The 70,933-nt window shown below is 51.8% G+C and overlaps 3 protein-coding genes and 1 non-coding gene across 4 annotated transcripts; 1 reads left to right on the top strand and 3 right to left on the bottom strand.

Moving 5' to 3' along the window:
• Positions 1–7,128: 7,128 nt before the first annotated feature.
• On the bottom strand, positions 7,129–7,707 carry LOC100906091 (serine/threonine-protein kinase STY8-like). Its single transcript, XM_003748471.1, has one exon. The coding sequence runs from the start codon at positions 7,705–7,707 to the stop codon at positions 7,129–7,131; it is 579 nt and encodes a 192-aa protein (XP_003748519.1).
• Positions 7,708–22,257: 14,550 nt separating this feature from the next.
• Positions 22,258–38,101, bottom strand: LOC100905944 (poly(rC)-binding protein mub). The gene is made up of 7 exons (XM_029112886.1): positions 38,006–38,101; positions 28,790–29,063; positions 27,745–28,025; positions 26,866–26,953; positions 25,982–25,987; positions 25,428–25,806; positions 22,258–22,453 (listed from the first exon to the last, which is right to left on the bottom strand). The coding sequence occupies exons 1-7, from the start codon at positions 38,093–38,095 to the stop codon at positions 22,258–22,260; spliced, it is 1,314 nt and encodes a 437-aa protein (XP_028968719.1). The 5' UTR covers positions 38,096–38,101.
• Positions 38,102–38,827: 726 nt separating this feature from the next.
• LOC100905649 (probable ubiquitin carboxyl-terminal hydrolase FAF-X) lies at positions 38,828–54,524 on the top strand. Its single transcript, XM_029112896.1, has 6 exons — positions 38,828–38,846; positions 40,884–40,952; positions 44,554–44,670; positions 45,790–45,988; positions 46,201–51,743; positions 51,825–54,524. Exons 1-6 carry the CDS (start codon positions 38,828–38,830, stop codon positions 53,303–53,305), a joined length of 7,428 nt encoding a protein of 2,475 aa, XP_028968729.1. The 3' UTR covers positions 53,306–54,524.
• A 909-nt stretch (positions 54,525–55,433) lies between these two features.
• On the bottom strand, positions 55,434–55,515 carry TRNAL-UAG (transfer RNA leucine (anticodon UAG)). Its single transcript has one exon. It is a non-coding gene; the product is annotated as a tRNA-Leu (tRNA).
• Positions 55,516–70,933: the final 15,418 nt, after the last annotated feature.

Genomic DNA, 70,933 nt, shown 5'->3' with positions numbered 1-70,933 from the left:
TTGGAACTTCCAGAGCGTCTATTCCCTCCGATTCAGCTGTTTTCCGTAAGGCGACACCGAACAGGGCCCTGCGGCATATCTCTCCCCCGTCGCTCTCCCTAAATCCGCTGGGTTCCCTATCCTGAGGTCGCTCACGCCTTTCGTAGCCGTGGGCCTGTACATAACATCCATGATTTCAGTGAGAAGCGAAAGGACCTGTAAGGCTCCTCATTTGCTCGAGGCTTCCCTGTCCCTTGATATAGACGCCAGATCACGGCAGACCCCCAGCGATAGCCCATGATAGAGCTCCTCCGCGAAATTGCGTGAGGAGTGGTCTCCAGTTACCCGCAATCCCCGAAATCACACAGTCTTTCGACTCTGAGTATATCTGCTTGTGCCTCGGCACTTCCCCTCAAACTCAGTCGGAGGCGATCTGAGTCCCGGAGCGACGATGCATTCATTTTTGTGAGAATCCAGGGCGCTCCTCGCTCTTATGATAAGCGAAAATTCCAACCTGCTCTGCGGAGGTTATCGAGAGTTCCTTGTGTCTTCACACCCCTTGAGAAAGAAGAACTCCTGGAGACCCATACTCAGGGTTCCCCATGTCTCCCCGAGACCTCGAGACCCCATGACATCTCGGACGCGTACCTCGAGAATCCGCTCTGAAGCGATCGAATATTCTTAAACAATGTATGATGCGAGATTCGATTCGATTTGTTTCCTTTCCGCCAGGAGGGGAATGTCAAATGCTGACGCCGTCGTGAGCGGTGGATGAGACTCTGCGTGTCCGCGACTAAGGTGTGGATCGATTCCTTATTGCCCCCCTCGGGGCACAAATGAGCTGAGGAATCCATTTCCAATGGCAAGAGATTCACCCGGGAATTGAAGTATGGCGGTGAAAGTCGTCGACGACCATCAGCTTCTCTTCGTGCAACTTTAAGTGATCGCAGAACGTCCATATCTTGTCCCAGTCGAATGTGAAACGAAATGATTGTCGCGAGGGCGAAGCCTCACAGGTTTTCTTCTCCCCATAAGCTGAATGCTTGAGCTCACACTGCGTCATCAAAGGACTCGGACTTGGACCTGAAGGTCCTCGCAACTTCTGTTGAAATCGCTGGATCTGTATGTTCATGAAGGGTGTGTCGGTGGCTCCTTTCCTCTCGTTTATTTCGATCGTAGCTCCACAATCTCTGACCATCGTCGAGCGCGCTCTGGAAATTCTTCAGAGGATCGTCAGCGACGGGCATTTCCACTACTCTATCGCTCTCATTGGCTGTTCGAGCATAGAACTCAGGAGTTTTTCAGACGGACATTTCTCTTTTCTGCGGGATGCTGGATCGAGCCTCATGCTCCATCCGCTTCAGCGAGAGATCGTGCTCATGTGCTGCAAGTGTGGGTATGCCAGGGCCAATCCAGAGATCTGTGGTTCACGTTCTACCAGAGCGCTCCACACGGGCTCCGGTAAGGACGATTGGAAGAGACGCGTCCTCATGCTCCTGTGCTCGGGGTCGGATGTATATCAGCCGCCGCTCCGACATACATCATCGGGGAAGACTGAATCTGTAAGCAAATCATTCGTGGAGTCCTTCGTGCGCCTGGGTATCTTCGTTAAGTTCACGAAGATTCTAGTTCTGCTGGAAGATCCAACACACGAGCCTGGTTCGGTTGATTCTTCCGATTCGACGTCGCGGAGAGTTCATGTTCACAGCTGGATATACAAGTCGGATCCCATGCACGGATATCCGCAGCTCGGCCACCCAGTTGTAAGAGCTCTCAGAAAGAGCTCTGTGCATAAGCTATTCCAAATCGACGAAGGAAACGCCACCCAGTACCTGTTTTTCGAACAGTTCGGCGTGACTACGAAACCGCACGGCCATCGAGTATTGAGTGTTCAAAGCTGTCGAAAAAAATTGGTGAGTTGAAGTTTCATTCGTGGTCGGATCCGGCCAACTTTGGCGTCGTTTCCGGAAATGCGATATCGTACGTGCGGCCAAAAACTCGGGTCGATTTCTAACTCGTTCTGCGAGGAGGGTAATCGAATTACCGTCGAGTCCTTCCTGAAATATTCTGCAGCTCTCCAGTCTACTCCTCGACCTCACATTTCAGGGTCATTCATTCGTCTACTCTTTTGACTCGACCGTTTTTCGTCTCGCCATACCTCAGAATTATAGAGAAAGATCCTTCGCTACCCTGGTGTTCTCGAGATCTGCGAGCATGCTGGTCATCGGAGCTCTGGCCCCGTCGGTCGCCGTCTGCATTTACGTTGCTGCCACATCAAGAATCACAACCGACAAGCTCTTCGATCGAATACTTGACAAATTCGACGTTTTCATAAACGCCTTCACCTTCTGCGTGATGCGATTTCACTCTCATCTCGGAGAGCTCAATTTCCCGTCGAGAATTGCCTTCGCGTTCGCCGCATATTACAGCGTCATTTTCTTGAATGTACTCCAAGGTGAAGTTGTTTCTTCATCTCAAGGGTCACGCATCCCGGAATCTCGCTGCTCCTATGACTACTGCGCGAACGTCGACGTTAAGAGCTTGCTCAGATCGAGAAAGGATCGAGGTAAAGACCTGGCCTACAGCTTTGTTGCATCGGAGTCCGGGACCATCGGTCCTCAGCCACCTTTGCGTAAGTGTCGACGCCGAAAGAAAGAACTGCAGGAAGCGCACCACTCGATCGCCTTTGGGAATGAAACGCTCCTCGCTCTGCTATACCTCGGGAGAGGTATCTGTGGAAGGTCTGACCTGATGAGGATACAGGCAAATTCAATCAAGTCGAGGGGTTTGCTCCTAGAGGAGGGACTTTCCCTCGAGGAGAGATCCACTCAGCTGTGCGCCGATTTCTATGTTCCCTGGATTCTGCGGAGAGCGCTAGAAAACTCGCTGTTCGCTTTCTCTTTCTTTGATATGCAGGGTGGTTTCAATCAGAAACACGACCAGCGCGAAATCGAATACTGGTCCAGAGACGATGCGCAGATCAGGCGGGTGAGACTTTTCTTAAAAGAGAACCAACAATATCTCAGGAAACTGTATGCGAAGCTGAGGATGTCCGGCAGCGACGGCACCACCTCGTTAACACTTATGTCGCTCAAGGCCTTCTTGTTTGTCACCCTGATCTTGATCCTCATCAGTGTGGTGGTTCTCGTTCTGGAAAAATGGAGGAACCTCTTTCTTCGCCTAGGGAGCTCTTCGAAGCTCCGGTTGATCCTCCGACCACGACACGGAGTGAAGTCTAAATCTCCCTTACCGTCCAGGAGTTCCGAAAAGGAAGGACGGCATTCTACAGATTGTCGGATTCGAATCATCGACTATCTGAAAACGGCATGGACGTCCACCTCAGCTCGTGTGCCTCACTCACGCGAATATCTGTCGGACATGCGTTGAGCTATGGTATCCAGAGACTCGGCAACATGTGGGAAACACTCGCTGATCCGTGAACGGTCTCTTCTTCCTTTGGATTCTACATCGAAGCACAGCTCAAGGAAATTCTTCATTCGATCGATATCCGCCTAATGAATAATTCAATTGTGAAGGCGTTGTCAAGCGTTGTCGAGCGAGGCACCGCGCGAGATCCGCCGCGTACGGTTGTCCAGATCCGGGATAGACCCTCAATCAGCAACGTCGGAGGATTCGAGGCAACGAGCCAGGAGCCGACGGGAGAAGGAATCCCCAAGAATGAATGATGTCGCTGTTTGAAGCTTTGAAATCAGAATTGGTGTTCTTAATCTTCGGGGGCAGGACACAGAGCAAATGGAAATGCTTAATCGAGGAAGTATTCACCGATTCCGACATTAAGGACGGATCGGTGAAACCAGGAGCCATATTGGCCAATGAAACGTGGCTGATGAATGAAGAATGTCCTCCACAAATTCCCCAGTGCGAGTGGTTCGGGAGCAACCGCGAGGAGGAAACAGGGAAACACGTGAAAGCCGGTTTGGGTTTTCTCATCCCGGGTGATCTAGGTCGAGTAATTGCCTTGAGGACAGAAATTCGAGGATCGGAATGGATTTCCGAGTCAGTGTACGTAGCCCACGAGAGAGGACGACAAAATGGTCAGCTCTTTGAGGCCATGACAGAATACCTGCACCAAGCATGCAGTGGGGAGACGCACGTAGTGATTTGGTGTGACATGAATGCCCACATAAACCAATTCGCAGAAGTGGAAAATTCCAGAGGTTGGCTGTAGAAGAGTTTCGCGAGCCAGAATGGGCTCGTCATAGTTAACGCCTCCGAAAAATGTGGAGGGAATTTCACACGGGAGAACGCGGTCATCGACTATGTATTGTGCAACGAACTAGCCTACAGGAAACTCAGAGGTATGGAGATTGATGAGGAGAGATTGAGAACCCAGATCTCAGACCACAGTCTGATAACAGCTGAGTTCATGATCGAGATGAGGAATGTCCTAAACATATCGAAAGCCGAAGGGAAACCTAGAGCCATGGTAGACAGAACCGGAGCGAGCATAGAAACCAAGGAGACCCTGAGAAAGGAGATGCTGGGCGATCGGTCGGCTATGTACGGAACTCTTGGGGAGCAATATTAAGAAACATGCAAAAAAGATCAGGGTCGTCCAGAACTACCGAGGAAAATATCCCTCCTATACAGAGAGAAAAGAATAAAAGGAAGGGAGCTGCGGAGGGCCCGGAAAATGGGAAGGGTCGCTGAGAAACGCAGTATAGCGGAACTCTTCAACTCTCTTGTATTGGTTTATTGAAGGAACTGCGAGCACGACCGCTTAAGTTCTCTTGGAAACATCAACTAGAATAAAAGTAGATAGTTATACCTTTCTGGCTTCTGAGATGGTACCTCTGAGATTGTACCGTTGGCGATCGTCAGGTAGGTGAGCTGCTTGATGGTGACGGGTCCGTGGAGAGCGTACAGTTCAGAGATTGACTCGGACATCGCCGAACATCGCCCTCAGAGTGTCATTCTGAATTATCTGTGCGGTACCTTTATACCCATGTCCTCATATCGAAATACCGTGACTGATGACAGGGAGGAACAAAGAGCGATACACCGTAAGGGGTCTCTCCTCTCTTTGGGACGCCACAGATCCGGAGGCGCCGCAAGGCAACGATGATGGCATAGCACTTGGGTCTGAGGTCCTTGATGTGTACCTTCCAGTTTAAGCGGGCATCGAATGTGACTCCAAGGCATTTGGCCGATTCAGAGAGCACAAAGCGTTCGCCTCTGGGAGACAGGAGTGGGAGCCGCGCGTGGATCGGGATGACCAGAAGAGAACACCTGAAGTTTTGCTGGCATTGACATTGAGGCCGGAGCGCTCGAAAATTTTGATTGCTCCATCAGTGACCAATCCACTCAGCGAGCCGCAATTGACTGGCTCACGGCTGGGCTCGAGGGAAACTTCGGTGTTGTCCCCACTATGTGCAGGAAATGGAAGTCAGTTGATTCAAATGATTGTTCGTTTGCTCACGCCGCGAGGTCGGAAATCTGGCGCCGAAGTTAGCGACCGAGCAGATCTCGAAGTCGCTTCCGCTGATATCAACAGGGGGATGAGTCGTGATGATTTCCGGAAAAAACTTCTCAGGGATGCGGGGGCACCCTGGGCCGTCGTCCGGTATCGCGGGCGGGAAAGTTGGAGGGCCGCCTCATTGATTGGTGGTCGACGAACGATGGGGAGCTCGACGGAGACGAATCATGGGAAGACCGCGAAGCTGTCAACGAGGAGGGGAGAATGAACGGAACTATCCCGCGAGCGCTCAATGTTTTTCTATGAAACAAAACTCCGGGAGAGGTCTTAGATTCGAGGTCAATCAATCTGCAGCGTCACTGATGAGGTACTCAGGTAATCTCGTCCCAAATCGAGTGCCGGCAGCTTTGCGTCGATAGAGAGCGATCTACAATGCGGCTATCGAATCAAGCTATAAGAAATTATGTCCCGCTGAGCAAGTTCTACCTGATGTCCATGATAGCGTAGAATGAGATGGGTAGAATGTGACGTAGAAGACGAGTATGAATCGCGGGATGGAGAATTCTCCCACTAAGGGAAGACACTGGTCGCCGCGCTGAGTTTTCCTGATGTTGCCTGCGCGGAATGGAAACTGAGGCGGGCCACACCGATCAGGACTGTGAGGGGAGGATTAGTCACGGACATGTGCTACCTGGATACGGATCGGCATTTCCCCAAAACTCAGAGGACGCTCTTTGATCACGTTGGCGGCACATGACGTCTCCATTCGTGACATCCCAGCTCTTTCGAGAGCCAATCCCCAACGTCTCAGTTTCCGAGAAAGACTTTGGAGTAGGTCATACCTTAGTGTCGGAGCATGGGCCCCATCAGTCTCCCTGCTTCAAGGACCAAGTTCCCCCTGCCCCGAAAAGAAACGCTGAGCGTGCCCCTCGGAATCCTGTACATTCACGCGGAGTTCGGAACGCATCGCGAGCTCCATCGACAAAGGGCTGGTCGGCAGTCAAAACGATTGGGAAGGAAGAGAGAAATGTGTTGGGAAGGTCTTTATTTTAAGCATTAGGGCGGATTGGCTCGCTTTCCAACTTCTTTCAGACCTCAATTAGGCACTTGACTTGTGTCTATACCTACCTAGCACAATGCGGGTGTCGTGTACCCAGGTCATCTTGTTTCGGCCTTCGTATTCTTATCATTATCATGTTCACGAATGAGTATGCCGTCGATAACGAAATTAAAGCAGGGATTTTCTAGAAGAGCACAAGATTGAGGAACATACATGAAACGAGATGGATTATTACCTGTCACTTCGAGCCATCCTCCTGAATACGATTCGAGATCAAAAATCCTGGCCATCGGTTCCGGCGCTGTCTTCAACACGCGTCGCAGCCCGGAAATCGATCCTCAGTTCGACTCCGGGTTCGGCTGGCTGATGAAGTTGATGGCACTCAGGGTCCTGAATTTTCTTGTCAGCGTAAAGATCAGCCAGCCAGTGAAAAAGAAAACCAGCAAATTGAAACAGTCATCGGCAAAGCCGTCGCGCCGAGGAATCCTGTATACCTGCTCTCGTATGCCGAAATCGAGACAGGCTTCGAAAGTCTGAGCTTTAGGTCTTATTCCAGGTCGGGTAGACGTCCCTGTTGCGAGGAGAGCATAGATCAATCGGATTTTGCTCACTTCCCTCCTGCTCAATGCGGCTTCGAGCACGTACTTGAGTTCTAGAGGGGTTCGGGGCAAGTATGGACTAGGATGCAACAAACAACTAAGGTGAGTGAATACACATCGCTCGGTTTCGACGTTTCTCCCTCCGGAGCCTCGAAAATCATATCTTCTATCGCCTTTGGTGGACTTTGTAGCCTGGCGGCCTTGCAGTAGTTTCCGATCATCGCTCGGCCATGCGCCAGATCTCGGAAAATGATGTTGTTTGGCGTGAGGTTCCCATGAATGATATCGTTGTCGTGCAGGTATGCCAGGCCCGAGGAAATCTGATACAGCATCGAGTATTTCCATTCAAACGTATGGCTCTGGTTTCGGATAGCGTCGCCTAGGTTCTCAAGCTCACCCATTCGCATCACTAGGTCGATCGTTCCGTCGCGGTTGCGGAATACCGCTAAGAACTCGACAATGTTTCGATGCTCGAGTTTTTGTAGCTTACGAACCTCGCGCTCAAATTCTGCTATGATTCCAGATTTGAAACGCTTCACTGCAACAATCTCTGTTCGAAAGTCTCCTCTGTATATCGTCGCGTGGGGTTTTTGGCTCAAGGGTCGCTCCTTCTCGAACACTCGGAGGGACATCTTTTCGCTGAGGTGAAATTGGATTTCAAGGTTCTCGACGCACGACCCCCGCTCGCGGCTTCATGGAACTCTTGCACCACAGAAACTTCCGCCAAAATAGATTGTGCGGTCCTCGCGATGGAGGATTGACGTCTTGCGTTTTTCGTGGAGATGGGGATTAATTATCTCCCCTCCAACGGCGACTGCGAGGATCATATGGTGATGCTTGGCCTCGTTCGTTGCAAGGCGAAATTCGGACGTGCGGAGGTGGCACGCTGGAACGTCCAATGACTCAACGTGAGATAGAAGCCAGAGATGAGGCGAGAAGCAAACTGTACCGGGCTGAAACGCGGTGGGAGCCCACGTTGATGGCTCTTCGGACTCGAATCTCGGACCATTTTTCCTATAATTCACCCCACGCCGGATTGAATTCGAGAGGTCTTCTCTTTCTTCTGGTGATGGGACTCGTCACTGCCTGAAATGTCCCCCCTCAGGGAATCGGTCTGGAATGCCTGTTCCTGATCTCATGCGGCTAGATGGGCTCCCCGCATGGGTTCTCGCACCATACCAGCAGCGATCACTCGAGGCATGACTCTTCGAGACTCCGCGATCCGCTGAGCGTGCAATCTGTCGGGATATATCATTATTCCATGTTTTGGAATGTCAACGCGGAGAATCGAAGGACCCCCAATGGCTTGCTGTGGGCCCCCGATCCGATTTTATGAGTCCTCGTCAGCCCCGTACAGATAGCGGCTGCCCGTTTACGTCGGTGACGCGAAGGATGCCTCCAACAATCAATCTAGCGAGTATGCTCCACTGGAAGCATCCGAATGCAATCAAATTATCCTTGCCCGCCGAATTTCTCGCGGACTCAGCATGGTTACGAGCCGATCTATGATACGTAGCTATGGCATTGCTAGGAAGCTGATCTGCGCTGTGTGCAGGCTCGGTGAGAGTCAAGCACCGTCGAGAGCCACCCCGAGTGCATCGATTCGCGATTATCAAGCCTTGATCACTATCATCTGGTGCCTTTAGGGTAGCTGGTCCACCGAATGACTTGTGAACAACCGAAGTGAGCGTCTCATTCTTGCGCACCGGAGGTTTGATTATTCTACTCTGATCGTATCCCGGTTATCCGAGGAGCTGCTTGCGCTCGAACTATGCTCACTGTTGATCGATGCTTACTACGGATTGGTTAATCGATTTCCGCGGCGTCGACGTGCCAGACGGTGGAGATCGCCCCGAGGACGATGCCGTTCCCGCTTCGGAACACGTGGCATGGTTGCCCCGGCAAGCGCTTTCGCTCCTCTGCCGTTTTCGTCTCTCGTTACAAGTTTCTGCGAGTCTCCACAAGTCTCCTGACGTAGGCACCCGAAGGCGCCTTCGCAGCAGCAGCTGCTACAAACATTGTATGTAGAGGGTAGAGGGGCGCATTCATAGGACATTCGCCAGAGAGCGCCACTTTCTGCCGAGTACGCATTGAGTTCCAGCTTCCTTGTCTACTGATTGGTTCTGTCCTGCTTCCGAAAGCGTTTCTCCGTCCGCCCCCCCGAAGTCTCGCTTGCGTCTTCGCTCCTTCAGATTTTCCTCTCAGCTCGGAGGAAGCCAAGCGAGCTTGTTCCCAGACGGGCCTCCTGTCCGCCTTGACAGGAATCGAATTGTGGTCTATTTATAAGTATGCTCTCCCCGGGGGTTGAATCCCTGGAAGAGCTCCATTCATCGCAGCGAATTGGATTATCGTATCATGAGATGATCTCTTGATGGCTTTCCTAGCGACGACTACTTCTCGAAATGCAGAAGCAACGGTCGATGTCGTCCTAGCTCCATAGACCGCTCGGAGGAGAAAGTTATGCTTCCGATTTTCGCTATCTTAAGTTCTCCCGAATGGAACTCTTTGCAGTCCGACGAGGCTGCCAATCCTCACGTTGGCGCGTCGGGGACTCGCTCTGCTAATTGGAGATGCTTATCCGTGGAATTGAGGCTCATCTGTTGGACGATATGTCGTCTTCGGGGTCCCTGATCGCGACATATTACGTATGAGCTCATGACGCTCGGAAGCCGTCGAAGGAAGCTGTGAAACCCTAGGAGCTTGAGGAAAATTGATAATCGGGGCATGCCCGCTGATCTCTAGGTTCTCCTAGCGTCTGGAACCCATGATGGAGGGTAGCGAGTCATAATCGAAGGAAAAATCGAGGAATCTCTCGATTACGTTCTCGGATATTCCACTTGGGTAATCCACATGTCGAAAAACTCCCGAAAAGTCGTGTCTATCTGGTTCTTGAAAAATTTGAGCCATCCGAATACCCGCTCGCTCAGCTATTGCACCTGCATGCGGATGCGCTTCTCTGAGCCAGTTCTGCACGCCGCATCGCCCACAGCGAGGCTCCGTTTGTAATCACAACCTAGTCAAGAAACTGCCGTTCCCCCTTCCAGAGTGGAAGAGCATCCCACATGTCGCGCATAGGTTCCTCATGGAATCCTATCCATCTGAGAAAGGTGAAACTCCGGCGAGACCAAGGTCCGCGATCCAAGCTCTCAAATTCTCTTCGAGTCGCGCAACGATCGACAACGCCCGCGTATCCAATCTCCGAAGTCGAGAGTGGTAGTCCACGTCGACTCCTTCCAGATAACGAGTTTTGAGCGAAGCTCATGTTCCACCTGATTGGCTTACTTAGGTATTCCGGGATTCCGAAGCCTCAGATTCGAACAACTCTGGGGAAAAAAACGACATGCTCACATTGGCTCATACACATCTGTGAGGAGATATCCCAATAGACTCCCGAAGCCGTTGGACCTCGCACCGAGCTTCGCAAATCGGCCATTTTCCACAGCGTCTCTCGCAGAGACAAGAAATATACCCCATAGTTCTCAGGAGACTGTTTGGGACAAATCCTGGTATTAGAATATCCCGATGCTTCCAGCAGGCCCACCTCCGACGTTCCCTCTTCCGGCGCGGGAGAGGAATTTGATTTTCATCGAGCAAATTGTCCCATTACTTGGACAATCAGCTAAAGCGCTGGAAAACTTCTGATTAGCCACCGCACATTCCGATTGAGAGAGAAATGAAGCGGAAATTGAGCGCAACCATTAGCTGCTACAATCGAAAGGGCGGAGGAACGGGATCTCATTCAGGGACTTTTTCTGTGCACTAGATAGCGCCTCCGTAGCTCGTGTCGCCGGTTCGGACGACTGATCATCGTCTAGAATCTAGAACCAAGAACATATTTAAACTGTCCTCATTGAGTAGCATTTCGATTCGCCGCGAAATCATCGGTCCGCATTGAAGAGTGTATCGTGCGTTGAGATTCGCGATTCTATTGGTTCTCACTCAGTTTATCGGAGCGAGTGGGTTCATCCGGAGCCATTGAGCTCCGATGTCTCGATTGCCGGGGAGCAGTTCTTGCCCCGGACGAACTTCTCGAACAGAGGTTTCTTTTTCCAATTACGAGACGTATCGATACAGGCCATGGAATTCGACCACACGCAAGTTCTCGATTGAGCTCACGTCACTCGGGATCGCGACAGCAGAAAGACTAGCTCAGCGGCTCAATGAAGAGAACGTTGCAGTTGGCACCGCCGGATCTATATTTTGAATGATTATGAGACGCCATCGGAAAGGTTTCCTGATGGGGAAGTCGTGCTGTCACGTCAGCTTTTTTTCCCGCGATCGCTACGTCGGCAAGTTCGATGATGTAGACTTTTTTTTGTAGCCGTGCCGAGCGATATGCGAGGATTGGAGAGAAACTGAGACGTCTCCGAATGGGACGCCATAGCTCGCTCGCATTGTGACGAAGTTGTCCTCCTAACTTCATCCGTTATGATCTCTGCGACGCACGACTCAGCCGGGCGCCGACGGAATCCGTTCTTAGAGTCACCAGATAAAAGTCACCAGATACCTGATGATACTCCGGCTATAGCTGATGATGGACACTCAATCCACGATTGGGATACTACCAATTCGCGGATTCGGATTTCATGGGTTCAACTCGCATTCTCACAGCATTGGCGCTCGACATTCTTTGCGCCTCGAGCTCGTGGAGGATGCGGGCGAACATTCTAGTTGCCTGCTCGCCAGCGCAGCTTCGAGGTCAAACCGTGGGAGATCCCGTCGAGGATTTGACGCGAGGTTAAGCCCTACCGGATGTATCTGGAATTGATACTCTGAATCTCTTCCCTCCTTCGAGCAGTTAGCTCATGCATGATGCCCTATCGCACTAGGACCTTTGTTGGGATTCTCGAAGCTCGCAGAAAGGAGGCGGGCAGAGCCAGGCCTTCGACCCCGGAGTCGCGGTCCCGGGAAATCGGCCTAAGAACTTGAGGGGTTTGCATGCCGCGGCTCGCTCGCTCAGTCGGACGATATGAGTCCGCTCCGATGCTAGTCCGAGACGGCCGTGGTGGTTCCAGGCCTCGATCTGGGAATATCTGCCCTATCGAATGCTGAAAATGGGGCGCAGGAATTCTCCAAATCGAAGGTCTGTTCGAAGCTCGATTGACGTGATCGATGTCGAGGTGACTGACTTCCCAGATGACGCCGGTAGCCGGCTACAGGGAATTTATGGATCCGGCTTGTCACAACACGTCGGCGGCCATCGGGATCTTTGCTTCGGCCAGACCTTCCCTTCCTTCCTCTCTTCGAACGTGGCACAGGATGTGAGTAAATTAAGTGCTAAGGAGGAAATGAAGGCCGGTGTTAGCTTTCACCGAACGAAAGGAAACAAACAGGATTCTCACCTGACCAGCTTGCAAAAGAGGCAGCAGCCGAAGCTTCGAGTTGCAATGCTCCTTGCTTTGCCCGATCGAGATTAACAGCCTTGGGGAAGAGTGACCTCCCAAAACAAGAACAAGGACTAGAGGGATTTATCTTAACCTTCGGAGATCCGACGCTGAGGAGTATCTCTCAGAGCCCTCGATCGATTCTGATCACGTGCGCCCCACCTCAGAACTTGGAACTTGTCACAATTTTCCCCTCGACATACTGGCTCAGGAACGACTTACCGGGTACCGTGTCCGGAGGTAGAACCACGAGCTGACGGATCGTTCGGAATGAATGGATCCACCATAAATCATCCATTCCGGAGCTTTCCCTGCCGAGCCTCATGATCTGGCAAATACACCGGGGAGAGCCCGGTGAATTCTCGGCTGGAATCCGATTGCATAGCCATTTCCAAGGCATCCGAATTATTCATTCGTGGGGAAAAAGCTCCCCGACTCTTCAACTCGGGGAAGGGTCAAGGTCAAGGATGTTCGGGGGCAGTATGAATAATCAAACCATCGGCTTGCATGTCTCCCGTATGGGCAACGCGCGGCGAAGATGGAGATGGAGGCCAGGGACCAGTAAGATTTAGCGGCGATTGGACGAGGAAATCGGGGGGAAGTCTTCCTTGCAAGACCAATCTGTCGCCCTCTCTAGTCGCGACGGGTTCTCGGAGCTCCCACCCCCATGAGAGGAACAACGATCCTGAGAGTAGGATGTAAGCGTGCGATCAATGCCGCGGGTCAATCGCGACATCGATCCGCGACGGAGCCATCCCGAGATCCTAACCTAGGAGACAGAGGTGAGATTTCACTTGTCCGAATGGATGTTCTATTTATTGGATCGATATTGAAATCAGGTAACACGAGGGATCGATTCTTCCCGGCAAAGCAGGCGTCGTTCACCCCGACGATTCCGACAAGAGAGCGAGAATTTCATTTCTTGGCGGGAAAGCTCTTAGAATACGTCCTGGAGATTGGAGTCGGATGACCTGAATTTGAATACGTTCCTCTCCGGCTCTCGGAGACTTTGCCGAAGAGAGGGATCTCGTCTCTTCGGGGGTTCTCCCTTAGAGACGGTTGCAGCGATGATGACGAACGGACATTCCGAATGCACATAAAGAAGCAGATGAGATTCCCGTCCGAGGCGGTTCGCACTCCGGAACGCGTAACCTCCGAAAGAGAGTCCTTTTGCGGGCGGAATCCAGAAGAGGCCGAGCCTCGATGACATAATTAGCAAAGTTCGTATGTCGAATCGAGAGGCGTAAAACGAGAAACGAGAGGCAAGCACGCGAACGGTCGAGAGGGAAATCTCATCAAGTGTACTCAAGCAATGAATGCGGGCAGACCAGCGGCGGATCCAGCTTTTTTTCTTGGGGGGGGCCAAGTCATATTTTCAGGGGGGAAAGAGCCGAAAATGATGACGCGCCACCTCGCAGCCCATGCTTTTGTATAGGGATCGAAGATTCTTGGGGGGGGCCATGGCCCCCTGGCCCCCCCCCTGGATCCGCCACTGGGGCAGACTCCGGTTGAGCCTGAGACTGCTCAAAGGACAGTCCGTAGACTCACCGGTCATGGAGTTCTCGAATTGAGAGCTCTCTACGTTTCATTTTGAATTTCCACTTTTTCTTGATCCGAGAGAAATTCCGAGCCGTCTCCCATCGGGAGCGTTCAGCCAAACTTCACGGCATGTTCACTCAACCTTTTGGCTGTTGATTCTGAGCAGGGAGAGCGCTCCATGATACCAGTTCTGGCGTCAAACAACATTCCCTGTCGCGGATCCACGGCTCGTTCCTCCGAGGAATACACAACGTATAAGTTAATTACTCGTGACTTCTCGGCGACGGGGGACTGCGGCTCCTCGAGCACGGTCGAAGACCCTCCTCTCTTGCTGTCACTGTGAAGAGAGCAAACACAGCTGCGACGAAACTTGCCTGCCGAGTCGGGGCTGTCAACGTGGACAGCTTCACCTTGATTCTGCACTTTTCGGACGAGTTTGACAAACAGCGTGACTTGTACGGCCGTTCATTTAGTTCGGCGAAAGCGACACTTCGGCAAGTTTGAGCAGCCAGAAGCTCAGTGCGGGAGTTCGACAGCGAATTCCTTCGAAGAGTCGACCTGTCAAAAAATATAAACTCCTGCGAAAACGAGTCGGAAAAATTCGACGCTCCAAGCGAGAAACTTATTCTCGAATCTATTTCGGCCAAGTAGTTCCGAGGGAAAAGCGCTTCAGTTTCCGGAGGGCTTGAGGGAAAACCGATGTCCGCATTGACAAGTCGCAAGATGAGGAACCCCGTCAAACCTGATATACATACTTATAAGTACGCACACCACGCTCTGACAAAGGCAGCAAGTACTGTCGAGGTCAGTGGCGGATCCAGGGGGGGGCCAGGGGGCCATGGCCCCCCCCAAGAATCTTCGATCCCTATACAAAAGCATGGGCCGCGAGGTGGCGCGTCATCATTTTCGGCTCTTTCCCCCTGAAAATATGACTTGGCCCCCCCCAAGAAAAAAAGCTGGATCCGCTCCTGGTCGAGGTAAATCATAAACGACAACGTCTGGAACTCGGAAGTGATGCGGAAGATAACTGGTGGTCATGGGAAGCCGGGCCGTGCGGCGCTCCGTATGAGTCTTGCCAGAGCCGGATACCGCATGAGCCAAAGGCGGAACGTTCTCGTTATCTCGGTGAACAAGCTTCTCAAGTCGTAAAAAAGGGAACTTCCTGAAGAGCTGTGTCTGGCAGGCTCTTTCCGGATGAGGCATCAAGGAGGATCCGAGAAAAAAATCGGAGTTCCGGCTCACTCAGACCCATAGTCAGGCATGCGCTCTACGACTTATCGGTTTGAGTTTTCGGACTTCGGAGCTGTTCCGCAAAGGAGGACAGCATTGCTCCCGGCCGAGCATCGGCGATGATTTGCGGTGTCCATTTGTTCACTCTGTCCGCATCCGTGTTACACAAAGCCCCAATCTGGGGGTATTATATAGAGTCGGGTTTGATGACCGAAATATCGATGGCGGGACCGTTCTGGACTCTCACGACTTGTCAGAGCCGGAGCTCTCTCGTTGTGCAGAAACTGCACGTCGCGAGTAGAGCCCTGCCAAGTTCGAGAGTAAATAAGCAAACGGGGAGCGAGTCGGATCTCTCTTCGCACCCTGCTCGAAACAATGGGCTCTTTTTGAGATTGTCGAGGACTCGAGGACGACTTCGCGCAATGAGTCCCCAGCGAAGAGTTTCGTTCGTGAAATTCGCAGATAGGCACACCGCAAAGCGGATGGGGACGAATCTCCCGATCTGAAGCCCGTAGTATACAGCCAATACAGCCCGAGGTATTCCATGTTCTTCACGAGCACACGTCCGCGGCCAAGGACAGGAGCTCCGTTTTTTCAAGTGGGAGGAATCTTCACCTTCAGCAGCGAATCCAGATTCGAGGGACGCGAGAGCATGCATGGTTTTGCCCGATTTTGGCCGGGAACTACTGCATACGAATGATGCAATAACATTCCCCGTCACTTGGAGGAACCCGACTGAAGAAATCCAGAACTCCACCTGGAGGTTTCTGATCTGACCGAGGAGTTTCCTTTTTCCTGGACGCGTTTTCTGCCCCATGCAGTTTCGGCGAATGGAGTAGACCTCTTCGGACAGGTCCCGCCGCTGGATCCTTGATTCACCCGACTCACATGAACATATTATTATCGGATCGAGGACCTCCTAAGAATAAATAATCCACAAGGAAGGCGAGTCGTTTGAAATCGAGCAACACGATTTATTGACAGACCGAGTCAAACTTCACCAGCTCTCTCAGTTTACCTACCTCGCTCGATGACATTACGAGCCAAGCCCCTTCCCGAATGTTTCGGTGGCCTCCGTCAACAAAGTTCCTCTCACGGCAGACGTTTGTCTATTTATACATATGTCTTGTACATATGTGTATGTGTCATGACGTTCAGATGAGTAAAGCGAGAACGTTTCTGAGGATGGTCTTCATGAGGATGAATCGCCACATACAATGATCGGTTAGACGTACCAAGCCTGAGGAACAAGCCGTGGGAGGATCCTTCTCGACGGGAGGCGCGAGGTAGGAAGCGGAAATCCGCCTCGAGAGCGTTGTCTTTATGTATTCATTCATGAATAAATGTTCTCATGTATGTACTCTCCAACTTAGAAAAATTTCCCTACTTAGTGGTGTTCATTTGTCCATTATATGTATCTCCATATTTTCGGTGTGTTTGTTTTCATGTGTGTATATAGTTCTGTTGTTCTGTATATTTTGTGAGGCCATCGATCGTGTGGGTACGTCTGTTTCCATGGTGTTCCCGTCGATGAGCCATAAACGCTCTTCGGTCCGTTTCAAAGTTGACTTTGTAAAGTGTTCTTTGATGTCTGTTCAATGTTTATTTATCTCACTTATGATTGCTTTAGGGTGCCGGACTCGCCGACTTGAGTTGTTCTCCTATGGTCATATTTAGGTATCATTGAGTACTTCTCGCTTCTCCTTCGTTTCTCACCAAGAGAGAGAGAGATGATGTAAACAACCGAAGTTCACACAAATGCCTATTAGCAGACAACGTCAATCGTTAATTCCTTCGTCTGATTCGTCCCATCGGATTCTAATACCTCTGTTCGTCCCTCCCCTTTCATCCACTGCTGCTGCAAAATCTCCTCACAGTCAGTTGGAGCCAACATCCGAACCCGTATTTGATCATCGGTGCGAGCGATCCGCTCGCGGCAATGAAAAGAAGTTTCTTCTGTTCTCTCCCGAAGAGAGGTTGAGGACTCTCATATCAACGAGGAGGAGATGGGTTGTTTGGGGAGGTCTAGAAAAGTTTCACAAACTCATTCTCCGACTTGTTTTTGGCGTACTTGCATAGCGGGCCATTTGCGTGGGCTAAAATCGCCGCCGACGAAAAACGACCCCTAATGCTTTCAACAATATTTGGCTGAACGTATTTTATATCATATATATCTGGTCCCTCTTCCCCCTGTGGATAGGGAGTAACAGTACCAATACTCCCAAGATTTTTACCACAGTACCCTGAATGGGGGCGAGGTCGAGACATAATGATATGCGAATGTCTTCTTTTATTGTTAGAGCTTCTCAATATGTAATATGCCTTCTTTGACTTATTGTTGGGGATGTAGAAGTTGTTCTGGTCGACTTCGTAACCATCATCCTCGACGTCATCTTCATCAGAATGCGTAGTAGTCGTCGTCGTGTTCGATCTCGAAATCACCATCGAGTCGTCAAAACGATTCTCAATTCCCTTGTTCTTGTTGTCATCTGCTCTGGTCGAAAGTCATATGTATAGTCCGTTTCCTGTAGTTGTGGTATGTAGTGAAGTACCATCTCCGACAGTATGTGGTGAATTTATGATATGTCTTCTCTCTGCCCGTGCATGGCTCCAATAATCCAACCTTGATTGAAATGAGACGGATCAGTCTTGAAAAATTCTTTCTCGCTCTCACCCCCACCGGCGAATGCCGCTCGAGGGGCTTCTCAATGCTTCGAACCTTGTAAAGACTGCACCTTGAACACTGTGTTAAATGATGTTGAGATGAACGGATGCCTCGCTTCTCGAAATCATTTGCGGAGTGCTATTCTCTATTTTCCTCTCATCCATTGTATTTTTCGATTCGTGGTCTGATCGGATATTTCTCACGCCCTCGATTAAATGCCGTTGAAGAAGAGAAGCTGACTGGAGTTCAACGCGCGGGGGTCATGTCGAGTCAAATTGTTGTATTGCACCTGGGATGCGATATGGTATGATAGTTTCTACATACAAGAGATTGGGATCAAAAACACGTCTGGGTATAGGATGTGTGCATGAAATCACACACCGTCTGGTGGCAAACACCCGACGATGGTCGCACACATGCAGCTTTTACAGCTTACTCGGTTCAGCCCAACGAGGCCACTTTCGCTAACCACTAATCACTAGAGAGGACACAGAGAGGTTCAGAAGAGGTGGGATGATAAGAGAATCACCGACACATAAGATCGACAGATTCAGCTGGATCTCTACTGAAGTGTTGATATGCAGGTAGATTGATAAGTTCGGTAAGACGCCCTACGGTAAGTAGACCGGTAATCGGTGAATGGCGTAAGGTAGCTTGACGGGTACACAGAGAGCATAATCCATAGAGGTTGAAAGAGTTCCATTCGGATAAATCAATAATTCTATAGGTAAATTGGTTGATTGGTAGATTCCATGTCGATAGGTAGATGCTCGCGGCTGGATACGGCGAACCATAGGTCGACACGATTTCGGTCGACGAATTGAACGCGCGAGCGAGCGAAAGGGGATGCGAATAGATTGAAAAAGCCTACAAACAGCTATCTATAGAGCACGTTCAACACCCCCGCGCGAACTCTCGACTATTCACTAAATCACAGAATTGTTCCATAAAATCGGCCTCCCCCGCCTCCTTCCTTGCTCGCGCAGCTTTTCTCGATGCGTCGCCATTTGAAGTCACCAAGCCCTTCCGCTTTCACGCACGTTGCCGCAATAGGACTGTTTAGCTGGAAATGATGGAGGGAAAGTTCTTGAGTTAACGTATAGAGAGGAGCGTGCCGACTTTACGATGGATGAATCGAGTGCCGCTACTCTTCCCCCGAGCGTCTGTCGGGAGCCCGGGTCTCGACCTTTTTTTTTGCTTTTACGGTCTCCGCATGGCAGCTCCTCCGACCACGGGCAGGCACTTGCTGCCCAATATTGAGGGCTCTAATTTTTCTGCTAGATTTTCGCTTCTCGGTTTAAAGCTCAGAGGTGTGCGTTTCTCGTGATATGGCGCGGCTTCGTAATTTTTTCGAAAGCTCTCTGTTCTCTCGGACACCGGGCCGAGGAGCGGGGTCATAAAGCCCGCAGTGTCGTGAACTAATCAGACGCTAACGAAACATACATACTTGATGGGAGCGACCGCTGCAGCCGCAGCCATGTTCTTCCAGATCAGAGGTAGCTGAGCATTCTGAATGCTGGAATGAACGAGAAGGTAACCGTAGTCAAAAATTTCATTCTCAACCCCTCGTTGTGCGTCGGCGAGGTCTCAGCGTGGTGAAGAATGGCCAACAGAACATTTCGGAGAGGGTGGCGAGGGAAACAGCGAAAAAATAAGATAAAACGATGAACATACCCATATCTGTGAGGGGAAACGGTAAAAGTTCGACGAACTTCCATAAGTGTCACGCATGCGCACATTCACCCGAAAAATCTCCCGACCAAGCGTTGAAAGTGGTATTAGTCAGATGTAAACGATACCTAAGTTTTGTAGACCCACGGATACGACAATGATGAGTGATTTCCGTAAAAGACTGTCGAGAGGAATGAGGAGTTTCCGCAAAAGACTGCCGGGAGAAATGAGGAGCTTCCGAGTCGTTTTGATAATACTTTATTCGAAACAGAATCAACTGTAAATAGCAGTTTGTAAATTTGACTAAGTGATTCAATAGGGGATATTCCTTCATCGATCGATCTATTGATCTTTAAATCGATCTCAATAGTGGGTAAAGTAGTTCCCGATTCTCAGAGTATACCTGTCAATAATAATAGTAGTTTCTCCTTTGAATATTTTGGATCGTAAGAATTGCTCGGTTGAAAATTTTTGGCATGATTCTTTTAGTCATTTTCCGTCTCTTCACATCATCATCATATCATAAGACCGTCCCCTCGAGTTTCACGCTCTTCAATGTCTCGTTGGACGTTCCTCAAAATTGACTCCGTCAAGTTGTTTCGATCGTCAGCCAATCAGGTAGATAATGATCTAACCAGTATATAATTCTGATATGTTGGTTGAAATTGATCTGTTTAAATACGTGCTAGATATGTTTTCACTTCTTCCCCCCTCTTCCCCCATCGTCTCTCATATTCACGACCGATGATAACCGAGTCGTTCAACCTCCACATTTCAGGTCTCTCTGAACAAATGTGGAGGTTCCACCGATTCCTACCCTGCCCTGTGTCCCAACATTATAGGCTGATCATTGCATCATGGTTTCTCTATCTATATTTGGTTTATCATCATGTAGCAGGGAAACCCGCCGCCGAGATATGCGAGGTAGTCCCCTTTCACGGAAAGGAAGGAAGAGGGACCAGGGAATCGAAGAGGAGGATTCTCTGACGGAACCAGGCAGGGAGAGGACGCGGGAGGACGGGAGGGAATACAGCTTCCAGCGAGGAGGAAGAGAAGGAAGGGGGAGAGGTAGCTCAAAAGTTCACACGTGTAGAGACGTGTCTTCCCAGAGAAAGAATTCGCGGAGAATTCGAAGTGTTTCATTGCAGATTCTGCTCGGGAACCCCTCACCGAGGGCATGCATGATAAGACGGAGGAGCGAGGGAAAAGGAGACCCATGATTCGGAGTCCGAAAGCATCTGTTGATTTCTTGAGTTTATATATTGAGTTTTGGATCTATATGAAGTGTAAGAGCGAAGACAGCGGCGATGAACACCCACCGCGAAACAGATTATTGGGTGAGACGATAAAACGAAGGGATTATTATTTGTCATCGAGTGCTTTATCCCCCGACGGCAGATAGGGCGAGGAAAGAATTATCTAAAAGCTGGTGAGCCTCGGAATAGGACAAGGGTGACGGAGTAGGAAGGGAGGAAGGAGCTAGAACGAGTTGATGGCGGCGAGTTCTGCCTAATATTGAGGCCGACTGATAAAATGACCTCTTTCTAAGCCTGACTAGAGATTTAGGATGCGGTCCCCAAACCTGGAGGGGTATCGTGATATTATTGGTTTTTGTATAAGCTAAATACCATTGATTCTCTTGCCGGCTGCCTTTCGAACTGCATCATCCCCCATAAACATCATCGTGATCGAAAGGGGAAAAACGATTTCCCCGGTCGCTTTTGGGTGTTTGCACGCGTTTGTAAACCATAAAAGGTGTGTAATGCCATGTTCATCCCGTAAGACGATGGGGAATTCACAGCGAGAAAATCGAAGATCACGACATCGTTCAATTCAGGACAATAGTCAAGAGAATCGCTGTGTGTCTGTCGGCGCTGTGTGTCTGCCATTCACCTCTTTTCCCCATCTTCTCGATCAAACTGTAAAACTAGTCATTTTTCTACGGAGATAAACCGCTTCTTTGAGAGGGTTTCCAGCCTGCATGTCGCCGTTTGGTTCTGTGTCATTGTTGCCGCGGAGGTGGGAAAATCCTCCCAATCGAGTCCGGCATCTCACTCAACAGACATAAGAAGTAGAGACGTACAGACCATGTCGCGGATAGGTGAAATGTCAATGCTAAAACATCGATTTTTTTGCCCTGGTATTTTCTCAATGTTTCGCAAGAGAATAGAATGGTGCTACCACACACGCACGCTTCCCGACAAATCTGAAGATCCCCAAACATGCGATTGAGAAGACGCCCTCCACAATCTTTGGCTTGGCAGCGGGAATTCTCCGTTCAGATGTTGTGTATCGACTCATGATCGAAGAATCCTTCTCTACTGGGGTTACGTCCTCGGTCTTCTCAATCTGGCTGAACTTTGCACCGATTATGCTACACCATAATTATAGTAGTGTCATCATCATTATAAGCAATAATAAGGTCGATAATAATAATAATAATAATGATAATAATAATAAAATGTAAGTGTTAATGTAACGGTCTGCTACGTAGTTGATCGTCAGATAGGTTGGTGCCGTTGGCTATTCGACCGCGGGCTTATAATGCACGGATACTTTCTCGTCATTTCCACTTGATTCCTGTCTTTCTGAAACTCCTAGATATTGTCGTCGTCCTCCTCTCAGTTTGCCACTCCTTTTTGACCTCCGTGAATTTTCTCTACTCGTTTGACTTTTTCTCAAGCTCTCGTTCCCTAGTACGGGGCAAATTTCACCGACCCGTTCCTGTTGAGTGAGGTTTGACCAGAAATCGGTGACGACGGTTTCGAATTGCCCTTTTTGGTATTCTGGCCGAGCTGGGCCGGCAGTCCACTCGCGAGATTCGCTTGTGTACTCAACTGCATCAACAAACCAGCGGTAGGGTCGGCGAGAGTTCGCGCCAGGTCCATACTGTATGGGTCGAACCACAGGGACAACGTCGCACACGACGACAATTCCGAGAGCAGAGGAAGGAATAGCAGAATTTCGGGAATGGATCATATGCGTGTAGCGGTCGATCGCGAGACGACGGAAGGAACAATTGCGATTGAGGACGCGAATCATCGCAAGTTTTGTGAGAGGAATCCGTCGAGAGAAAGGCGATCAAAATCAGGTCGTGAGGGGTATCGCGCGATTCAACAGATGAACGATAAAAATGAGAATCAATAAAACCCAAGATGAACAGTTTACAGGACAGGTATGTCGGACCATCGTTGAGTCGCGGTTGCAGATCGTCGACAGAGTCGTCGTGAAGATCAGGCGAAGGATCAGGCAGGCATTGCAGGAGTGGTTTTCAGGTCGTTCATGGTTGGTTGGTTGGATGGTTGCAGGCATTCATTCAGGAGACAATTGGTGATGGTCGGTCGATTGATTGGTTTGTTGGTTGATTTTTTGAATGGTTGGTTGGTCAGTCAGGTGGTTGTCGAGATTGAGGTTGGGTGGACATGGATGGACATGATGGATCATGGTGGATCATGTGCCGAAGTGCCAGCAGGGTCGGGGCAGGATCAGGCAGACAAAAGGAAAATAGGCTTTGCTTAGTGAATGAACTTCAAAACTCATCAAAGTTTAAACATCAAAAAGACAACGCTAGCATCGACGGTAAGAACGCTTACAGCCTCATCAGCAGCGATAGCAGCAACAGCCGTGACAACAACATCATCATCAACATTCATGATGAAACGATAATTAAACGATAGTGACGGTAGGAACAACGAGAGCGGAGATTTTCGCCCGGAAAGCAATGCAGTGGCAGTGATGGTAATGACGTGTGTTATATTTTAGAAACGAGCCATCGACTTGATAATTTATCCATGTTCCGATGCTCGATCTTGCCTGCTTGGAATCATGATTTCATGATCTTGGATTCCTCAGCGAGAAAACCGGGAAATCGAACAGCTTTGGTATTCAGAAGAGCTCCGACAAAGGGACTTCCCTCCGACCGAGGAAAACACTGCTCCGGCTACGAATTCCGAATCAATGAAGACCTCGCGTGTTCGAAACATCTGGGAAAGCTGCTGGAATTGGCGAAAGCCCTCCTCGCAGCTACTCGGTCCCTCGCTCCGCTCATTGCCCCTTTCTCTGTCTTTCTTAGCTCTCAGTTTCCGTCTGGTGGAAGTGGCAAGGAACTTGGATGTCTCGATTGACGTTCGCTTACGGAGGCTCCTCCGAAAGACGCTGAAACCGATGGATCCCGACGATGATTCGATTGGAGTCTGCTTGCCTTGCTCTTGGGGGAGCGGACAAATAGAGAGAGGAATCTCGGTTCGTGGCATTTGATCCGGCGGCATGTTCCAGAGCGGTAAACTTCGGAAAGCTCCCTGAGCCGAGTACACGAGAGGACTCGGATCGAGATCGACTCAATTTCGGGAGGCAGCAGAGCCAAACGAGCGCACTATAAGAAATTCTCCCATTCTGCTCCGTTCACGTTGTCGGAAAAGGGACAAAGATAACAGAGTCGAACGCCAGGTCGACGACTCTCCTCGCGGCTCACCCTTGCTCACTGTCATAACAGAAAGTCAGCGAAGCGATGAGAGTGAGCCCTTCTGAGTAAGTCACATCAGCTATAGCTGGTCACTTTTGGAAAGAAGCATAGCGAACGAGAAAACCAGCTCACTCAGAAAATAGTGGACAAGAAAGAGGGAGCGGAATTTCATAAGCGGTCCCCAAGGCTAACCGGATAGATGGGTGCTGTTGAACAAGTATCGAATCGAGAAAGGACCAGAGCGCCCCCTAGATCCGTTGCTAACGACCGTCTTTTTGCTAACGAGGTGAACCGTCCTCCCGTCCGATCGGTTGGTCGTTCGCCCGAGCAAGCAGGCAAGTCTGCGATGTCACCTCTCCCACAGCTTCCCCGGCCCTGTTGTCCATTCGCTGCTCCCGCGCCCTCCCGCCGCCGCCGCCGATGCGGGCCGGCAAGCCGACATAATGGCAGCGAGCGGAGCCGTGAGGGCCGAGAGTTGTCAGACTCGGTACAAGCCTCATCAAGCCGCCAACAAGTTACACGACAGTTTCAGCGGAAAATTGTTAGAGCGTCGCCGCGGAGAGAAGGACTCACAAACGCTGAAAGGACGTGGACACATCCGCTCTGGGTCTTTCTTGTTTCTCAAGCTCCTCGGGAAGTTCCCCGACTGAGTTTTTTCAGACTCCAGAGTTTCTCCCTCCAGGCACTATATCTCCATTCGAGGGTTTCGAAAGCCTCCGACTCGGTTCCCGGGCTCGCCCCACCGCGCTGATGGGACTCCTAAGACAAGATTCCAGAGAGGGGAACACGAAGGGAGTTCAGAGAAATGAGCCCCGCCACAGATCGGCGTCGAATCTTCGAACGGGAGCGTGAATCCGGAGCGAGTCAATCGGAAATATTCCTCCGGAATCGATTGACGGAGATAGTCTTCGTCGCAAAAAAACGCAACCGTCACCACACTCGCCGGAAGAGTCGCGTTTATCATCGCTCACGGTCGTCACTATCGCTACCGTCTCCACGGAGATGATGTTGTACAGATTAAATTTTGCAACAAGAAACAAGAACGTCTCTTCCTTGAAAGAGATTCCTTGATCCGACTTTTTTTCTCAGGACGCGGATCGATGAGGATGAGACAATTGAATTTTGTACAGTCAGAAGCCAAACGAAACGAGAAGCTGTGTTGCGATCGGTACTTAGACGAGACCTCGAGCAGATTTTGCTCATGAAGGCTCGATAGCGTCTCACTTAGAACTCTCAACCTCTCAAGCTTCGAGGGGGAGACATCTCTCAAAGTTCAGAAAGTAATCAACAGTACGTAGAATGGAGGGAAGGAACGAAGGAATAAACGAATGCCTCACAAACAGTCGGAGGAAAATAAGTGAAAAAGCTGCTTTCAATGCGCTGAACCGTAAAGACACTTGCCTTGTGTTGATGAGGTACTGCGCCAGGTTGATGGCTTCAGGCGTGCCCGATATTGACACGCATCGTTCCTTGCTGCCTTCTTCAGTGCTGGAGATCTTGATCGTCGCGCCCGACAGTTGCCGAATCTCGTTGATCTTTTGCCCTCCTTTGCCGATGACACAGCCGATGAGGTCGTTAGGGATCTGCATCTCCTGGGTGGACGATACTGCCACAGGGACACCGGGCGCAACGCCACCGACGCCTCCCACACCGCCAACACCCCCGACGCCAATTTGGGAACCGGCAACCCCCACACCAGCCACAGCGCCGGCACCTACGCCTACTCCGCGCACACTTCCCGCTCCTGACTGGCTTTGAGCCAACGCGGCGAGAGCCGCAGCTGCAATCGAACACAGAAAGAACACACGTCAATGCCGTTTGACTGCGGTGAAAAACAATTAAAAATACACCAATGTCTACACAGCCGAATACACACATCGGGAAAAAGAAAGCAAGAGAGTCGCAAGTAGGAAAAAGCTCTCATTGTTGCTGCCACTCCGAAACGCTTCGCGAACCCATTGCTATCGGACGCATAAGGGGCAATCCATCCGCTAAAGGATCTCTGACCCAACGAAAGCATGGAGGAGACCGATCCCCCCATTCATTCACCCAGTCGACTCGCAAAAACGTCATTCGACATGGCGAACTCCGGGAAGCAAAACCCTCAGCACGCAAATCAGAGTCGACTGAAGCCTTCGCTCATTTTCCGCTCAAGTCTTAGACCTCAAAGCGCGGAATCTCAATCGGGGAGAACCCCTACTCCGGGAGAGAGGCCGGATCGAGGCGGTTTCCTCTCGAGTCCCTTCCAACGGGGAAGGGAGAATGTGAGCTTTGCGTAGGGCCAAACTCCGGGCTTGACTCATAAGGGCGATTGGGGCCGTGGAGAAATTCAGTTCCAGATTACAGTGCGGAGCTGGGATGGGGTTGCCCCAAGGAATGCAGGATAAGGGGGGGGGGTGAGCAGAAGTCTTCAAAAATCATACATTACCATAAACTGAAACTGAATTAAAAAGCAATGAATGTCGAGTCTCCGATGACCGCCGTTCCTTGGACGTCTCGAGAGTTCCCGCCAAGTCATGGGTGATTTGAATATTCAAAGCGAAATAAGCATCAGAAGCACGAGATGGTTTGGCTCGGGGAAAACCAGACGAGACCACCACGCATAGGGAACTCCATCCACGGACCAGGCGGACAGGGATAAATGCTTGCGGACTGTTTCAGCGACGGATCGGAGAAGAACAAATTGCTCGAGTGATTGACGCAGCGATTAGAATGCCAGCTAGTGCTCGGCAGTAGCACTCATAGTTCGCGAGAGTTTCTCAATTGTTTCCCATTGCTTGATTGGGGGACCCCCTCTCGACCACTTAAGAAGCGTATATAATCCAAGAAATTCACTCACCCTGAGGATTTAGAGCGGCATTAGCAGCGGAAGTTGGCGGATTCAGCAGAGGAGCATGCTGTAGAGCCAGTTGGTGGAGCTTTGTTAGCTGAAATGAAAATCAGGTTTCCAGCAAAGTTTTTCCTCGCTCCGATGGAAATAGATTGCGGCGAAGTTCTCCCTCTGGAAAGTCTCGAAACATCCTGGCAGAGAAATTCCCGAGCCCGAGCATGACGGCGAAAAACGAGGAGATGTGCAGAAGTGGTAAGAGGAGAGCCACAGAAGTTTCGGAAGCTGTACAATTCCTTCTCCTCGAGGGAGGAAATATAACGGCAACAAAGACTTCGTTCACACGCTCTATCGATCTTCAAAGGACTTTCGGGACCCCTATTGTATCGGTGCTTATATTGCTGGCGCTCACGTCGTCGCCGCCTCCGTACTCATACTCTCGTTGCTGTTGCTGGGTCTTTTTTTTCGTCGTCACAATTGTCCTCGATAATGTGGGTGGCGTGGACGCAGTACGCTGCAAAACGTACGCATTACGACACCGTTCCATATTGTGAACAATGAGCGATGGCATTCAAGGACCCTGCGTGGAATCCAAGCGTCATGCGGCTGCTACCGATGGTGAGTATCGATGAGAAGCCTGAACGTCGAGCACACACGAGTTTTACAGATGTACGAATACAAAATGAAAATATCTGCCGTCGACACCGGAAGCGATTCTGTCCCAGGACGTGAGATCGCGATACAGATCTCGCGGAAGATCAAGGGAGAAGATCTCGCGTTATGCTCTTCGATGGCTCGGGAACTCCGACCGCGCAGATGTTTCTCCGGTGGAGCTTCCTCTTCGATCGCGAGAAAAACGAGATGAGCAATATATCTTCAGATTATACTCACGTCAGGATGAGGAATAGCATATGATCCCTGAACAGTGTAGGCCTGACCTCCAGCAAAAATTACCGGGGGCATCGCGGGTTTTGGACGATACGGAATCGTTGCTCCTTTCGGCGGGCACTCCAACATGACGCAACAGATTTGATAGATACACTTGGTTACAGCATCGGCCGTTCCAGCGACTGTCACCGTGCGCTCAGTCGAGTTGGGGAGCATTTCGGACGCCACCTGTACCGAAGCACCCGTGATCTCACGAATCTCGCGGATTTTCGAGCCGGCTTTCCCTGAAAAGAGCAGAGATGAGAGGTTGAGTTTAGACAGCGGATCTAAGACGGAAGATCATCATCTGGGGAGCGATTGCGGGAAAAGATCACGGCCAATCACTCGTTTCCGTTCCGAGTTCTGGTGGGGGAAGGGGGTGGAAGGGGGCGAGCAGAGAGTTATTGGCGTTCGAAGTACTTCGAACTCCACCTTCACAAACAAGAGACCCATTCATTGTCTGGATGTCAATCAAGTTCGGCACGCCCATCTGCCGTGTGCACACATTTTAGCCGTCGAGGGCACTTGACACGAAACTATGTACATGGCACAATGACAAGCGAAACGAGGATCCCTCTAGTTGTAAAAGCAACAGTGAACGAAGAACAAAACGGGACATTCGTTCGCGAGGGTAGAAGAGTATCAGGAGATCTCTGTATCTGTTCGAGAGAGGTCCCCGCTTGTTGCTCCCGCGATCAGAGCTATGCTCGCTACTCAGACCCGTCGGAATCCTCAAGTCGAACAACGCAGCCACCACGGATCGATGAGCAAATCGAGACGATGTCGGCCTCCGGGTGGGGGAGCCGACTTCGTGGCATAGAATCAGATTTTGCCGCGACATGCGCGACTCGAGGAGGGAAGACCTAAAAAAAGTTCGAGAGGGCGGCGAATGGCTGTGACGAGCGGAAGTTGAGACCGACCGGGGTGACGTGCGCCATTCGCACTCGAGGGAAGAAAAAAGTGAAAAGAGCAGTAGCAGAGAGAAAGGAAAAAGCACACCGGCACTTACCGATAAGGGAACCGCACTGCGACGCGGGAACGATGAGACGCAAAGTGACCGGAGGTGGAGTTTGCCCTGGGAGTACCTTCTGACCGTTGAGGGCAGATTCGGTAGGGGATCCACTGAGCGAAGACATCTCTTCGAACTTGGCGCAAATCAGTGAAAATGCTTTGAGAATGCATTCGGTAGACCCTGTGACGGTAACGATGCGCTCGGGGCAAGTGCCATCCGAGATGTTGATCTTGGCTCCGGAATCTTCTCGGAACTTCTTGATGTTGTCACCCTGCAACGAAAACAAACCGGTTCAGAGTTCGCCAACGACAGATTTCGTCATGACTCTTGAGAAAGAATCGACGTCGACGATGGCATGAGTCACGGATATTCGCTCTCTGGGTTGCTCGCAACACATCGTTCGACCTTCGGACTTCCCCGACACTCGACCTCCGGTAGTCAGATAGAAATCCGGAATGTCGAACATATTTGTAGACGCAGCAATAAACTCTGAAGCAATTAAACAACAGCGCCAACAATGTATCTCCGGATTTTATCTACCGCCGCGACGGTGGTGAGCAGCTCGCGGTAAAATCGAGCAAGCATGAGCTCACGTGATGTGTCATGAGCTCCGTTAACGACGACCGGGCTATCAACAGATTTCAACACTCGAACACCTTCGGCTCGTCGGGCATTAAATGAATCGTCGAATGTACTACGAGAGGCGGATACAACACCGCGAAACGACGTGAACGACCGGTGCAACATGTTGTTTCGTGCCATCGTTCGAGCGATAGATCAGGCTAGCCAGCGACAAGACTCAGTCAGCTGAATGGTTGGCATTCCGCGGGCCGTAGAGGACTCTGGTTTGAAGCTCTCGGCACGCTAATGTCTGTCGGTGTGCTCGTGTTCGCCCGTTTCGTTTAATTGATGGGACAGCTGAGGGAAATCTTCTCTCGATTTAATTGACGACACGAGGAATACATGAGTATGGACCGCGGATTCCAGCTCGAGACTGCGCCGAATGCCGTGCGGAATTGTTTTCGAATTATTATCGTCACGGCTAAATGCTCTACATATCGTCGGACGGGAAGCGCCGTTTCCGCAAGCTATCAGCGATCCGGCATCGACAGGAAAGCATGCCGCTATTGTCGGCTCAGCGCTCGGTCCAGGCCACCCGTCGCCTCCGTCGAGCGGGAAACTGAAACACAAAATAAGGCTCCACCGCCTGGCCTTTATAAAGTGCGGGCTGCTGGTGGTGTCTGATATTTGTAGACTGACATGAGTGAGATCAGATTGCCAGCAGTTCCTCGGTTTCTCGAATGTGGAAACGTCGACGACTTGTCGGAGCAGGGAATAGACGCCCGTGGGGCTGGCCGAGAGAGGCGAAGGCTCAGGCACTGTCGGAGCTCCTCCTCACCTACGGTGAGCGGCTGGCTGCTCGGCGAGCCACCGCCTGCGTTTTCGCTCGCGGCCGTACCTACTTCGGGATATGAGAGCACCCTGCGCAAGGAACGTCGACGTGGCAAATCACTCGATCGACCGGTATTCCGCCGAGGCGTCTCGTGGGATTCTCGGCAGAACTTCGTTTCCTGTCTGACATTTTCTCCCCGAAGCACTCCGAATTCGAGATTTCTTGGAAGTTTCCCATCGGCGTCCCTCACTCGGAGCGTCGAGTATGTGAATTCTACTCCGGAGAGGAAATTCCTCCACTCAACGGCTGAGCGAGCGGATCGCCGGGCAGAACACTGAATGATTCGCGTATGAGGAACTCGCGATCGGAGCATAAACAAACAGGCGTGAATCCGCCGACGAATACTAAAGCGGGCCGACGACAGATGGGGCAGAGGAGACGAACATTTCTGTGGATCTCCGTCGTCCTAATTTGCTATGCGCGGAATTTAGAAGCGACCGCATAGAATATTCCAATCGCAGATATGTGTACGGAGCAAGCCACGATGGAGCAGCGACAGACAAGTAGACGACAGAGTCGGAACAGTTTATTGTCACGAGCGGAATCGAATCAAGCGAACACGCCAGAAAGCCACGCGAAGCTCCGAAAAGCCGCGTCGATCGCTCGCTCACTCATTCGTCTATTCGAATCATCCAACGAGAATGTACTATGCAGTTGTCTGTCGCAGGGCGTTCGGTCTGAACCATCAATCCATCCATCCAACCGTAGTTGGTGACGGCCGCGCTGGGATCGCGTGCGTCGTCTCGACAGCCCCGAAAATGCATCGAAAATTTTCAGAAAGTCACGCACGCAATTTCACAAACTCGATCGGCTCGCGCACCGATTGGACGACTCGAACAAACAGACTACATGACTGATCATCTCGATCCGAAAGCCTCGGATCACAGTTCACATTATTTGCTAGAAGATCGCATTTCCAAACGGGGAAAATGTCTCAGAGAGTCGGTTTCCCGGGAAGCTCGATGACAGCCGGGGCAGCTCGCTCCAACGGCGATGAATCATTCAGCGAACGAGTTCGAGGATGAATATTCATCCAGGTAAGCCGTTACCACACCCGACGTCGGTCGCGAATCCGTGTCGCCCCCCATGGCGGTTTATGAGATGACTAATTACACCCGACAGTCCGTATTGGAAAGTTCGACGGCGACGCCTGCTGGCAGGCAGCGCTGCGGATAGCACCGGCAAGCATCCCGCTAGCGGTTCTAATGTCACCCACAGTTTGTAAAAAGCCATCGACCTTTTCTTGCTGGTCGCGGCGTGGCTGCCGCTGCCGCCACCGCCACCCTCACTTTCCGTCTGTCGGTAGGTCGAATATGCGTCGTTCGCTCGGTCGACGGATTCGTGTTCGCTTGGGTCGGATGCATCGTCTATCCCCGAAGAGCGACAACTCGGGCATATGCATGTTGAGCCTCCGGAATCTATTACGGAAGCGAGCTCCGCGCGATGAACCGTACCAATGGGGCTTTTGGCGCGGTATGCGCCGCCGTCACAGGGCCTCGCTCATCTTTCTATCGGACGGGACTCGCTCGGAGGCCGACTAGCAGGCTGGTGGGCTGTTCCTCCGTCCGTCCGTCCGCCCGTCCGTCTGTTCGCCGAAGTGAGCAGCCTCCTATCCACCTGATGATTCGCTCGTCGGGAGCCAAAAGCCACCGAGGAATTCGAGCACCGCCGAGTAACTAGCCGGAAGATTTCGATGTCAGCACCCATCGGCGTTTCGATACTAAACGAGGAGCAATTTGGCGGCCGCACGAGACTTCCGCATGCATGCGTACCCGTATGTATGTATGCACGCATGCATGCATGTATGCTCGAGCCGGGCCGTAGGCCGAAGTTTTGCGTCCGAACGCGCAGAATGCACGCACCGCTGACTGGAAGAATGCTGCCCGTCTCGGAATGCTCACTCAGTTTATCTCGCGTTAGCGGAACGCATTTGGGTCCGTGGCTCCGGTAGAATTTGCTCATTCTATATTTTCTGATTCTATATATATGCATGCGGAGTCGCGCCAGCGTGCATGCATGTAGAGGATACGCTCACGGTTCCGCGAGCATTTGTCTATTTGTTAGCTTGGCTATGCATACGAGGGCGTCGTTTTATGTATTCCGGCGAGAACGCAGAAGTTCCGACCAGGTAGATACGCAGATGCGTGGAACGGAAAAAACATCAGCGTGGCATGAAGATCTGCCAGGGCTGAATATTCAGTTGGCAAACTTAACTCTTACAGCCTGAGGCTTTTCTCTCGGCTCTACGTGGCCTGGATATGAGCAATAAAACTACTCCTGCCTCAGCCGCCACCGCCGCTCCTGCTGGCGCTGCAGCTCAATGAATGTTGGACGGAATTGTGAAGCAGCCCTTCATAAACTGCAATCTCAGACGCTGCTCGCGAACAAGCGGCAAGTCAGTTTTATCTCTGTTAGCGTCAACGATCTCTATTGTGTCCCTATCGAGTGGAGATATCGCCGACAGCCACGACCCTCGCATTCTAGGTAATAGCTCGAGTCGTCTTTATTATTCGTTCGTTCGTCCGTTTAAAGACACTCGAAAACTCCTCGTTGCCTCGGATGTGAGCGAGAGAGCGGACTGCCGACAAACAAATACTAAGTGGACCTCCGTCAGATAGGATGGACGGACGGAATCGCAGTCGAGGATCGCTGTCATGTTTACCCGTCGACGAGAATATCGGCCGTGCCCGGTCATTCCGAAGTCAAGCATGTACCTAGTAGTAATACGTCTATAGAGTGTGTCTGTGCCGCCGTCGTCGCCTGACCAACAGATGCTAGACGGCATCTCTCCATCGACACATGCAACCAAAGCTCGCCCCGCTCCCCTCCTCCCTCCTCGCCCCCGCTGAGGATTGCGGCAAGCAAACGGCCGCACGGCAGGCGAGATCAAACGAATATTCTCGCTCGTTGCATTGCAGCTCGACTGCAAGCAGCTTCAGCCGACGAGAGAGCCCCGGCGGCGACGAAGACGGAATCCCGCATGATGGCGCGAGGGACGGGCCGGGCAAAGCGGCAGTGGGGTTCGGAGCGGAGCTTTAATCTAATGATGACGACGACAGCGGCGGCGACGACAAGCAATCGAGAGTCGGGCCGAGAGAGCAACACGACGATGACGACGACGACAACCAGCATTCAACCAAGCGACCAGTCGGCCAACCAACCGGCCAAGCATCGGTCCGTTCGACCATACATTGCCAGCAATCCAGGGACAGCCCAGCAGGGCGGCCGGCAGGCCGTCGGTCGGTCGGTCGGTCGGTCGGTCGGTCGGTCGGTCGGTCGGTCGGTCGGTCGGTCGGTCGAACGAACGACCAGGCAGCTTCCTTTCTTTGTAATTAACATGGCTTGTTAGTCGGCACCCTTCCGTACGGTCGCGCCGCCGGTCGGTCGGTCGGCCTCTTAATTCCCAAATAGCATCGCCAGTCACTGAACGCGTCCTTTTTCCGTTCGCTTCGTCCATTCAATGGATTCTCATCTTGGTTCACTCGAGAGGACGTACCATCCGGGTACTTTCTTCAACCAACTCTGGACGGACACCCTTCCGGGGAATGACCGATATGTTATTCCTGATGTTGTATCACGTGTCAACAAAAATTTCCCTCTCTTCCATTTAGGCCAGAATGCCCTTGGATACAGGTCTGCATCGGTCGTCTTCGATCCGCGGAATAACTGTCCTCGCACTTGATGATGCGCTTCTCGCCGACGAATTCCGCTCGTCCCCCGGCGGTGTCTGAATCTGCCCACGCTCGGCTCAGAGCGACTGCGGGTGCAATTCCGGGACCATCGAGGGAGTTGTGCCATCACAGCGAATGTAATTTGAAACTGCGCACCCATGTTCGTTCCCCCGTGCCTAGGCGGTTTCGCGTCCAGATGAAAATGGTGGGAGCTACGCATGGGATCAGAAGCAGTTTTTCGCCGGAGGCTTCCCCTCATAAAGGTTAAACTAGAGCCCCGGGCACTTCGGAACAAAGATCTCCAGGAAGAGAAAATTAGCGAAAGCTCTGAATGACATCAGATCGCGGAAATCAGGGGTCACGGGTCATTTTGCGTTGTTCCCTTCAGCGTGGCCTCGAGAGCTCGCCCGCCCTGCTCTTTTTGTCACTGAGCCAGCGGGCGGACGCACTTGCTTCGGGAGAGAGCCTCGAGATCATGGGATGATGTCGACACCTTGTCCGTTTCCCAAGGGAAATACTGCTCCTCTTTACAAGCTTTCCACTCCCCGTATATTACGACGGGCGAGCAGTGTAGTCCTCGAACCGGTCCACCCATCGACAATGGCAGTCGGTCATAATATTAACAGAGAGTTTGTCTCGCCGCATCCTCCGATTTATCCACATCTGTTTCCGGAGAGTTCGTGTCGCACTTCGGCCGTCCGGATACCGTTCCCGCTATTTATATTTCTTATACATGGGAGCTCGCTCGCCTGCTTGCTCGCTCGCTAAGCGACGGGGAGGCAACGAACACCTTGCTGTTGCAGCCGTTGTTGCCGCTTCGTGAGACGGGGCTGTGGACGACGCGGAAGAGCCGTAATAATAGAAGCACGAGAGCATTGCTAATATAGAGAGCGGAACACAGGGAAAAGAACAGCGCCCAGCCCTTCTCACGGACACCATCAGTGGCACCACCATCTTCCCAGTCGTAGTTTCGGCTCACTCGCGCGAGACTCCCTGGGAACCGAGCGGCGGAAGGACAAGAATTCTCCCCAACGATCTGAGCGGCGACAGAGCCGCAGCAGCAGAACTTCTCCACCCCCTCGGTGCGCTCGGGTTTCCGCGATCTCCTGCGGGCTCCGTTTCTTCTCGGCGGGGTTTCTCTGTCTACCTCGGTCCAACAACCGGCGAACTTCCTCTGCCCACGGAAAAAGGAGGTAACAGAGCCCGGGGTAGTTTTTAGCTCCGACGTCGAAGGCTCCTCTGTCGCTGGGGCTCGTCCTCGTGGGGAGGAGCGGGGAAAGTTCCGCGATGGGGTTGACCCTCTTGCTCCTCGGGCTGCTACTCCCCTTCCCTCGCCACTAATCGGCATGGACACTCAATAATTACAGATTTAATGGGAGGTAATCGGTTGAGCGTCGAACGCAGCAAAGAACGACGTGAAGGATTCCGCGCACTCGATTTCCGGCCGTGCTCTTGTGGAAGAGCTCGCCACCAATGACGAAGCTCTTTTCTCCGAGTGAGGAGAATGCAATAACTCTGTCGACGGCCTGGAGAAATGATTGTATGCATGCCTGCACGAATGCGAAGAACTTCCGCGAGCGCATCTCTCCCTTTGTTCGAAGCTCCGCCGTGTTCACGCATGGGGGTGTATTTTTGCGATCGATTGTCTGTTGCTGTATTGATTTTTTTTTGTCCGATCCTGAGCACTTGTGAACGCTCAGTCGGCTCCGAGACGCTTCATCTCGTTCGCTCCCCTCCCTTCCGCACGAGGTGTTTTCGTGAATCGCTTGTTATTCACGCAATTCTCTGAACGAGTACACGACTTCATTCGCGAGAAGATCGAGTGCCGTACATCCTGTATGACCCTGTCACTGGGGTGTGCAATAGACTCATAAACAACGTCTGATAACAGGCTAAGCATCCCGAAAACATAAAAACCGCTGTTATTAAACACAAGAACCCACCCGCTGAGTCCTTGCAACAGACAAGGAGCGGGGAGACGTCGTCCCACCGGCAGCGGTATGTTTATCTCATTGTCTGGAACCTGTTGAGACCCGTACTGCCGAGCTTGCTCGCGAAAGGGACCGCTAGCCTGTTCGTTCGCTCCGACAACTAGCGAAACAGAGGCCGCTCGAGCGAGCGAGCGAGTGAGCAAGCGAGCTACACATACCGAGGGAATGCCCGTAGCGTCGAGCGGCGTACACCGGGAGGGATGGTGAAGCGTCAGGCTCATTGGAAGATCGAGGCCCGAGACTCTTGCGAGACGAACGCAAATATGAGCGGCAAACAAGGCCTCGAAGTCTCTCGCGCAAGAATTGCTTTCAACGGCTCATTGTGCAGCAGCAGTTCTTATTTTGCTCGAGGCTATAACGAATGAGTGGACTTGAAATTTTCCTCCGTTCCAATCATCCCGGCGTCTTGTCCCGCTCACCGACCTCCCTCCCGCCCCGCAAGGACCCAATCTCCGATCGACGTCCTTTTCTCAGGGAGAAGTCGTCGGATACAATCATATCTTCAGGCTGTCATGTGTGAGTCGCTCAGTCAGAGAAACTTTGGAAGATCACGCGGGAAATTTTGTTGTTTTTCGTTTTCCCCTCTATTCCCGCCTTTGAATTTCCTCAGACAGACAAAATTGAATAAACTCACGCTCTGACGAACGAAAGAACGAAACTTTAAGGCAATGCAAGCAGCCAGCCCCGTCGGAATGAGAGTGTTGCCGCGGGGCGATGAGGGAAATGGGGCAATGGAGTCGGCAGGGGAAACGGAGAGCAGCGAGCATACGCTCGCTCGCTCCCTTGCTTGCTTGCTGTCTGACCCGAATTCGGGCCCTCCGAGGATTGTGTCAATAATTTACCAGGCGCCGAATAAAATGCAATCCAGCACTTCGAGAAGGCTTCCTTCCAACCAACCGCGCCTCAGTAGCTCTATGAGCGGGCGGAAAGCAAACATGGTACTTCTCCGGACGTGCGTCGGTCGGCGTCGGTCGGATCCAGATTTGCCGCATCGACGGCCGACAGGAAGACGACTTGTTAGCGGAAACCGCTTGATAACCCGAGCTATTTCTCGCTCGATCCGCCGAGCGATTGAAGAGGCGCTCGACATTTGGACGTAGAGAGCGCGGATTCCTTCCAAAAACAAGGGAATGTTTTCTCCGAAGCGTTCCGATCGGTGTGACCGGGAATCCAATCGATTTGTTTTCTTTCGGATCAATTCCGAGGCTCGTTGCATGCACTCCCGCGATCACTCGATTCTCGGCAAAAACAGACAAGAGAATCCCCCACCGAGATCGAACGCACGATTCCTTCTCGGGGGCGCGATGATGACGCAGAGCGGTCTTGACGCTGTGCGTCAAAACTCGTTAACTCTTTTCCCTCCTTCCCGTTTTGAATTCTCGGAACAGGGGCGTCTTCAGGGGACCATCTTCGCAGCGTCATGAATAAAAGACACGGTGATAGTACAGAAGTGTCTTCGCCATACCGACGACAACGTCGACTACCGTTGCGAGCAGAGCAACACGTACCTCGCCAGCACACGAGTAGGTCGTAATCCCAAGCCTCCCTCAATACGCGGGGAAAGCAGTCCGTTAATCTATGTATGTACCGTAGCGCCGTATTGCAATCGACAGGAATGAGTGTGGGGAATTAGGCTCGAGACCAGGACAGCCCCACAGGGGAGCCGCCGACTCTGTGCGTGGCCAGTTACGTGCCCGCCGGCAGGCCAGCTTCTTGCCTCACAAGCTTCTCTTCGATCGGTGTTTTTTGATAACTCTTGTGAATCGCCCCATCCGGCAAGGCGGTTCTCGTCTCCTCCAGCTCGTGCAGAAACCCGCGATCAGGTTTCGAAGTTCCGCAACGATTGCTCACAACTTACAACAGCTTCAAAGTAAGCTCGAAAACTGCTATCAGACGTCGCGCGGCCGTGCTCGCTCGGATACGTCCCCACGTAATGACTACAACAGTGTCGATGACTACGCCGCATCGCCATCACCGCCGGAGGACGGACAGCCACCGGCGGAGGGAATCCCTCGACTTTCTACTCTCACCGGAGCCCCGAAAATGGGGCTTCGGGGCTTGAATTCCCGTTGATTGAACGCATGCAGAGAGGACTCACCTTTTTCCCAATGATGCTTCCGACTTCTTTCCCTTGCATTATCATGCGAACGGTCAGAGTGACCGACGGGGTGTTCACTGATGTGTCCATGTTGCTTAGAGTTTGAATCTTTGGTTTGCAGAGAGCTCGTGGACTGTTATCGAGTCGGCTGTTGTTGCTGTCCGGCGGAGGCTCTAAGAGACTAGTCGCAGGCGCGAACGACGAATTTTCGTTGCTGTCTCGGATATGATGACTCAAGTTGAACGCTGCGGGTGCCGCTGCTCCGGTTGCAGGCGACGAACTCGAATTTCGCTTCAAGGAAGAAGGCGGAGGTACTCGACGAACTCTCTTCGCAGCGATCAGAAGTAAATCACTTGCTTCACCGTCCGAATCCAATCTGCCGCTGGATTTGAAGTTGTTGTTTTTGTTGTTGTAACTGCAGGTAGTGGCTGTAGTTGTTGTTTGTTTTTGGTGGCGGTAGTAGTAGTAGAAGTCGAGACAGATAAAGTAGTAGAGTTTTCTTGGTGATTGGTGGTGCTGGTTTAGAAGAAGTGGTTGCGGTGGTGGATTGCAACAACAGCAACAACAAGTTGATGGTGAAGATGATTACGAATGGAGGTATGGTTTTCTCTCTCTAGAAGTCGTCGATGTCGCGTCGTCGTCGATGTCGTCGTTCACGTTATTGCTGTTGTTGCTGCTGCTGCTGCTGTTATTGAAGTTGTTGCTGATATATCTGACTGAGAGTTCTTTTTGATGATGGAGTAGAATTTCAGAAGTGGTGTTGTTGTTTTTGTTGTAGTTGAATAGTAGCGTGGGATGGGAAGGGAAGGACCGAACCTCAGGATGACAGCGAGCTACGCAGGTGAGCTGCAATCGAAAGTGCACAATTGAAACACGAATGCATTTACCTAATATGCACTCTGCCGTCCCCCCTACGAAACCGGTTCGCTGGCCCGCTCTCGCCTACCCGACATTAAGGAAAACGAACACTTCCGGCTGCGCGCGATATCGAGCGAGCGGGTGAGCGAGCGAGCGAGCCGATTTACCTAGAGCATCTTGCAGCGGCCACTCGCCAAAGAAAGGGAGCAAAAGCTCGAGGTAAACTCTAGACTAGAATCGCTTTCTATCTACGAAGGCCCGTAGCATAATGGCCCGGCGTAGAGCGGCAGGCTTCCCGCCTGCAGCCGGGGACTTGAGGCGGTTTGTTGTAATCGCCGCCGCACTTGTTCCGGCACTAGGTGACTGCGTATAGGCCACCGAGTCGGCTAGCTGCCCAGCCGCTCGCGATATAGCCGAGTCAGCCGCCGTGCACGGACACGGCCACTAGATAGCAACAAATTAACTGTTGGATGAGTACAAACAACCTGCCGGAGGAGATGAAGAATGCGCGGCGTACCTCACTCACTAGCTTTGGATCCTAGGCTTCGGTCCGGCAGTGCGGTCGGAGGCTGTCTTCACCCTCAGTATCCTCCTCGAGCGGAGAGCGGCGGGAACCCCTTAGGGCTTACCTGTTCAGGTCTTTCGTTACTCTTTCGCTCCCCACTGCCGCAGAGCTGGCCCGGACTGCCCCCCCCCCCCGCCCGCCCCTCCGCCCCTCCCCCCTCCCGACCTGCCCACCCCCCTGACCCCGCAATGGCAGAGCGCTGATGGTGGTGGCGGCGGCGGCGGCATACCCTACCTATGCTCTTCCCCCCTCGACAACAGCTCGCCCACCAACGCCAGCCAGCCAGCCTACCCGCTTCTGCTGCTGCATCCCGAATGCCCCCTGCCCCCCCCCCCCTCGCCTGCTCGATGCTACACACAGAACGCCTCCATAGCACTGAAATTGCGCCGCTCACATCATCATCTTCCGAAGATGCTATCCACGCACACAGCGAAAAACGATTCCGTTGCAAAGTATCGGACGTTCACTCCACTTATTCGCTCGGTCGCTCGGTTGTAGGTAGGTAACTCACACACAGGCACTCACAAGACACGGAGACGGGCAGCAGCTACGTCCGCTTGTGTGAGTGTGCCCTTCGCGAATTCTAACTGATGCCCACAAAACACCAATGGAGGAGATGCGACTCGAGCTGCTCAGACGTCCAGGCACCGTGGTTAGACGTCTCCGATCGACGTTCTCTAAGTATACGGTGAAAACTGAGTGAATACTTACTAAACTACAGACGAGAACTGGTAAAGCATAATATCGGAGATTCCATCCCAGCGACAGAGTTTGTTTAGGTGCGCATGCTCAAAGCGAGGAGGAGATGTCAGATGGTTGTTCAAACGAAGATGGCGGCTCTCGGAGTAGTGACATCAACGAGAGGGTAGCCAACTAGCGGCGGGCGAGCGAGCGGACGCGATACTCTGCGCGCTGCTGCTGCTGCGGCAGCTCTCCACTATCACACCAAGCGGATCAGTTGCGCGCATGCATGGAAATTGCTTCCGTAGTCTCTGAGCCGCACCTTTCGCACAGTCGAGCGTACGATCCGGACACCTCGCGGTCAACTCGTACTCCAAGTCTATGGGAAATCCGTCAGCGCAGTCCCGAGGGCGAAACTGAATGGGAACGGGATCTCATCGACGGGGAAGTGGAGATAATGATGTTGATGATCTTTGCTGGTACCTGCAGATGGATCAGGCGATTTCATCCTCCGTTTGGAAGCGAAGTGTCTTTTCCCCCCCGTCTCCTCTCCAATCGGAGTAGCCGATGGAAAACGTTATCGGAATAATCGGTATACTCGATCATCTCTTATCGGAGTCATAGCATTGGACGTTGGGGGAGCGATATCTCTTCCAACTTCGATGAGTCCGACTCCGGATATGATATCCGACTGAAAAAAATTACGAAGAAAGATCATCGACACCATTGAGCCCGATGATCCGATCCCCCTCCACGGATTCACCCCTCGACGAGACCTCTTGCATGGACTCCGCAACGACTGGAAGCTATCTTCAAGCGTACGAGGCGGAAGGGGGGGGGGAGTGGGAATGAGCCCGAAGATTTCCCAGCCTAAACTCTCAGAGCTCCCTTCTGCACAGTGTCTCGCTCCTCTCTGTGCTGCCGAGGCGCCCTTGCTCTTTGGATCGAATGGCCATCGTCGAGCAGACGGTTTCCTCGATTGATGAGGAGGGGACTTCCGTGTTCCAAGCATGATGTTGGATGAAGTGGCGCCAGATTCGGAGATTCTGACACGATGCCCGCTATCATATTGGAACAAGGGGAGGATCTCTCCGAATACCGGGGCAAGCTAGACGAAATTTAAGGCTCTATCTGGAGTCTCGAGCTGTTCCTGGATCGAGAGGATTTACGAAGCGGAGTAGGTCCTCCCGCTGGGAGGAGAGAGCTGCTCGTCGCGGTTCCGGATTCCCCTTCTTGCGATATCTCTCTATGATCAGATATCGAACATCAGAGACACGGATCATCATTCCCCGAAGATATATCTAAATCTAGAGGGAGGAAGTCCTCCATCCCCAATCACTTACTTAGCCGTCCATTACCCGGTCGACACGAAATGGAGAAAGAGATTCCTCTGGGGCGCGTCTTCGAATCTCCTGTACTCCTGCCCTCGAGAGCAGGCTCAAATCAGTCGCACTTCGTCCATCATCAGGAACCACGACTCCTGATTTTTCGCTGAAGGAATGCATTCTGATAGACCTCAGTTAGTAGCTCCGACATTTGAGCTCTGTAAGAGTTGGAAGTTCGGAGCGCATAAGCATCGATTATGATATGCACTCGTTATTTCGTTATGTACTGAGACTCGTTTTCGCTTCAGAATGGTTCGCGTTAAACGGCTCGGCTCACCCCGCGAAAAGTCAGCGCAAGAATAGCGGTGCAGCTGATTCAGGAAGTTTTCCAGGTGAGCGCTCAATGATTCGAGGAGAGGGGCGAATTGATATCTGAGTTCTTCCCCTAAGCGGAATATAGAGGCATTCTGGACCCGCGAATCGGGTGGGCGATCCACCGATTAGTAGCCTGTTGAGGCTCAAGACAGGCGAATAAAGAGTGAGGTCGGCACAAGACAGTTCTCTTTCTTTCAAAGCGGACAGCGAATCCCGGACGGATATTCAGGAGATATGTATCCTTGACATTCTAGAAGACGCGCTCCCGATTTCGTCTTGCTAGCTTCGCCGGCTGCTCAGACCCCTCGCAGGATCAGCATCATGCGCGGAGCGGATTTTCGCGGGGACAGGAGCTGCGGTTGTATTGGATCCGCGCGTAATGGCTGTCTCTCGATCCGGACCTGCGCGAAAGCGGCGAGGCGGCACGTTCACTGTCAGTAGAGAGGGATGCGTTCAGGGAGTTCTTGCTTGCGCACTGGAGAGCTCGCCTGAGGCATCTGTGATGAAAAACGAGCATATCGACATGATGTCAGTGTCATGAAACTCCACTGATCACGAGCCGCGAGATCTCTCTACGGAGATATGCTCGAAATGATCTTTGGTCCTCATTCATGCTATTCTGTTGAGACGAGGATCATGAAGGGACCTGCGCTGGATGGAATACCTCGGGGGAGCAGGTATGAGCCCGAAGCATGACTATGGAGACTTCGACGATGATGCGACTCTCCATCCCCGACGCACGACCGAATCCCGCTTCCGACTTTTTCCGAAGCTTTTCCTTGTCAGTCGTGAGTTCCCCACGATGGAAGTTCGGGGTGAGCTCCCTCGATTCGGCTCTGACTAATGAAGAGACTCTCATCAGTATCCGCGCGTTCTCGGTGATAAGAATAATTGATATCCGGTATCAATGTCTGGAGGAGAAAGGAGAAGATTCGGAACGCGGTGTTAAAAAGCAGAGATCATCAGCATCATCATCATCTTTAAAGTCTCCATTGGCACGACTCGCCGCAGCCCCTACCGTTTGGGGATCAACTTCGAGGAACCTCGCGGTTATCTTCCGTCGGTCTTCGCGGAGCACCCTCTTGCATAAATTCACAGCCCGCTGGAGAGGTGCCGTCTCGCGGTCTTCCGCGTTGGGTAGCCTTTTTCGATCTCCATCATCGGGCTTCTGAACCCTGTTCCTTTAGAAATTTCTCTCCATTGACTGAGGTAATCTTCTGAGCGATGTCTGCGGCGTTCATTCTCCCTTCCAGAGGGGAGCTCTTCTCTTGGCACATTCTGGTTCAGCTTCTGTCTGGTCTCTGTTCATATGTCAGTGGAGGTGGAACCTCCCATTTCCCGCCAAGGTTTCAAAATCAGCTTGTTCCAATATGTCTCCAATTCGACCCGATTCTAGCCTGGTTCTCCGAGGGGGGGGCCGCACCCACAGATGGGGCAACGCTGACAGATGATTGGAGTCCTCCCGAATGACCGGCGGGCGATCATGAGAGAACTTTATCCGTCTCCTGTCCATCTCCTCACGCCGGGAAGCCAGTCCCCGGTTGTCGCGGTATCGGCAGCTCTCCGCAGTTGGCGTTTAGATCATATTAGATCAAAACAAAGGGAAATTGCTGCAGAGTGTATCGAGAGGATAGAGTTGTCGTTTTAGCTTCCCGATTGACCATAGAGGCCAGGTGAGCGAAAAAACTTCAATCTATCGCCGAGTCGATCCCTGGCGCTGTCGACGACATATCTGGCGCTCAGCTGAGCCGAGTTTTCCCCAGTTAGGCCTCTTGCTCTCGGATTCGGTATCAACATACTCGAGTCGCAGGAACAGCTTCGTCGAGTCGAAAGTTATAGATCCTCTCAAAATGGGGGCTAAGCGAGACGACGTCGAGGTTCTATCGATCTTGGGAGTAGCGCTGGATTTTTGAAAGTTATCTAGAGATTATCGAGAACGCTTCGTATGTGTGCGGTGTGTTAGTGTGTGTGTGTACTCTGAATGCGTCACTCATACCGGCTTTCCAGGAGGTTGTAGTTCTTGCTCAAGTTCGCGTGTGAAACAGTCCTCGCTGAAGAGACGTCCGAGGATTATGCAACGCCTGCCTTTTAGTCCGGAAAGCATTTCACAGCGATTCCGAAAGGATGAACGAATTTCGGTGTACGAGCACAAAGTATGAGCGAGATGAGAACGCGTTTGCTTTTCAGTGATGTGGGACGCGCTCTTCTCTGAGCTGTTTCGAGGATCACTGTGTTGAAAATCAATAATAAGTGAAATGACGATCGTAATTGGCTCCAACGAAGATCCAGGTGAGTCGGGAGTTGACCTCAAAACTTATGCTTTTTCTGCGTGGAAAGTTCGAAGGTTCGCTGGTAAAGTCCACCACGACTCCTCCGTGACAAACACATGATAAAGGCGTCTTATCGGCAGTCAGTAGACGTGCGATAACGGCCAGTGTCTGGAACCTCCCTCTAACGGAGACTGTTTTCATTCAATGGGAATATCATGATGATGGCCATCGTTGTTTGGGTTTACCATGTCCGTCTACGATATTATACAACTCGGCCGATCCGTCGCGAGGAGGATTAGATCATACTTCGCGCCGGTGTCGCAGAATTGACACTGATCGATGGATTGGGGGAAGTTCGGCTATCTGACACTGAACGTCATCGATGATCATTTCTGGGACGGAGGGGATACTCTCGATAATTTCGAACCCTCCGGAACTCGTTCTGATACTAAGGATGTTGAGCGATGTGGAAATGTTGGAACTCACCACAGGAACCTCTTCCGCTTGAGTCTAGATCGGTGATTTCAGATAAATTCATGCCCTGTGTTATCGGCATCGGGGACCCGCGAATTCCTCGAAGTCACATCTCCTGTGCGACCACGGTCTCCCGCAGACGTCTGCTGATTAATCGCGAGAGTACTCGAGCCCCCAATTTCTGCTCGTGGGACTCAACGTGTTCAGTGGTCGAAAATCTTGGTTTGGTGTTTTCGAAAGTCTCCAATGATCAAGTCATTGTTCCCGCCTCATCCTGAGCTGTACGATGGTTGGCGTCGATTCGTACTTTCATTCGCTAACATGATCCGTCTCATGCCTTGTGTTCAGGTCAGGCTTCTGACCGAGGGCCGCGAGGATCGTTCATCCGTTCCCAAGCAATCAGTTTCCTCTGGCCAAGCGCTCGACTTTCTCGAATGCCTCCCGATTTCATCATCGCGCTTCCGTCCGCGGTAGCTTTCGAGCAAACGCCAACACGTCAGCTATTTTCTGACTCTTTTCCCTGTCGATGTCCCCACTCGAAGCCGATCAAGGGCGATTCCCTGTTTAGCTCGGGAGTCGATTGGGGAAATTGATCAGACTGTGCGTCAATCTTCGAGGGGTTCTTGTTCGCAAATCATCTGCTCAGGATTCTTGTAATCTCTGCGGCCACGATGAGAGCGTGGAGATTGTCGGATCGTATCCGGATGACTATCTACCTCGAGGCTTCCGGATAATTGCGAGCCCTTCTCCGATTTGAATCAGATGCTCAATACTCGAATTCGCGAGGACTAGATATCGAGAGCGAACTGCCTCAGATGCGATTTTTGATGCCCTCGACCTTCCGGTAAATGGCCTCCTAGGAGCCAGTGGTCTGCGCGCAATCTATGATTTCATCACGAAGATCGGCCTGAGGGAGCTTTTCCTAACAAGTCTTCAGCTGCACCCCGGGCCTGCCAGCCCTTTGGGACCGGCAGCCAAGCCTTGACCCGATCGAGCGACAATCGCAACCTGCTCCTGAATTCACTATTGGGGTGATCTTCCCTCGCTCGTTTCCCCCTGAAGGCGCCCGATACGAAGTCGAATGGTTCCCCCTCGATCGCTTCGGCGGTGCTCTAATCTACTGACTGAAACAATCGAGCGTTCGCCGGACAGTGGGCACTGGTTGAGAGGACATCGATTGTCGGGCTCAACACGCAATGATTCGATCAGGGCATGACGTTTGTTTTCTGTTTTCAGCTTCGACCGAAGTGTCGCCGGTGCTGGAGAATGAAGGGGGCACGTCCACAACGCAAGAGACGTCCGGAGAGACACCCCACGAACAGCCCAGTCCAGATGGATCCTGCCCAACCAAAGAAGAAAATTCTGAAGATGTCGATAACAATGATACCTCGTTCCCCGAGGAGGAACTTGGTAAACTCGAAGGAATGATCAACAGGTACCGTATGAGAAATTTCCCCCTACCGTCGTGAGATACTCACCCGGACTCACCGACGGAGGAAGAGCGGAGCGTTCGGTCCCGATACCGACGGGACTTTACTGTGAATGAAGATACGAATCCGAATAGAATTATTCCCCTGAGCGACCCGAGTCTTCCGCCTCGGTCTCGATATCACCGATTCTAAAGAGCGATTCCCAATTGTTATCCAGGTCCCGCTGGGTTGTTCCGGTCTTACCAAACGGCGAGTTGGAGGTGTTGTTGAAAGCGACACTGAGACTCGCCAAACGGGGTCTGGACGAAGAAAACGAAATGTGCAAAAGATTCATCCGGGACGGACTCATCACGTCGTTCACGAAAATTCTCACCGACGAGGCCGTGTCGGGCTGGAAATTCGAAATCCACAAATGTATCTACCACAACTGCGAGCTGCTCATTGAACTGTGCGTTGTGAAGCTCGAGCAGAACTGCCAGCCGCTGATGGACATGCTAGCGCTCGTGTTCAATCCCGAAAACAAGTTCCACCAGTACAACGCGTCCCGTGTCATGGATTCGCAGGAGATGCCCTACGCGAAGAGCAACGACAGTCGTTCCCCCAAAGGCTGGCTAGTCAATCTCATCAACAAATTCGGCCACCTGGGCGGCTTCGAGATCCTTCTGAAGAAATTCAAAGATATGAGTCCCGAGCGGACCGCGCCACTCAATGTGATCGTTTCGTTGATCAAACCCTTCGGTCTCAGCTGCCTGCTGCTGACCGAGCGTACGCTCACCCGATATCTCATGCCAATCGTGGTCAAGGTGCCTTCGTATATTTGGAACTTGTCAGACGAACAGTTGAAGAAAGACACGAAAAACGATTGTTTGAGTCTGCTTGTAAAATGGCTCCGATGCATCGCGCTCTGTACAGCCCATACGTACGTTGTTGCCGATCTCGAGAAATTCCGTCTCGAGATGCTCCATCGCTTACTGCTGATTTCGTCGTTTAACGGAAAAATGAACGCTCTCAACGAAGTGAACAAGACGATCACGAACGCGATGTCGGGCAGGCAGAGCGGACACGCGCTCCGATGCCCCGACGGCTCCGAGTCGGATTATCTCACGAGTCGCGACATCATCCAGTGGATCAAAAGTGCCAACATACTCTCGATCGTACTCAGGGATTCGTTGCATCAGCCGCAGTACGTGGAAAAACTGGAGAAAATCCTCCGATTCATGATCAAAGAGAAAGCGCTCCAGTCCGACGACCTCGACGCCATATGGCAATCGCAAAGTGGAGCCACGCGGCACGAGGCCATAGTCAAGAACATCCACGATCTTCTAGCCAAGCTGGCGTGGGATTTCTCGCCCGATCAGCTCGAATACGTGTTCGAGTCGTGTTTCAAGAAAAGTTGGGCGACGGCGTCGACGAAAAAAGAACGCGAACGCCTCATCGAACTGATCCGTCGGCTGGCCGAGGACGACAAGGACGGAATGATGGCTCACAAGGTTCTACAATTGCTGTGGGGGCTCGCTCACAACCAGGAGGTTCCGAACGAGATCGTCGATCTCGCTCTGGCGGCCCACTTGAAAATTCTCGACTACAGTTGCTGTCAGGATCGATCGGCACAAAAGCAGCACTGGCTCGAGGAGTGCGTGAAAGAATTGAAAATCAACGACAAGTTCGTCATACCGGCTCTTAAACATATCCGTGACATTTGTATGTTATACCAGGAGAATCAGCAAACGCAACACGGCTTGGCTAGGGGCGGGAATCAGGGTCCTGCAAGAAGTGACATAATATCAACATTGCAAAACAAACACACCTTGGTCGTACTGGTGACGACGAATCTGGTCGAGTACGTCGAGGAATCCAAACAGATCGTGAACGCGCATCCGGACCCGAGCCTAGCTCGCGAAGGACACCGCTATTCGCACAACGTCAACGTGCACGAGAGGCTGCGATTCCTTCGCTTTCTATTGAAGGACGGTCAGCTGTGGCTGTGTGCCCCCCAGGCCACTCAGATTTGGAAGTGCCTTGCCGAAAACGGAGCTTACCCGTCCGATCGAGAGGCTTGTTTCAATTGGTTCGCCAAGCTGATGGGCGACGAGCCCGACCTAGACCCCGACATCAACAAACAGTTCTTCGAGAACAACATCCTCAAATTTGACCCGGCACAATTGACAGACAGCGGCATTCATTGTTTCGAGCGATTTTTCAAGATGGTCAATGTCAAGGACGGCAACCTGATAACCATGAAAACTATGACCTCATCGACACATGCGGGTGTTGTCTACGTCGACAACGTGGAGCTCGTCGGTTTAGATTATCTTTGGAAAGTCGTTCTGTTATCGTCGGACGACGTCAGTGCAAAAGCGGCGGAAATTCTCCGGACAACGGCCACGAACCTCGGCCCGAAACTGCAGGAATCGCGAATGGACTTCCATGAGGATTTTGTGAGCACGTGTTTCGAGAGAATTCGGATAGCGTACGATACGTGGAAATGTTTACAGGCGCCAGAGAAGGCAACGGAACTCAGAAAAATGCGCCGGGTCCTACGACTGCTCACGCAATACGTTCAGCAGTGTGACAACAACGGCAACGATCGTATGTACCTCCCGCTGTGTCGGGCACTACGAGGCAAAGAGATGTGGGTCACAGTACAATTTTTCACCGGTGCTAGTTTGAATGGAAACATCACCGACGAGCTAGTGATGTGCTCCCACTCGAACGAGAGTCTCTTCACGTTCAAGCGGCGTCTCGAGCAGAAGGCCGACCGAGGGAAGCTCGAGCTCTTCCACAACAATAACGAGTTCTTCGTTTCAAAGAAAGTTTTCCAATGCATGGGTGAGATGTTCCACTCGACCAAGGTCTCGATCAAGGCCCGAACGGTGGGAGAATCGTCGACGTCCCTGGCCTTGGGCTCATCGGCGACGGGGCCCGCGGCCGCTCAGGGGGGAGCCCACCAGTCGTCTCCGGCGTCGACGTCGTCGAGCGAGAGCGAATCCCCCTCGCCCCCGCAAATGTCGCACACAACTCAGCTGCTGATGGAGAACCATCTGCCCGGGGTTCTGATCGCGCGCAAGGAAAGCCGCGTGAAGTTCAGTCTTACTCTCTGTGATATTCCCGAACTGCACGACGTCACCTGGGCACTTCTTCAACAGATACCTGCGAGCAGTGATGTTATACTTCAAGTCCAGCACTTGGCCGCGGGTCGGCCGGGCGAACTCGCGTCGCACTTCACCGCTCTCGGCTCGATATCGGAAACCCAATACTACCTCGAAACACTCTATTCTCTCCTTCTCCCCGCGAACAATCCGCTCTCCCCCGAAACGCTGCAGTTTCAATGCAACTGCATCAAGTCGGGCATCCTGCACGCTCTCGTCGACCGTCTCGTTGACACGAGCGAGTTGCCGCAAAGCGTGCACATGGTGCTATTGAAGCTCTATCGTTTCCTGCTCTCGATCCTCATCCGACGGAAGCAGCCCGAAAACGTCGAAGCTCACGAGGATTCGGTGGTCGCCTCGATCGCGAGCAAGATCGTCGCCGAACTCAACCAGCAGAACTATCGAATCCCCGAGCTGCAAGCGAACCTCGTCGAGTCGATCATGTGGCTCCTGGTGCAGTCGTCGTGGGAAATTACCGAAAGCGACGATCTCACAGCCGAAGACGTTCAGATCTGCCAGGAGTCGCTGTACACGCTGACAGCGAGCTTGCAGCTGCTCGACAACGAGCACAGCTGCAGCAGCGTCCTCCAGAACACCGAGTACGTGTTCTACCTGCTGCTGAAGTGTCCCCACTCCGAGGTGCGGCAGGCGGCCGAGGACGCGCTCTACAAAATTGGAACACAATTCAATCCATTGGGTTTCATCAAGGCGCTCTACGCGCAGGTTCACGACGACGTCGTCGTGTTCCACCTCTTCAGCGGTGGATACTTCTCTCTGATTGGTCGGCTCTTCCGGACGCTGAAGAGCTTCGAGGAAGCGAAGACCTTCTTCGATCAGGAGCTCTCGTGGCTCCGCGGCATCAAGACGGGCGAACGGTCGCCGAGTTTAATTCAAGGCCATCTTATAATCGCGATCAGTGTTTGCCGTCTGCTGTCGGTCGAGGAAAAGTCGCAGTACAAGTGTTTCGTTCGTGAGCTCCTCGAGGACTTCGTGTTTCCTGCGTCGAAAATTTTCGTCACTCTCAGAAATCCGGATCTTCTCAAATCGTCAGAGACCAACGACGCCCAACAACAGCAGTCTCACGCCGAATCGACGGTGAAAATCAACCAGAATCTGTTGCCGCCTTCGTTAAACTGCGAAATGGCAGCCACGAGCTCAGTTTGCACCACCGAAACTCTGACGAATTTCGCTCTCGATCTCGTTGTCGAACTCTGCAACAAATCGAACGTGAATCTGGAAGAAGCCAATCGGATACTGCATTGCATGTTCTACTCGGATACCAACGCTCGATTAACCGAATGGGAGTTCCTGCCGGCCGTGGGCCCTCGACCGATGAACGGATTCGTCGGTCTCAAGAACGCCGGGGCCACCTGTTATATGAATTCGGTCCTTCAACAACTGTACATGATCAAACCGATAAGACGCGGTCTGCTGGCCCTGAACGACGTCATAAAGGAATCCGATCTCGTCAACGGAGACGGGGATCACGACTACAATGTCGGCGTACTCAAACAAATCATGATCATATTCGGCTTCCTGGAGAAGAGCCGCCAGCAATTCTACATCCCCCAAGGCTTCTGGAGCCATTTCCGGCTCTGGGGCGAGCCGGTCAACGTTCGAGAACAACACGACGCTCTGGAATTCTTCAATTGCCTCGTTGACTCGATCGACGAGGCACTGAAATCGCTGAACAAACCCACGATTCTCAATCAGGTTCTCGGTGGAACGTTCGCCGATCAGAAAATCTGCAAGGGCTGTCCGCATCGTTATAGTCGCGAGGAAAGCTTCACCACACTGAACATCGACATCCGGAACCATTCGAATCTCTTGGACTCGTTGGAACAGTACGTCAAAGGTGATCTCCTAGAAGGCCCGAACGCTTACCACTGCGAGCAGTGCAGCAAAAAAGTGGACACGGTCAAAAGACTCTGCATCAAATCGCTTCCACCCATCCTGGCTATTCAGTTGAAGCGCTTCGATTACGATTGGGACAGAGAATGCGCTATAAAATTCAACGATTATTTCGAATTCCCCCGCGAGCTCGACATGGAACCCTACACCGTACAAGGATTGGCACGCCGCGAAGGTGAAGCTATCGATTCCGAAAGAATCGAGTACAGTGAGGCGGGTACCGCGTACGAACTTTCCGGAATCGTGGTTCACAGCGGGCAGGCCAGCGGGGGCCATTACTATTCCTATATCAAAACCGACGGCAAGTGGTACAAATTCGACGACGGTGAAGTATGCGAGAGCCGGATGGAGACCCACGAGGAAATGAAGGATCAGTGTTTCGGCGGTGACTACATGAGCGAGATGTTCGATCATATTTCTAAGAGAATGTCGTGCCGTCGACAGAAACGCTGGTGGAACGCTTACATTCTGTTCTACGAACGAGTCGAACTCGCCGATAAGGTGAACAGCCAACTGAACGTGTCTGAAATCAAACTTCCGCCGGCCATCGAGATGATCGTGTGGCAGCAGAATCTCCAGTACACGCATATCCACGTGCAGTTCACGCCGGAATTCTTCCGGTTCGTGAAAAGCCTCGTCGCCATAAATGCGCCCAGAATGGATAGCAGCGGTAATATCGCTCCGACCGATACGGCTGGTGGTGGCACCGGCGGCGTCCTCGCGATTCAGGACGGAAAAGACGCGAACGGGTCCGACGGCGACACGCAGCGATCAACGACAGAGCCGGATGAAACGCATTCGGTAGCCGAAAGCGATTCGACGGACAAGCCCCCGAATCCGAACTATCCGGACCTGGCCTTGTTGAGTATGCAGTTGGCGAGAAAGTTCCTCTTCAGTACGTATTTCCACACGAAGAAGAGCCTACGGGGCAACATGTCCGATTGGTTGTCGACGCTTGTAGCGTATTTCAAAAGCTCGAGAGAAGCTCGGGCCTGGTTCGCCTGCGCTACTAACGCTCACATCATTCGCACATATCTCCTCGAGAGTCCCGTCGAAGAAGTGCGGCATTCTTTCGCCTGCATTCTAGCCACTCTTTGTGAACATCTCCTCAACGAATCACCAGCATCACCAGTACAGCCCGAGCAGCAGAGCGAGTCGGCGGATCTCAAGGCGCCTCCGAACCAGTTGGCCCAAAAAATCCTAAGCGACGTCATGCAGCTCCTGAACAAAGACGTGTGCGAATACGGTCGTCACGTGAATCAATATTTTCTGTTTTATTCGCTCTACGCCGATTCGGGCAACCGTGCAAAAGAGCATCTTATCAAAAACGACGTGCCGTTGGCCTTCATTCGTCTAGCCTTGGAGGAGGGTACCATAAAGTACCAGTACGCCGAACTGAGCAAACTGTACCAAACCCTGGCCACTCTCCTGCACTGCTTCGACGTCTCGGCGCTACAGCTCTCGTCGGTCAAGGAAGAGGCGCCTGCGCCGAACCCTTTCGCCAAGATCACGTTGGCCAGCATGCCGGACAGCGTTGTCGACTACCTGTTCCTGCAGAATAACCTTGTGAAGAAAATGCTCGAAGACGCGAACGGAATGCTCGAGGTACTCGATCTGTTGAAGTACCTCTGCTGGGAAAACTGCCCGATGTCCCAGATGCTCATTACTGAACTGCTCTGGTTCACTGCATACGTCTGTACATACGAGGTTCGACCGTATCTGGACATCCTGCTGCATATCGTGTTGATTGAAGATTCGTGGCAGAGGCCGCGCATCACTCGAGTCCTGCACGGTATCCCAAACAGTCGGGAGGGTCTTTTCGATATAATCGAACGCTCAAAGAACAACAACTATCAAAAACGATCGTATCAGTGTATCAAGTTCATGGTCGAGCTCTTCTACCGTATCCCTGATGCCATATCGGTTACTCCTGAAACGCAGAGCAAGTTCCACGTTTCCGTCGATTGGATTCGGGCGGAACTCGACCGGAAGCAGCACAGCATACAGCCTTGGTCTCAGGTATCGAACGAGACTTCGAACGGTTACTACCTTGAACGCAGCGCGTCGGCCGTTGATCTGTTGAATAGAGCCGACCATTTGTTAACGGAACTCCCCGCCGTCGAAATTGGCAAGGAACCTCAAGAAACCAACAATACGACGATCGTCGTCGCCGAAATCGAAGCCGGATCCACGACTCAGATCGACTCATCAGAATCCAGACCGGAAGCGACCGCGAAAGATTGGTTGAATGAGCTCGAATGAGTGGTTCCCATCATCGTCGTTGTCAAGGCGGCTCGTTTTGGGTCGACATCCTCATCTTCACCCCCCAAATCAGCTGACAGGCATCAAACAGAAACGAAAACAGATTGGTCAGCTGTTCGGTTAGTCGGTATTCTCGTGTAAAGCATTGTGTATAGAAGCCCTAGTTTATGTACATCCTGCTCGCAGGTCATGATGAATTTTATTTAATTCTTTAGCGTGCGCTACCATATGATCACGAGTTCCTTGTCCTTCCCTCGCCTACTGGACATGGGAGCCTCGAAACCCTGCTCTGGCTGCCCTTGCTGCCAGCTCTGCATCTGTTATCGGAAAGAGGGGGGTTGGAGCGCCGGAACTGCGTTGCCAACCCGCGTCCTATTCACCGGCGGTCGTGGCGATTTTCCCGGGTCTTCGTTCTCCAATCGAATTGGACTATACGTGTACTATAGATCACGATCTTATTCATCGAGCCGAATTCAGCGAAACTCTGCTATTTCACGATGTTGGATCCATTTTACGGGTAAACGAAACAAATCAGCCGTGCACAACTGCAGTACTCCGAGCGTCCTCGTACGAGAGATCGTGGCGGGACTGGCGAGGTGCTGCGGAAAAAAGGCGATAATGGTGAACTCATCTGAATGCATCCAGCAATCTCTAATTTGCTAAGATTTTTGAGGCCGAGATGAAAACGTAGGAGCGGATACAGACCACTGGCGGCATGGGTGGCAATCTCGACAACGACGATGGTTCGATCTTGGTATTGACGACGAGGGGCGATTATTCTAGAAATTCTCAGGGGCCAGCAGAGCGGATGAGGAATTGCGGAGCGGAAATTGAGTAGATTGTGAGAGCGGATCACGGGACGAAAAATCACGACAGAAAGATTGGTCTTCCGTCATCGGTCGACCGAGTGATTCCTCGAGATATAATAAGATAATAATATTGATAATTAATATTTTCATTTTGGACATTGTCATCTATGAATAATACCGACTCCAGCATCAACCAAACCGACGGAAACAACAGAAACAGCTAACAATTCGCGGTGACAACTACGAAGACGACAACAACAACAATCAACAAGTTTGAATAAAGTATCGATCAAACGAGACGTTGAGAAATGTAATTCTCGCTGCTTGTTGAAAAACCGCGAAACAATATCTGAGAACAGTGCGAAGACCCCGAGAGTTAGAGTAAATAAATGAACTGAAATGCTATTATTGACGAACAAGAGGTTCAATTTAATGATCTCGCTCACCGAGAGCACACTGTGGATCGAAGGGATGTCCCACGCGAAGCCGGCGCCCGTATCTGTGGAATTATTCCCGGGACGGAGCGGAGCGAGCATGAGAGCATTCCACCTATAGAAACACTTGACTCTCAGGTCCTCGAATTTCGGGCTTTCGGACAACGAACACCTTCCCGGATACGAGGGTCTCCCATCTGAAGTTCAAGAGGCATATCGCTCGAAACTGCGGACTGAAAAGGTGAACAGAATCTTCCTGTATGAAGCTGTGGGAGCGTTTTTTCCGCCGTGACGTACGCTCCAACCATGGCAGTTTCTGTTCTGCCTGGATGTCTATGGGACAGCCGCTTTCCCGAGGGATCGATCCGATCATTTCGATTCAGCTCCCTCGACTCGAATCATATACGAGTCCTATTTGTGCGGAACTGCTTGTAGGAATCAGGCAATCCTCTAACGGCATCCCTTATCGTACTGTCAGGGGCCGGATCCGGTGTGGGAGGAATGTCATAGACCGAAGTCCCAATAAACCGAGGCTTCCCTTGAGCGAGGTTCGACACCGATGGCGACGTGAATGACGATATGACGTCATGTGACATCATAGAGGCTTTCCGCATTCCTCATTACAGTACACAGTGCAAACAGAGGATCGCCCATCCTCCGCGCGGAACTCTACGAATGTTCGTGACAGATATCTTCATTCTCTTGTCACGATCATGGCGGAAACCGCTGAGTAGAACTCAAAAAGCAGGCGACCCGCTTCGATGACGCTCGGAAATCATGACTTCCTGCTCCTGCAGCGTTCCCATCGATCGTCGACGCTGCACCGGGTGTGATTTTCCCTTCCGTGGAGGTCAGACTGAAAACGGAAATGACGAAAAAATATCCTGGCAGCGGTGGGGTTCGAACCCACGCCTCCGAAGAGACTGGTGCCTAAAACCAGCGCCTTAGACCACTCGGCCACGCTACCTTCTGATGCTGAAGGGGATGAGATCCCGCGGACATCTCCGTATTCGTTTTGGGGAGCCCTCCTAGATGAAAGGAATTTCGGAGTCTTTCGGCGGATGATCGTGACAGAGAAAGTTTCTGATTTATCTAGAGAATTCTCCCGATATGGCTGGTCTCCCGCTTTCCGCGAAGGAACAAATCATCAAGGTCCGAACCGAGTCTCGGAACCTGGGCGCGATTGATGAACATCGACGTCACGAAGTTACGCGACGTGTTCTCAGCTCAAAACTGACTAGCCTCAATCTGAAGGCAATGCCTGGAGGTTTTCCCTTTATTCCAGGACGGACTCGATGTCCAGCAGCGAGACCCTCGCCCTCATGGAAAGCCCCCCGCTCGCCTCGCTCCCATCTCGTTAGATTACAACCTCCGAGGAACACGCAATGCCTCCTGCTAAATTTCACCCTGGATCGGGAGCGGCATAGAGCGAGCGATCTGGCCACGTTCCCCCCTTCAGTGCCGCTTCCGGCCGTTCGACTTCTCTCCTTCGCTACGGGTCTATTCATTTTGTTCTGGGCCGCACTATTACACATTGCGCGGGGTAGGCGGGACACAACCTCATAGTTTTGCCGGAATCGATGTCGAAACTTCCTGACGGAAGCTCTCGCACATATTTCTGCCGAAAATGCGACCCTCCGATGGAGCGCCGTGCCGTGTACCTAGGGAGTGAACCAGACGTCGTGTGCTAGGACGCTGGACGCGTCCAGACCAGCCCTCGCGAAGGCTCATCAGCTCGATCCTGGTAGTTCTACGATCCCTGATACAGCGTCGCTGCTTCGAGATGCGTAGACAATGCGGGGGAGGGGATCGGGTCAATCGACCGTGCTCCCTCGATATAGGTATTAAAATGCATTGCATCATTCCAACCACGATGAGGTGAACGCATCGACGAATGTGAGATAAGCATCCAGGACTCGGAGACGAGTTGCGAAGCGCTTCCGCATCCAGAATTGTCTTTCTCTCCCACGACAGCATCGCTCTCCATTCAGAGAGACATCTGATGAGATTGCGGAATAAGAAGTGACTGCATATACACAGAACAAGGCCCCCGGACCGACGAGCCAGCGACAACCGCAGGCTGATGCCGTTCGAGCGAGCGAATAAAACTTCGATGAGACATATTCACTCGGGTATCTCTTATACATCGCTTCTGCGGCTGTCAGATCGCAAGAGGAGGCAAGCGGGAGCATGCCATTGATCGCGGAGCTTGCTGTCGATGGAACAGAAAAACTCCGAGAAGAACGACGAGCTGCTCCGATGATTATACCCGTGCACCACCTGAGAAACAGGAGTGGGACGCGAGAAGTTAATAAATAGAGGCGAGTAGACTTGATCGAAGGTGTCGACTCCGCGCTCCGATTCCACAAGGGCTTGGGGCCGGGGAGGCCGTTGAGCGAATTATCATCCTAGGGGGACGGATGTGTTCGTGAGAAGACGTCTGGAACGTTCCACGAATGGAGTATCTGCCGTAGATCGAAGCGTGGCGGCTATTTTGTGCATGGCTTGTTCTTCAGGCTCCGACGCATCGGAGTCCGATGTTCGCAGGTGTCTCTATCTGAGAGATGGGAGTTGCAAGAAGGCTCCCTCCGAATGAATATTTTCTCACGCATGGCAGAAATTACCCGAAGGAAAACAGAAAACTCTTCTCCCACAGAAATGTCGAAACCTTTTCAGCAGGACTGATGAGCGTCAACGCGTGTGCGTCGCGTAGGATGCACATGTCAGACAACGGTGCGCAGCGCATAGGAAAATCGCAAGACGAGAGAACAGTCTGTTCACTACCATTGACAAAGTTTCGGGGTATTCGACACATTCGATAGACGCTCCACCAGAGCCACTGGAACTTTGCGACGGAACGGATCTTATCGGATGAGGGTTACGAGATCATGCTATTTATCGCTAACGTCCCTCTGATTGAGGGAATCTATTTTCGAGTCCAAAGGGTGATGGAGGTTGAAAAATAGAAAGGGGGAAGACCACAGAGACCGGGCCGTGGGAGCCGCGGATCTGTCGCTATTTATGGGATTTGCCGCCCTTAGAGCTCGACTGCTTCGGTCAATCGTCCGACGGCCTCTCGTGCGGTGGAGACGATCGTCACGAAGAGCCCTGCGACGTGACTCGCGGCTGCGGCATTCCGAACTGCACCCTGAAAAATGCTCAGTTGACAGAGCGCAGGAGAGAGATCAAATACGGCGTCTCGAATTCCCTGTGCGTTCCCTCCGGTTCCTCTTTTCCTTAAATAAGCTCTTCCTGTGTTCGTATGTGTGCAACTAGAAGCGTTTGTTTGCTTTCGCTCGATATACCGCGTCGCGTTTCCAATGAAGACGAGTCGGCTCAAGGTTTGCGGAAAAAAAGAAGCTTCCACCAGCAGCGGAGCCTTATTGCTATCAAGCGCACAACCGATCCCCGGAAACTCGCTTATCGCAGCCGTCGCGTCGTCTGCGGCTTGGGATCTTCCTGTGGAGTGCCCGACGATTCCCCGATCTCCCCTTGGAGCGAACTCTAACGACGAAGAGGACTCGTGCATTCGATCAGGTGGAGCTCTTTGAAACAACGGTTATATACTCTACTCATAGTTTCTGAAGGGCGTAGTCTGATCCGTTCCGTCTCGAACGGTCGGATCAAGACAGAACAACAGCGCTTCAGTCAGTATCCTCGCGGAGAATGTGAAGGGATACACAAGCGTGCCAGCGGCACTAGACTGATCTCACAGAGCATGTTCGCTAAGTGCTGCTCCATGTGACTGCTGAGTAACGGAATGGGAGAAGTCTCCGTGTATCCCTCGTCGAGTTCATTGTCTGGTGGAGGCTTTGTTGCGGTCAAGATAGATCCAGGATCCAGGCTGGGGAATGCAGCCACCATGACGACGTGTCAGCCTTGCCATATGTTTGCCCTCAGATTGATCCTCTGGGCGACCTGAGATCGCTTCTGGGGGTAAACATAGGAAACTCCGCCCTCTCCCCTTCAACGTAAAATCAGAAATTACATCGTTGAGCGGGGGGGGGAATATCCGCTTGCCGAACCTCGAAGTTGCAGCGCTCCCGGAAAATTGCAGCGATAGGAACTTCCGATGCGGCAGAGCCTACCGAGAATCACCGCGATGACCGTTCTCCGAGCACTGGGAAGAATGATGATCAGTGACGGATGCTTGGAGGTACATGCCTGAAATTCCGTCGTCTGTCCAACTCCATCGGGTTCCTAAAGCGTTCGGCTGCTCGCAACTCGCTGGGTATTCGTTGGGCCCCCACCCCCGACCACGTTCCGATCGCGGTCGGAGGCCCAACATCATATTTACGGCATATTCTCTCTGTCATCATCGACCCACACGAAGATACCTCTACGGGGGGAGTGCGAGGCACCAATTCGATCTCCCTTTTCGCATCGTTCCTGGGACCATCAAGCGAGCACATTCACCGATGAATGAACGTTCCACGAATGTCGCTTCCCTCCCTCGTACAAGAACTGTTCTCCCTTCCGTGCTCTTCCAATGCTATCTGGAATCTCTTATTGTTCATGACGCCGCTGCGGTCTCCCGGATTTTAACGCTGTTCGCAGACAGAGATGGTCCCGCCGTCAAGGGTCCTACAAATGTCTCGAATACCGCTCGAGTATTTTGTGAATAATCTTGCGGATGAATCTCACAGAGAAGAACCGTCTGAGTGGAATAATGACGACTCGGTTCTTTGCCGTTCTCTCGAGGAAGTCCTCGACCCCCCCCCCCGCCTTCGCTACCGCACGTACGATTTCGCGAATCCGAGACACTTCGAATGGCATGAAGACGTTCGCTGTGGCGTCTCAACTTCCGAAGAACGAAAATCGTCCGAATGCTCTCGCTTCCACTTCAAGTTGATCATTTATTTTTCCATGGAGGGACCTGAGAATATGGTGAGTTGTCCGCCATACAGGAAATCGATCTGCTGAGTCAATAAGTTTCGGGATCCCATTTGACTTTTCCTCATATACGTTTCTCTAGAACCCACCGAAACCATGAGCAAATAAAGAGACCTGCTGGAAACAAAATGTCAGTGGGGTTCCCGTCGTCGGCGTCGCGTCGCTGCCAAGTAGGTATTTGGAACTCCGTCATCTCGATATCGCTCCATCTGAAGCTCTCAAATTCTGTCAGAGCTCCGAGCAGAGCGGATTTCACCCTCGTCAACACTACACGTCTCAATCGGTCGGGACTCGTGCTTGAGGATCGTACAGCGGAAGGCAACGGTCAAACCGGATTCGGGGGTGAAGCATTCCGATTGTCGCCAGAGTTCAGTTTCGGCCATGTTCCATTATTCACAGCTCGAGCAAATCCGCGGAGTCCAGCTCACCACAGTTCGGATACGCCTTCGGCTCCTGCAAGTATAAAGCCGAGGAGTTGCACTTTGCGGCTGAGGTCACCCGGGTCTAAGAAACTCCGGAAGGGATTCTCATCGCTCACTGCTCCTAGAGTCAACTCCTCCTTCCGACTCAGAACGCTCTTAAGATCGTGGGGAGAGTAGGAAGAGAGATGTCTTGAACGAGAAGTATATCCTTTCCCGGGGATGATAATGTGGAGCGCCCAAACGTCAATGATCTCGTTTCCCGAATCTCCGAAAAGAAGATCAGAATTCATTTCAGGATTGGGGGGGGGTGTTCTGGAAAACGAGAAGTCATTCTCCCAGCGGTCCGCTCATTTTATATTATTATACGAGCTGTGAGGGCGTCTCGCCCCCAGAAGAGCTGTGATGACATCATAGTGGAAACGCTCAACATTTTTAGGAAAAAAAAGAAAAACTGCAAGGATGGGGTTTCCACCTGCGTTTCGAGAAGTGTCGTTTCAATTCGCGGACTGTGAAGTATCTTGGTCTCATCATCTCCGAGAAGGGTATCCAAGCTGACCCGAGCAAGGTTGAAGCAATCTGCAACCTTCGAGAGCCCGGGAACGTTACGGAGTTACGATCGCGAGAAGTGGAGAAAGACGTGAATCTTGCGGGAAGCATGCGTCATTCAGAATTCTACTTAAACACTCTGAACTCATGCGAATGTTCCGTGCATCACTATACCTTGAATGTATGCGGAAAAACCTAGATGCTCCCCGTTCGGGTTATGAGTTTGATTGAATAGGAAAGCTCGATTTTCGGTCCCAACAAGACTTCTCGAGGAATGCATCTCACCAGCGAGGGCATTGAGAAAAAAAGGGGTCCGCGAGTCACCCTCGGAAATACGTATGGAGGGGAATCTCAAGGAATTACATGGAAAGCCGTCGAGAGCTTGACAGGGAGTCGCAAGTTCTGTTAGAATCAAATAGTCGTCGGATCAATCATATATGTATCAGTAAGCGGAAGACGTAATCAAATGGCAGAAACTTAATTCGTGAATGATTCAGCAGAGTCTCGCAGAGATCGTGCATATCTTCTCGCTAACATGCTTCGGAAGTCCGCGTGGTTAATAATACCGCGCGTTTGCGAAGCGAATGTCGCTTCTCGGGGGTCTGTTTTTACAAGATCACAAAAAGATGATATCGAAGAGCTCGAGAATAGAAATGAAAACCTTGTTTTCTCACACAGAGCTTTGCGCGATCCCCGAACAAATAAAGGCGCGAGGAATGAGATCCGCCATAATTTTCTTGTGGAATATGTTTTCTTGACGAGCACAGAAATCGTACAGGAATAAACTGTTGTCGGAACTAATCAGAACCTCGGGTGTTCATCCTCGCCGAGCCTTCCGGACTATTCCAGAACCTGAGACAGGCTTTATTGCGAGCGTCGTGGCTCGGCATCAAGCAGTGCTACATTGCGGCCTATCGCTGCGCTTGCATTATAAGAAAAGCTTTGTTGATCCGTGACACCTGTGGAATGGCTCGTTGTCGCGGTGAGTTATCTGCTAGCGAAAACGGAAGACTCATCTGAGCTTAGTCATTTCACTCGGGAGCCCCGCAACCACCTACACGATCCATATATAGATTGACAGACTACACAAATATCGAGAGCTCTTACCCCTGCGTCTACGGAATATCAACGTGGCCATCGAGATCAGACAAGCACGGAAGTGAATCGTCGGGGATCCCTCTAGGAGCCACGCGAGATCGCAACGGCATGAGGCATGACTGAATTCTGAGTGAGAGCTGCTCCCATCGAGAAGTTGTGGAGCTATGTGTTCCCGAGCCATTCACTGACCTTAAGGTTTAAGGCCACGATAACGATTGATTCGCCCGCCGTCTTCCTGAGAGGACAGGTTTTGCCCTCTCGGAATCAAAATGCGTGAACCTGGATACTCCGGATCAATCCGCACCAGCTCCGGAATACGATGACATTTCGTCGTTGTACACTGGCTCCAACATGGAGTGATCCCTTTCTCTTCCCACAGACACCAGGTATTCCCTGGATCATTCAGACCAGCTGAGACATCGAGCAAAATATCTGATTACGATTCTACGATCCTCAGATTTTTTCTTCAAAACCTCCGGACCATCCGCGGCGTTCAAAATGAACTAAACTGAACACGGTCAATCGGTAGAAAACCTCAGAGAAGGCGTCAGCGTCACCTTCCATTTCGATACCTTTAGAGTCGGAAAACGAAATTTCGGCGTCGTTCCCACTTCGCTCGGAAAATCATTCGGGCTCGGTTTGGCTGCTGTTTTTTTGAAGTCGGAAGTAGCTAGGAACATTGTTTCTGAGTCCACTGCTTTCGCCTCCCTGGGGAACAGATCTCATTGCTTTTCGTTGTGAACCAGCGGCGGCCGGCTCGACATTCTCCTCATTCTACGTTTGTTTTGCTCTGATTGTGAGATGATTCCAGTCCCCGCATGCTCCGATACCTCGCTTCGAGACTCCCTTAGACCAGTGAAAAAAAGTAGCAGTAGCGTACCGGGGGAAGGGGGCGGGCCCGGGTGCCACCGATCTAGGGTGCCATGTCCGGCTAGTGGTTTCATACTATGGAACTGTGGATCTGTGCCGAACTTTGTGATTCCTGGCGAGAAGCTCTGGGGGACCTCCAATGCTCAATTGGATCCTCGATGAGAATCGATCGTCGATGCTATTTCTTATGCCAATGATCTATACGCGAAATTCGGGATCGAACGGGAGCAACGTCGCGGAAGTAGGAGAAGGATCTCAACACTCAGCGAAGAACAGGAAGACACTACACTCTCCCTAAAGGATGAACTTCGCGAGGACATGACTCTGTCCCTTTAGGGAATCTCACGGGAGATAGCTGCAAGATTCCATAATTTCCGGAGACTCGTTTCAAAGTTCGCGTTTCTAGAGCCAAAGAACTTGTTGACTGACGAATTTACTTGGGAAATCAACAACGACGACATTAACTCTGAGGAATTCCTGATCGAACGAACGCGGTTGCGTCATTTCGTCTCAGTAGTCTAGAGACAAGAGGAAATCGACGAGTGCATGTCAGGTTGTCTATTTTTTCTAGCGGCTGATCGAGAAATTTAAATCAACGGACATTGTTCCAATATTCCTATCCTGTTGAGGATCTTCCTGACCGTCGCCGTCAGTGTTGCCAGCTGCAAGCGTTCCTCTTCCAAACTCAAATTGATTAAGTCATATTTACGATCCACCATATCGGCTCCACGCTTGAGTAACTCGGCAATGCTATCGATAGAGAACTTCAGCCACGTCATTGAGAATTTCGCGAGTGAAAAGCTAGGCGTGTGCTTTTGTGATAGCTGCGGTGGTGCGACTAGTCAGTATTTTTTGTGAGTTTGTGGGTGTACTTCTTGCCTCAACGAATAAAAGTTAAGATAGAATGAAATGAGCTTCATAGTGATGGGGAATAAGTCTCGGCTTTGAGGTACTTCGGGCGGAGAACTTCGAAGGGGGAGGGGCGCCATTTTCAGTCCTCGTCCCGGGCGCCATCCACCCTAGGAACACCACTGGGCGCTTGTCAACCTTTCCGTGCCGGTGGACCACGAGGCCTATTTGAGGGAGTCGGTGGATCCTTGACTCATGCGTCACTCTTCTTGTGCATGCCGCAAACTCGAAGACACCGCAAGAATAATTGGATCCCATTCGGTTCAGTAATTTCATACCCACCGTGACTGCAAAATTGGGCATACGCGGGATGTCTAGCCTGAGAAAAATGCATATGCTTATGTATACTGATAAATTTCCGTTGTTTTCCATTCTATGAGTCCATCAATGACGGATGTCAACGTAGATACGCCGGGCCGGGGCCACATGGACATAAAGGTCAGACCGGTATCGTGCCTCGATGGCTGTCACCACCGATGTGGTTTCGGAGGCTTTCTCATGGCATCGTCGCTTGGCAAAATCGAGTCCTAGGTGTTTTCCGAAATTTTCGGTCATGAGCTGGATCCGATGAGGGATCTTTCGGACTGGCTTCACGAAGGCGCTCCAGGTCGTTGTCGTCGACCTCAGTCGCGACGAAATCTACGAGCCAAAGATCAACTTCCCCTTGGTCGTAGTGTTCAGGATAATGAAGGGACAGCTTCAAGATACTTCGAGAATGGTCCTAGTGGACCACATCAGCGCGAATTCGGATGAAGGTTTCCCAGGATTCCTCGTCCGTGGAAATGTCGACCAAAGACTCCAAAAACCCGTCTCTACTTCTTCGCCCTGGCAATGTCCGGAGCAAGCGCCGTCGTGTGCCGCCCCGCGAAACAGATCAGCGATTCCCTATTGCTCACATCTATGGACTCGTCAGCTTGTAAAGCGTTAAAGGAGCCTTCCTCGATCCAAAACTCATCATCCGATGTGTTCGATTACGCTAAAAATCACGCGCTTCATCGTTTTCCGGGATAGTGGTGCGTCGCTCAACATTATTGTGGATTCTAGACCCATCGACACGATAGCAGCATACATGGTCCCATGAAATCACCCGCGACGACGGAAATAGTTTTTCTTCAAGTGCTCCCAGAAGAGCGATCAGATGAAACGCTTTCAGACAGGGTTCGCGGTAACTCCATTTGAAAATGTCCCGTCCGGTAGCATGGCATCTCGGAGTCGACGGAAGTCCTGCTGGATCATGAGTTCCATAGTCTCGAAAAAACTTCAGTTCTCGGAAAAAAAGTCGACAGGAAGGTGAACCGAAAGCAATGTTCAAATGTGCCCCTTTGGGAGATCACCTGGAGTTATCCGCGAGCGGCGTGTATCCCCCATGTAGGCAGTAAATGTTTGAGGAGTCTGTTTCCTAGCCTGGCATTGCTTGAGATCTAGATTCTCTCCGGACGGTCGTGATTGCTAGGTCGCGATCGTGTACCAGCGTTTTTCATCAGACCCCACTTCCGGTTATGCTCCGGAGACAGTCGCGGATGGAACCTGGGAATCGATCGAGAAACATGTTTGATTGTTTTGAGTCCGAAGGACCGAAGTACACAATATGCACGAAGGCCGCGAAGACTAGCGGCACGTAGCACCGAGTACAATGTCGAGCCGTCCGGCGGCCGGCCCATCACCGCTGGATTTGAAGCATGATGGCTCACGTCATTTCAGCGTCATTTCGTGGACGACATGGGAGCAAATGCTCCGAAGATGACTGGTACAATGAAAGTCGGTGAGGAGATGAAGGGCTAATTCGTGATTGCTGACATCCCATCCTCCTTGTTTGTGAGCACTTTCCCTGATCACAAGGAGAAAGTATTTCAATTCGGATGAGAGCACCAGATGAGGCTCCTGGGCGGAATCGGCATCATCTTGCCTATTTCGAAGCTGCTCGTGAGTGATGCGCTCTTTCCACGGTGCTGGAACGCAGAACCCCAAGGACCGTATTTTCTGGCATCCCAATCCGTAATTAAGGGAACGCCACGGTTTGCATAACGGCAGACAATAATATGCTTTATTGAGGGTTTCCATCGTTCCCGGGTTTTTCTTTTCGGTCTTGACCAGAATGGGTTCGCCTTCATGGATCGGGTGCTCGTTCCGGGGCGACGACGCGTTCTAGTATATATCTACGATGATAGGGTCTCTCTCCACAGCCCACCAGCATTCGTACTGACCGCCGTCCGGGATGTGGAGGGCTTTTCGTGAGGCAACGTCGTCGCCGTGATCAGTCTAAATCGATTCTCTCACCTGTACCTAGACCGTCGCCGCCACTCTTCCCGTAATTCTCTCCTTCGTCCGCTAAGTATCCGCGAGCTTGCTCGAGTTCCGATCTCCAGTGGTCTGAAGTATTCTGACAAAAAAGACGAAAGTGATAGCGTGTCTGGTTCTAATAGAAGACTATTGACGCTCTTCTAGACCACCGTTCAAACGCTGAGGGAGAACACTACGCAAACGTTATCAGCAGCGGTCGGACGAACGTGTTCAGTGGACAGCAATAATAAGAATAATAACACGTGTCTCGTTCCTTTGATTGTTTTCAAGTAGATAGTGAATAGGTGAGTGCACGGCTCAGGAGCTTCGTAGGTGTCCAGTGGACAGAGCGATGAGTAGACGAGTTTGATGCCACGAGTCCGCGAGCCAGCTTCGTGTCGATGTTGATCGGAGAGTCTCAGGAAATGGCCCTACTTTGGATTCGGGAGCGGACACTGTCCGTTCACCGTACGGCGGAACGGATCGATGAACGCTCACAGACAACAACTAATTTCACTACTAGACGAGTCGCTATACTTTTTTGCCGTTCCTGGTTTCGGGATCCGCGTCTTGGAGCTGTTGTTCTGGGTGACGGTATTCCCCTTGTTGCTCTTTTTCGGTGCTGTTCTTACCGCTGATGCAAAGTTGTTGAGATATATCGTTAGCCCGAGTTAACCCCATCTGAGTGGCGTTCCATAGGGGCGGCCGCTTGGGGTTAGCGCGGGCGAGTAGGCGGAGTCCTTGAAACGGGTCTGTCGGATTTGCGTGATGAAATTGCGCTTGTCGGAGAGAGCCTTCAGTAGGTCGGTCGCCCGAAGAAATCGTCGGGGTGCTGCTTGCGCTGAGTCCGAATAATCGTCGCTGATGTCGGTGCGAGCATCGGGCCAACGGGATCGCGCCTGCAGCAACTGAAAAGCGAATCGAGTGAGACGAGCTCGACGGTCCTTCCGTCGTCCTCCGGCTGGACCCCGGTCGTTCTCTCTCCTCTCTCGACCTCATTCGCCCCGAATACTCCGGTAAACGTTTGGGATACGCGATGGAAATTTTGAGCCTCTCCTTTCATCAACGGAATGAAGAGCAGAACGCTCTGGCGGATCTCGAATCCCGCCTGAGGTTTCATTGATTGGAATCGTAATCGCTAGGAGTTCGAGAAAATTGGCGAAGTTCGGGGATTGCGAATGAATCTCCCATCAATCTCCAATCAAAGTGTCTCCGGAGAGATTGTTCGATCCCGGCGAGGGTGAAGAAAAGGCTGGGCCTCTAATTCGGGGCTCATCCTAGACTGGAAGACCGTCGACTTCCTCCGATGTGAAGTGCCGAACAGAAAAGATCCCACAAGTGCAGATGGAGGGGTTTGAAGCAAGAAATGTGGGCGCGGGGAACATGTCTCACCTGTTGCCACTGTGGACTTATCAGAAAGCTTGGTGATTGCAGAGCGCGATCCTCAGCGCCAACCTTCATCGCCACGAGGGATACCAGCAGGAATAAAACTCGAGGAAGCATCTGAAATGAATCATGATTTTGAAAACAATATTCCTCCGAACATAGAAACTTCTTCGCTTGACCTTTTGGAAACCCGCAGAGGCTTTCGCGTCGCAATCCTGACCCAATGGGCCGCTATCCTTTTGATCGCCGATCCTCGCCTCGGACGTGGTTCGGTGGAACGCTGAGCGTGAAAACGGTGTTGACACAGCTCTATTGACTATTTCACGCGTCAATATTCGTGATAAAAAATATCCGCACGTGAGCGGCAGGGAGAATTCTCGCAGCCTTGAATCCACCATACAGATTCGCCTCGAACTCGGATCTACATATAGCGAGTACCAGCTCACTTCAATGGATTCTTCCCCTATATTGGAAACGAGTAGATCGGAATAGGTGCATTGCAAATATGGACAGCCCGGTGGTTTCACGCTGCTCGCGAATGTGTTGCATGCATTCGGATCGGTTAGAGAATCCGTGTATCCGGAGGAATGAAACTTTTGGAGATATCCGCGCGGGAGGTGCTCTTGGTTCGGAATCGTCGACTTCATTGAATTTCCTGGGGCTGTGGATCGGGACGAGAATGAAAATGTTCCGTCCAAAGCATAGAAATCCGTTTCCCCGCATGTCGCATATCGACATTGAGATAAAGAATTCTATGCTCAGACTTCTTCGCACCTGCAAGTTATCTGCACGAACTCGAGCTTATCGCTCCCTAAGTAGATTCCGAACTCTTGTGGATCTCGAAGAGCAACGATCGGGACTAAATGATCCAGAGAATCCAATTGTGAGTATGGAGCTCCCCCATCTGATCGTGAGCGATCTATGAAGCATTCCGCATCCGCTGACCGTCTTCGAGATCCGAGCGCAAAGCAACTGGGATATTTCCCAGATCCCTACTTCCCACGAGGGTCTCGGAGGTTTCAAGGAATTAACCTTGGGAGCACAACCCTTCCGCGAAAGCACGTACGACCTCTAAATCATGACGTTCCGCCCGCGTCGCGGCTCCAGAGAAACTATGTACATATTCTTGGTCAAAAAACTTCGCCGCCGATGGATCCAAACGGTGCACGGCCCGAACTCATTCGCTGCCGCGGTTTCATCGCGTTCTTGTCCGGTCTTGTGTTGTATTGCAGACAGTGGCCTCTGCTTCCGAAAACGATCTCTGCTTCCGGCGGCAACGCATACGTACATACGGGCCACGTTTCCCCTCAACAAATACTCGTCGTCTACGGCTGCTCAGAACGTGATCCGAATCGATTCAACCAATTTCTCAGCCACGGCTCAAGATGGTGAATGTAGCTCGTTCCTCTCCGACAGCCAGGAGGAAGAGCGGCTCTTTGAAAATTATGCTGGGAAATTTCACACTCCTCGATCTAATTGCTGCTGACGTTTCGTTTATCTCTCTCTCTCCCTCCCTCGGATGGATCAAAGCAGGGTTCAACCTATTTGGTCGACCCGACCGCAGACTCCTCTCCTATCCGAGCTGTCTAGCGAGGATCTTTCATCGGAGTTGACCGACCGACTCCCCGACTGAACTAACGAGCTGGCACCCAGAACGCGGATCCTTACGAAAGATCGAGGAGTTCGCTGGAGGATCGAGGACGTGTTTTACCCATTTGAGGCGATGTGGAAAAACTCCGTGCCGAGCCAACTTACGCAGACGTCAAGGAGACCGAGAGCCAGTAGGAACCGGTGTCGACGGTGACGGGTGATAATAATAGAATGCATGCTCATGTTCGATACAGATATGTACATTCAAGGCAGGAAAGGGAGCCAGCCCCGGGCAAGTGCCCGATAGAGTCTCCCGTCGGCCGAGTCACCCCGAACTTCCCCGACGGAATTGAATTTGTTCATGAACATCTCTCTGCTCTTCCGCCCCGGTCCCGTATTCGTGCGCTGTTTGAGCAAGAAGTCATGAGCGACGACATCGACAAGACTAGTCCTCGGGCCCTACTTGCAACTTCCGTATGTCCACTGAACGCATATGCTTGTTGTGTGTCCGGTCGCCGGCCCGCCTGTCCCCGGTCGAGTTGTAGTCGCCGACACGGTCGTCGTTTTTGGCGTGCTCGTCGTAGTTACTGCTGTTGCTGCGATGACTTCAGTCGATGTGGGCGAGTAAGTGGGTCTTTAATATCGAATCGTCGTCGATGTGAGTAGTCCCATTTGAAATCGGAGCTCGCGGATCGCTTCATAAGATATAGAGTGACGCCGACTGCAATATAAGAGAGCCCGCAGGGCTTCCGACTCCCTCCAAATCGGTGTAGATATTGAACACTCTTAGCGAGAGGTGGGAGATTCGGGAATTTTTCATCGATCTCCATCCGGCGGTCGAAAACACCGAAAATTCTATCGACCATAAACCTCTGCTGAGTTATTGACTTTCGAACTGATCCATGTCTGACTGAGTTCTGTGACTCTCCCCGAAGAGAAATCTTGTACCCTCGGCACAATTCCTCTGTCTCTGTCGAGCCCGGTCGTGTCGAACAGCGAAATTCTGCTACATCGAGCGGCCACTGCCAGTTCAGTTGATTTAACGAGCACATGGGAACTTTGAAACGTTTTGATCCTGGAGTTTGCGAAAAACTGGACAGGGGCCTGGCTCGCAAACACTCGTCCGTCAGTCTTGCTCTGTGAGTGGTCGTCCATGCGCCGTGGCAGAGAACCGCGAATACGCTCACATCGGAGCCATCGTCTCATTATCCGGATTACAACGTAACAATGAATTGCGTATCCCAGTCGAACGCGGCCAGACGCAGCCGAGTCCGCCGAGTCGGCGGCCGGCATGGAAGCCTCCCCCACAGCATCCACCGAAACCATCAACATTATCATGACCGCCGCCGACAACACCATCGAATTTAGGAGAACAAATTGTAAATTCCAACGGGAATCCTCCATGCTACTCCGGGGCAGTCCAATGAGCCGAACCGACGGCGTGTCAAAGAACGAATGACCAACATCATGCTCATGGAATTATGAGGCCAGCGGCATTGAGTAGTAAACCAACCGCGGAACGCCGGGATTATCTCGCAGATCCTAAGCCGAGAACGCATTTATTGCGCAGCGATTTTCGTTCGTTAGCCATCGCCGTCGCCGCCGAGAGTGAAGGAGGGAAATAGCCGCGAGCGAAGGGGATTCGGCCGTACCGACCCCGTGATTCTCATGGTTCCCAGCTCTGGCCCGTCAAGAATTACGTTCAAATCGAATTATCCCCGGGAGACGATTTTGAAAAGAAATTATTGTCGAGGCATTCGGAGAGTCGGCGGCTTCCAACTGCTCCGACGCTGCGCTATGCAGTACCGGAGCTACGTTTTCCGTTTCCGTGTTCTGCGCTTCCGAGTGATACGGGTATTGTTTAAATTACTTTCTCGAAATGTATCTCCGGCTTCGCTCTCCCGGAAGAAGAATATATTCGTCGAAATGAGACGCGTGTTCACGCATACAATATAGTCTCCTCTGCGAGGTACTCGCCCCAGGCTCTTTCAAATGTTAGATGCTTGTCGCTGCTGTCGACAAGACGTTCCGAATGAGCGCGTCTCCGTGCAGATGCTACTGTTTGATGCTACGATCCAAATCGTTACCTCCGGGACCGGTGATGCAGGATGCATGAGTCTCCATCCATGAGTCATGCATAGATCTATGTCTCGATGATGATACGATCGGAGAGTCTCACAGCGACTCGGCGGAAACAAGCCGGACACCTTCAGTGTGACGTTTATCTCGACAGAACAGATCCGTAACAACACGTACATAGGCATCATTAGGAATGCAAGGCTTGCAGCTTTCAGATTGAACCAAAAGGTATGTTTGTTCGCGAACGAACTTCGGAGAGCTCGGCCAGGTCGGCGTACGAGGTCGGGTTGTTCATGAGAATTTTCAGCGCGA

The sequence above is a fragment of the Galendromus occidentalis genome, unplaced genomic scaffold, assembly GCF_000255335.2.
Source record: "Galendromus occidentalis unplaced genomic scaffold, Mocc_1.1 scf7180000077532, whole genome shotgun sequence".
Classification (NCBI taxonomy): domain Eukaryota; kingdom Metazoa; phylum Arthropoda; class Arachnida; order Mesostigmata; family Phytoseiidae; genus Galendromus; species Galendromus occidentalis.
This window is presented reverse-complemented; position numbering and strand designations above follow the sequence as displayed.

Coding starts and splice junctions, on each gene's coding strand:
- LOC100906091 (XM_003748471.1), bottom strand. CDS start 7,707: ATGTCCCTCCGAGTGTTCGAGAAGGAGCGACCCTTGAGCCAAAAACCC.
- LOC100905944 (XM_029112886.1), bottom strand. CDS start 38,095: ATGGACACATCAGTGAACACCCCGTCGGTCACTCTGACCGTTCGCATG. Junction 29,064..38,005: donor GAAGCATCATTGGGAAAAAG/GTGAGTCCTCTC, acceptor TTTTCGTTGCAG/GGTGACAACATCAAGAAGTT. Junction 22,454..25,427: donor CAGTACCTCATCAACACAAG/GCAAGTGTCTTT, acceptor CGACCCATACAG/TATGGACCTGGCGCGAACTC.
- LOC100905649 (XM_029112896.1), top strand. Junction 45,989..46,200: donor CTCGAAGGAATGATCAACAG/GTACCGTATGAG, acceptor ATTGTTATCCAG/GTCCCGCTGGGTTGTTCCGG. Junction 51,744..51,824: donor TCCGACCGATACGGCTGGTG/GTGGCACCGGCG, acceptor GATCAACGACAG/AGCCGGATGAAACGCATTCG.